The 70,504-nt window shown below is 48.5% G+C and overlaps 5 protein-coding genes across 7 annotated transcripts in view; 3 read left to right on the top strand and 2 right to left on the bottom strand.

The window, feature by feature from the left end:
* The window catches only part of LOC135809653 (hemicentin-2-like), a 19,355-nt gene extending 7,229 nt beyond the window's left edge, over positions 1 to 12,126 (top strand). The window contains exons 4-8 of the mRNA XM_065323056.1: positions 7,231 to 7,451; positions 8,739 to 8,865; positions 9,340 to 9,588; positions 10,279 to 10,599; positions 11,605 to 12,126. Of these exons, the coding sequence (XP_065179128.1) occupies positions 7,231 to 7,451; positions 8,739 to 8,865; positions 9,340 to 9,588; positions 10,279 to 10,599; positions 11,605 to 11,720 (1,034 nt within the window). The 3' untranslated portion in view covers positions 11,721 to 12,126. The remainder of the gene's footprint in view (positions 1 to 7,230; positions 7,452 to 8,738; positions 8,866 to 9,339; positions 9,589 to 10,278; positions 10,600 to 11,604) is intronic.
* A 246-nt stretch (positions 12,127 to 12,372) lies between these two features.
* On the bottom strand, positions 12,373 to 22,275 carry LOC135809652 (oxysterol-binding protein 1-like). The gene is made up of 12 exons (XM_065323055.1): positions 21,904 to 22,275; positions 20,405 to 20,613; positions 19,849 to 19,920; positions 19,471 to 19,676; positions 18,854 to 19,288; positions 18,585 to 18,713; positions 17,821 to 18,069; positions 16,986 to 17,207; positions 16,247 to 16,342; positions 15,885 to 16,054; positions 13,570 to 13,738; positions 12,373 to 13,249 (listed from the first exon to the last, which is right to left on the bottom strand). Exons 1-12 carry the CDS (start codon positions 21,993 to 21,995, stop codon positions 13,040 to 13,042), a joined length of 2,259 nt encoding a protein of 752 aa, XP_065179127.1. The 5' UTR covers positions 21,996 to 22,275; the 3' UTR covers positions 12,373 to 13,039.
* Positions 22,276 to 24,634: 2,359 nt separating this feature from the next.
* LOC135810496 (uncharacterized) lies at positions 24,635 to 28,849 on the top strand. The gene is made up of 3 exons (XM_065323987.1): positions 24,635 to 27,733; positions 28,004 to 28,066; positions 28,556 to 28,849. The coding sequence occupies exons 1-3, from the start codon at positions 24,635 to 24,637 to the stop codon at positions 28,847 to 28,849; spliced, it is 3,456 nt and encodes a 1,151-aa protein (XP_065180059.1).
* Positions 28,850 to 34,789: 5,940 nt separating this feature from the next.
* Positions 34,790 to 38,072, top strand: LOC135809647 (uncharacterized). Of its 2 annotated transcripts, none has more exons than XM_065323050.1 (2): positions 34,790 to 35,662; positions 36,501 to 38,072. In XM_065323050.1, exons 1-2 carry the CDS (start codon positions 34,976 to 34,978, stop codon positions 37,623 to 37,625), a joined length of 1,812 nt encoding a protein of 603 aa, XP_065179122.1. In that variant the 5' UTR covers positions 34,790 to 34,975; the 3' UTR covers positions 37,626 to 38,072. The 2 variants fall into 2 exon arrangements, with proteins under 2 accessions (XP_065179122.1, XP_065179121.1); XM_065323049.1 differs by having other exon boundaries at positions 34,791 to 35,662; positions 36,498 to 38,072.
* A 520-nt stretch (positions 38,073 to 38,592) lies between these two features.
* Positions 38,593 to 50,946, bottom strand: LOC135809646 (uncharacterized). Of its 2 annotated transcripts, XM_065323047.1 has the most exons (7): positions 47,357 to 50,946; positions 45,894 to 45,947; positions 44,477 to 44,620; positions 42,495 to 42,566; positions 41,233 to 41,361; positions 40,812 to 40,949; positions 38,593 to 39,967 (listed from the first exon to the last, which is right to left on the bottom strand). In XM_065323047.1, the coding sequence occupies exons 1-7, from the start codon at positions 50,594 to 50,596 to the stop codon at positions 39,689 to 39,691; spliced, it is 4,056 nt and encodes a 1,351-aa protein (XP_065179119.1). In that variant the 5' UTR covers positions 50,597 to 50,946; the 3' UTR covers positions 38,593 to 39,688. The 2 variants fall into 2 exon arrangements, with proteins under 2 accessions (XP_065179119.1, XP_065179120.1); XM_065323048.1 differs by lacking the exon at positions 41,233 to 41,361.
* Positions 50,947 to 70,504: the final 19,558 nt, after the last annotated feature.

Genomic DNA, 70,504 nt, shown 5'->3' with positions numbered 1-70,504 from the left:
TCGACTCAGCACCCCGAAGACTACAACTGGTGAAAATTTGATTTTAGGGTATACTTCCCCTTTAAAAAGTCTCGAGGATGTGATAAACGATCGTCTTGAACTATACGTGTACGATTCGTAGACTAGATACCAGGCCGTTACTCGGCAGTAGAATTGGTCATTTAATGATTACACGCCGCCTATTTAGATGCCCCGGTCACCTTTGAAGCGTTGTCGCTGTCCTTGTGTTACATGGAGCAAAGGACAGAAGAACAGCAAAAGCGTCGAACGCAGTTTGGAGCGAGAATTCCAAATTGATCATGCTGGTGACCTTTTGTTCACCAGGTGAATATCGTGCGATTCTGGTTGCTCTTCCTGTGGCACCTCACGGTCTGAAGGGTTGAACGTCAGCAAAAGAGTAAAACATTGTTCTAGCGCGGGGCAATAAGTGAGGAGTAACGAAGTGATCCCTCCTGACAGTGTACATGCTTAACGATGCGGTATTGGTTCACAGTGCTACGGCAATAGTGTGTGACTGTGAACTGACTTGCATCTGTGGTCACGCTTTTCGTAACATGTGGAATCTACATGACTGTACTATGACCTGCGCTGGAGTCAGCTAACCGTGCCTGCTCTTGGCACATGTAGCCGTATGGAACTATGGATGCTGCATTCACTATTAGGATTGTAGTGGTAGCGAATTTAGTTTTGGAGGTGGCAGGAAGGATCAGTGTTGGAGGCGGCAGGAAGGACAAATGACAAGATAACTGCTATTCGGATAGGTATAGTGGATGCTGGTAGCTGCACTTCTCTCGCCGACATCCTTAGCAGCAGAAACAGTGGCAACAGCAGAAACAGTGGCAACAGCACCCACCCAGTTGCCACATCCCGCGCAATATCTCAGCTACTTGCACTCGAGCTCACAGCGCATCCTGTTGGCGGAGTTACTAGCGCGAAGCAAACAGGAAAGTCGTGCGTGGAAACAATGGGTATCTGGCGGCTACAGGCATCTGTTTCCACTCAGTGAAGACGTCGTTGGTTCTTCAGTATCTATCGAATCAACGATCATATCGAGCCTAGTCTCATTAGATTTAACGGCTGCACAGAGAGTGCCAGGGACAAGCCTTGTAGCACAAGATCAAGACAAGGTGATAGTTCCTCAACAAGTTTGCAGTGCTATTTCGGCCGACAACGGCGATTGCCTTTCGCCTTTTTGAAGGCATTCGAGTCGGTTCCTTTGAAAGAGAACGGTCTTGTATTTCCTCGGCTCAAGTTTCCCTTACATTTACCAAACTCAGCATATCCGGGAGGAGGAGGAAGGCCTGAAGCTGGGTCGCACAAACGAGAAAAATCAACTGCTCATAACCGCCCGTCCCTGGGGGTATTGCTGTCAATCGCTTACAATCTAGAACTAGTGATGATCGCCTTTCAGAGAATCATGGCGGTCAAGATCTGGGAGAACTCACATGAAAATTGCATGGTTCACCCTACCACTCGTAGTACTACTGGAGATCTTTGCGAGGGAACCCCGAGGGCCGCACCAATCCACCATTGGAATCTAGCCATGAAGTCGAGACAAATACTAAACCAATGAGTGATTGAACGTGAACTATCCTGCCTTTCCCCAACCATGATAGTGCCCATGGTATGGTACACCCAAGGTTATTTACTCTTACCTGGTACAACGTACAGCCGCACCTCATCCGACGCTCCAGAACTAGTTTCTACACTGAGATTACCCTCGTCCCTGATAGCATTGCAGGAAGAGCCATATTGGCGAAGGTACTACATGTACTTGAACAAGGGCAGGGTTTAGATCTACGGAGCAAGGAATACTAGCCATGAGATATGTACAGATGGTTTGATAGTCACATTCAGCCGTCCAAGCGTTCGTGCGAGGGACAACTGAGAATGCCAAGGATTATCAGATTCTGTCTACGCCATGCACCTGCTTAACGCCATGCACCTGCTTGCCAGAATACCTACCCCTCACAACTAGGAAAGTGGATAACAATACTATTCTTAGTATTCTAGACTGCATGATCCTGGAAGGCCGATCTTTAACAGGTCTCGGTCTGACCACGGAATACACGAGTCGCATTTAAAACGTTTGTCCAGGTGTAGCTCTAAGCTTGGACTTACGGTGCTTTCATTTTCAAGCCAAGAGTGTGCACGTATGATCCAGAGAAACGATACTACATTATGAGCGATTGTTGTGTTCATGATAGAGTCGACTAAAGCAAAGGATTCTGTAGGGCAATGTGCTATGTAGACCAGGGTTTTGGATGGATACAACGCTGTCTCTCTGGGGGGACATGTCAGCCAAACAGCCAGCCGATGGCTACTGTTTTTTGGGTTCTTGGTGCTTGATGACGAGCTCTAGGAGAGAGACGAATTATAGAGAAGACCCTGAAGTGAATGACACACGGTTCACCGACATCCATGTACACAGCATTTCACAGTTGACCAGTCGATCGTGTGTTCCGGCTACTAGTACTCAGCAGTAGTGTTGACTGTGATTAGATGTACATGAATCCCAATCGTGCCTCCCTTTCCTGGCAAACGTGTGCGTGCATGTGCGTGCGCGGGTGTGAGGATGAATGGGGTTGGGGGGGGGGGGGGGGGTATGTGGGTACACGAGCCGTGCGGTCACACTTTCACTTTCAATACGCACGCACATGCGCGCCAGACTGGGACGTAGAATGTAGATAGACGAGTCTCTGTTCCAACAGGACACTGTACAGCAAACATGTACCTACCTGTACATGTACAGTATGGCTGTACTCTGCTGTTGATGCATTGATCCTGGTCAATTATAATACAGCGTGCCCTCCACACACTAGCACTATCGAGAATCTAAAAAGTCGAGATTGAATTGAAAGTCACAAAGACCAAGACAATTAAATGTACGCAGCGTGATGCAATGATGGTGCGATGCGAGCAGGACTGATAACTGCATTGCCATTGGTGAACAACTATTTTGCCATTTTCATGTGCAACACGGTGTCACAACACTGGATACGGTCACGGCTGCTGTGTTCATTATCACGTGACACATCCACACAGGTGCCCCACCGTGATGCGGCAATTATTTACAATAATGACATGTACAGTGTACATGTGTAGCGACTCTGAAATCAACCTACATGTACATGTATGTCAGTCTTGAAGGTTTTTGGAAGCTAAAGTGGATGATATTTTGTGTTCAACTGTTGATAGCACTTCAAGTTGAATACACTGCTGGCCAATTATTTACAGTAGTACACAACAAACTGGTACTGGTCGGTAGTGAGAGGTGTTCACGTGAACACACTGGGAAACACAGCTGATCTGTATCGCCGCCGGCCTACATGCCACTGTGTTCTACCGTCGCGACATGCGCGCTCATCCGGCGCTCGCTCGCTGCACGCACGGCCGTGTGTGATGCATTGCTTCCGACCTGTCCGCAGCTTGCCGACGGATCGCCGAGAGAAAGGGAGAGAGAGAGAGAGACGGAGAGTAGAGCGTCGACTCTTGGTGTGAGGCACATATACATGTACGTACTTGGGAAATGACCATACCCGTGTCGTATCGCACGACACATCGTGTTGCCGCTGTGCTCACCTCGGCTTGATCGGGGTAATGGATAGTGGATAATGGTATACCCGGTAGCTGAGTGGGGGCAGCGCCAGCAATGAAAATGAAGAGTCACCGACCCTTCCTTGCCAGAGTTGATCTTTCGTTGCCCCAAGGCACATCTGTGTATCTTGGCTGGTTCGTTGTCTGCCAAGCACCTCAGGCCTCGGCTGCATATCCGCAGGTTGCTGCAACCGTTTTGGCCCGAAGCTTCGTGGAATTTATTCCTCCAGGGTTAAGTCTCAATTTTCTGATTTCAACCGTACGTGCTGGAGAGCAGCAGTCAAGTCGTGTGTCATACTTGTGGAACAGAGAAACACTGCGCGCACTGTGACACGCTTGTGTTCACCATACAGAGAGAAGAAGACCTTCAGGCTAGAGGTGTGCGAGACACACGACGTTGATTAGCCTGCGAGGGTTTTGAAAAGTGGTCCCCCTTCCCCAAAGAGAGACGATGTCGAATGTCCTGAAAGTCGCGTTGCTGCCATTACTACTACTTCACTGGATGGGTCAGTTTGTGCCAGTTGAAGGTAAGTAAGTTAAGGTGTCTTGTCCGGTGCATGGGTAGGTGCAGAAGATAGAGAAACAATGCTGTGATTATTGTTATCTCTACCTTCCCTGTTACAAGCCTTTCAGGAGTTCCCCGATCCGTTCCCGGCAATGCCGATAGCGCTCCGAGGGTCTATATTGTATGCCCTATTTGCCTCTCGCGTGTACAGGGGGTGTCGGGTAAGGTTCTGTGGGAGATGTAATAAATGTGCAGTGGTCGCAGATTGATGTTATGCTGTAACCATCGGTGTCGAAGGTTACACGAGGAGAGGTAGGGTTACCGCATTAACACTGGTACACTGTGGGAGGCAATCGGATCACGATCAGCTTTGATTTTATGTAAACTCAAGTGGCCGAATGAGCCTACACTCATCACCCTCTGCGATCATGAGGTGTGACATTGAGAAGATCTTAGGAGTGCAAGGATATGAGTTGAGGCGAACTTGGTGTGAACGGCCCTTGCTTCTTAAAAGGCTCCCAAACCCACAGGGCTCCTTCCAAAGTACGACTGAGTTGGAGTTGCTTCCTGATTACAAGGATCCGTGAGTAGATGCTACTGACTTGAATCCCTTAGGCCAGGATGGCGAATAACATGTCATGTACCCATGGTGTAAGGTAATGGATATCATGCTTGGTGGGCACATACAGGTCGTGTGGACCACGAAATACACAGATATCGGTGCATGCGTGTGTGTCGAAGTTCCGCCACCACGAATCGCGGAAGCAGATGACATTCGAGCAGCGTATCGGCAGTCATGACTAGTAATATTGAGCGGTATCTAGCGTGTTGGCTCAAAGATTCAAGGCATGCCTCGTGTACCCATTGGCCCTTGACAGGCCTTGAAAGGACATACATACATGTACATGTAAGTATCGCCGAAGTCGCACCAACCTCTTCTTGGCATAACGCTTCATGTAGCTATTGTGGAATACAACAATAGCATTACTTTCATTAGTGACTTACACACCAACACGCCTTGCTAGTCCCTTATCGGAGCAGAAGATGGTTTCATTGGTGAACCAGAGTTACATGACTGTATAACTAGTGGACCAGGGTCCCGCATCCTGAACTAATCGCCTGTCGCATGACGTCACACTGGGCGAACGTCACTTGATGGCGAACGCCAGTGTATACCTGGGTTCAACCAGTGGACACCCGGGTTCACGGTGTATGCGAAGACACGAAAGAGGCGATTGGACAGCAACCAGCGGGTAAGGTTGAACTTGAAGGACATGCCAGCTGGCAGACATCGACGCTCTCCATTCCTAGTTCTACAGATAAAGAGGATAAAATATAATCACTTCGTGCGCGACCGAGAAGGAAAAACGCTCAAAGACTTCTGTTAGACACGCCACCATGGAATTCGTGCATCATGCGTCACTGAATGACTTCATGTACCAAGCAACCGCGACCTACTAGTACAGAATACAGTATACCTTCGAATTCCGTAGATGTCTAGGACGGAAGCAGCCGTACCTTGAGACCTTCAATAGTGGACCAAGCAGCAAATACTTTGAAGTACTAATCTACTGGGGAAGGTTGCAATCGATACATCCGGTCATCGTCAATGTACCTTGTACTCGTAGTACTGGTGCGAAGTAATCATGAGAATTGCTTGCTTCAGTTTGGCGTGCTGCGAGGTACTCTGTGCTTCTCTGCAACAGGAGGCTGTAGGCTCTTGGTCCCTGCCGCAAACCAGCTCAGAATTGATCAGACAGATTGAGAAAATCCAGCTTCATTGATAGGTACTTCACAGTAGCCTCACATCATAGTAAGGTCACTGCGTTAACGGTTAGTACAGTGGTGAAGTCAAGAGACCTAGGCTAGAGGGTCAAGCCACGTACGTGACTTGCTGTCAACGATGTTGAGCCTGTCCAGGTTCACCACAAGCACCACAAACTGCACACCTTACTGTAATAATTATGGCCTGCAACTAGTAATAATGATAAAAATTAAAAAAAGCCATGTACATGTACATGTACAAGTACAGGATTGTATATCGTTGACATTGATTGTATTTGAGATTCACAAAGGAATGAGACCAGGGCAAGCGGGTGTGAAGGCATACAGCAATCTAGGCTGAAGGCTTTTGTTTGCCTGCCAGCTCGGAAGGGCGTGTTACGGGTCGGTGGATCATAATTATGTACATGTAAATGCAATTCCCTCTGGTAACGGATAGGGTTAGAAACTTGCTACACGTCTAGTTGGCGGTCATGGCATGATGAAACACGAGCGTTTACCTTCGCCCCACAGCCGTACTCCAGAGAGGCGTTCCGACCCTTTTCCCGCGAGCAACGTTAGCATGCTGCGATCATCAGACAGCTGTTGCGAAGTCAAAACGGCCACCGACACTGGTTTCAGGTCGGAAGCAACAGTTTGTGAAGTCGCCCATTTGCTCTACACTGGTCTGTTGCCCCAGGCAGCGGGGTCAGCAAAATGAACAAATGTGTTTCTATATCCATGCGTTGCTAGTGCCTTGCCCACGTCAAGTGTAAGCTGGCTAAATCAAAATAAGGGAGTTTCAAGAAGAACCGAGTCATCCGGTGTTACAGCAACCCCGGCCAACATGCAATCCCTGGCACTGGCAGCATGCACATAATTATCGCGGTTGCTGCTAAACGCAAAAAAAAAGAATACATGGCAGCAAGAGGACTGACTGGCTTATCAAGAGGCGACCGCGAAGTGTCCTATGGAATTGATCACATAAAGCCGGGATAGAACTACATGTTTATGCTGCGGCCTGATAATGTTGCGCGGGGGAAAGACACTGTGGCCCAGTGTGGGACATGGATGTACTTCGAGTAACAACCCCTTCAGATCAGAGCTCATGATGATGATAGGGGGGGGGGGGGGGATCATCAGTACTCCGGTATGAAGTGATGTATTGTGATGAAGGCTCCTTTGCCACATACTGAATAAGTCAGTTATTGAGTACTACTATTAGTAAGTCATAATCTGCGGAGTCGGAATGTGTGGGCAGGCACGATTTCGCCAGCGGTGCGTTCCCCTCCACCGCAATGATTCACCGTGTGTATTTGCAATACATATTGACTATTGTGTTTATCTGTTTCTTTTACAACGCGCAGGGCAAGGCCTGAAGCAAGGAACCCAGGAAAGTATCTCCATGCTTGTCAAGGAGAATGTCCGCGGCGGTAGGCTGATTCCGATCCAGAAAGGCGAGGCCCTGGTCCGCACGCCAGGCACTAGCTTCGACCTAGATTGTCACCTGGAGCCCGGTCGTGATCCCGAAGTGGAAGTCAGCTGGTGGGTAAACGCAAGAAGATTCCGAAACAAGAGCAGAGCGAAGGTAAGGATACGAAACTTCAGTGGCGTGGATTGATTGGCATTGGCTGACTTCTCGAAGTCAGACAAAGCTAGTATACTATAGGTGGTAGAGAGATCTTCATGGCTTCGTTCGGCGACTTAGCTCGGTCGAAAGAGGTGGAGGTATACTATGCCGAAATGGAATGGCTACGGTACCGGATCTGACGCTCCACCAAGTGACCAATGGCGACTCTGGATGCTAGCCATAGCCTAGGAGTAGCAGCACTGAAGTAGTAGGTGTGTTGGCCTAGGTCGTCTTTGCCACTTTGGGCTGTTTGGAGTATGCAGCCTTGTAGGTCTACAGACGCAGTAGATCTACCAATGTGGAGCTGTATCGCCTATCGCGCAGTATCGGTGTCAGACACCACGGAAGTGAAACGGGAAGTGCTGCCACCCTGAACACCCCTCACGCACCACCTCGGTACTGTTTGTGCGCAAGCGACCCTTACCATAATTACAAGTAGTGGAGTGGGAGATCGGCCTGGACTGGGGGGACTCAAGTCGACGTGATTCAAGCAAGCTATGGCCAATTGACTAGGAGCATTTCCGGCAACGAAAACCTGTTGGAAAATCATACCATGATGGCTGCACCTACGTGCATGGTGTAGAAGACTGAAGTGATCTGAATAACATAGTGCAGAAATGACGGCAGTCGTGACACAAGCCACCTTACACCTTAGTGACCTAGTGTGTCTATGAATATCTACGAGCAGGAAATAGACACTACACGACTGTACATAACTGATTGTTCATACCTAGACGTGTAGTACTCGTAGATACAAATGGCAGTGTAGATGGCTTACCACATCGCAAAGGTATGCCAGCCACGCTATAGTCTAGATGCACCTGGCAATGGCTGCACTCACAGTGGAAGCATGTCAGTCTACAGACAATATGAATGATGTACTCCAACAGGTACATGGCAACGTATAGTACCCGTGCGTGCACTGTTGATAGTTTTTTGTTGTTGCCTTGGATCAGAAGAACTCTATTGTACAGAAGCCTGCATGCCATGCAAGAAAGCCATCATACGTACATGTGCCGGTTTAGACCCAGTCCATGTACTATGCAAGAGATCTACAATGAATATGTCTACCATGCCCACATCATCACAAGTCTTTTTAACATGCCCGAGCCCATTTATGAGTACAGCAGTGCTCGTAATTGTGGTGTACAGCCTTGCAAATGTGCCTTACTTGTCCATTGCACAAATCCACAGTAACGATGCCCTTTGCCGTTCGTTTTCCTGTTTCGCTTGCTTCGCCTACAGATCATTGGCTGGTTGCCCGGCAACCTCTACCAGGATCATCAGATTCGCTTCCACAACTTCAGCCATCATGATGGTGGTGTGTACACGTGCATCACCAGTGTGGGAAACGTCACGGCAACCATTGCTGGTAAGAACAGTACAGTAACTACAACCTGTACATTTACATCAATTTCCTATTTCACTGGGGAATTCCCCGTAGGCAGTGTGGCCATGTCGCGATACCAAGACTAGGCGAGATTCCATAACGACTCTTGGTGACACATGCCATAATCAGGACCGTCAGAAGTTTTGATATTCGTCCGGCCATACCTCAGCCGTCCATACTTTGTGTACGATACGGCAGGTACACATGATCCCCTCAGCAGGCAACACACATCGGTGCCCCGCAAAGAGGCTGGCCAACCGGACTGGTTGTTGAGGTCAAATTCAATGTGCGTACAGTTTGACAGTGTTTGTATAATAATGTAATCCCTGACTCAGAAAGGAAACCGTTCGCCAGAAAGAAAATATTCCCGACACAATGCCAGTGCTAGCATGGGACACACCCAGAAAATGTCCATCTATAAACTCTGTCCTGTTCATGTATGTTCTCTGCGTGTAGTTGAGCCAGTCATCTCTCAGCTGACACGCCACCGTGAGGTCAATAGCGGAGAGGCAGCGCTCCTGCAGTGCAAGGCGGGTGGCTATCCCAGACCCAAGGTCTTCTGGACCCATCTGGCCAGTGGCACGCGCATCGCCTCCAAGATTCTCAACTTGACCCGTGTGGAGGCCAAGGATGGTGGCGAATACGAATGCACGGCTCACAACACACATGGACAGGCCAAAGGGAAAACTATGCTGACTGTATCAGGTATGTTGGTGGTTGACAAGAGAATTGTCTTACAGTGTTGTATGCCGCTTGTACCTGACCTTCTTGGGAGCTCGATTTCTGTACCCTCCCACCAATGCTGCTGGCCTATGGACCACAAGTACACAATGGTACACACTGCCTGGGAACATACCATGCCCAGCCCCCCCCCCCCAATTTCTATGAACCAGACCACCAAACATTAGCTCGTTCTTGCTTCAGACTTCCTCAGCCGTGACTCCCACTTATCCATACGGTGTCTATGCATCTACATAATATTATGTCTATGCATCTACATGTGCGTGGTGTGCACTTAGGGCCACACATAGGTACCGGCAGTGGGGCACTTTATCATAGCATTACCGAGGCTGTCAGCACTGAATACAGTATGCAGGGACATGGTGTACACGATACACAGCATGCTCACACAAATCCTCCATGTCAAAGGGCTGCAGATAAACACATGGTAGTCTGTATGGGAATCATAAAGGACATAGTAGCACAAAGCAGATTCCATTTGTACCTAACTCGTAGTCATAATCAGGTTCTACTGTTGCGGTAGAACAGCAGCTAGTGACTTTGGACAGCGATTGAAGCCTAATAGCACTGCCCAAAGAAAATCATGTAACTAAAATCGCATACTGATTTCTATTGTTTTTTTGTTCATGTCTTCTCCCGTGATGCTGAACACAGCACCAGCACTTGCCTTTCTGGAGAGCGTACACGAGAGTCGGCGCATGGTCAAGCAAGGCTCAGCAGCGCACTTCTCGTGCGCTGTGAAAGACCATCCAAACATGCCCGCAACCTGGTACTTCTCCTCTCCAGCTAACAAGAAGCAGCTCGGCACCGACCAAGTGCGGCTCAAATCCACTGACAGCCAACTGATCATTGAGAGCTTTGACTCAGCAGATGTGGGGGAGTACAGGTGCGTTGTCGGGCCGGAAGGGAGACAGTTGAGGCGCTCATTCGATGCACAGCTAGTCACAGACACTGCACCGGATGATACTGGCTCAGGTGAGATTCATAACGAGGCTATTGCCTCAGTGCGCACATGTATGTGTGCGTAGGGCAGCTGAGTATGCATGCATGTACGAATGAGCTCGTTCTTAGTCGACGTCATATTGAATAGAAATACTGGTGCTGCCCACATCTGAGGGCATGCACTACAATTATAAAGCAGCAATGGCCAACTCTTGCAGAAATAGCTAGGTGACTTCGAACTTGAACAGTGAAGTTTTTATTATTCAGTCTTGAATTATTTTCTGCGTCCACTACACCACCACCACCGTTGCGCTCTGCGGCCGACCACGTGCATTCCCCACCACACTGCAACAGAGGTTCCTTCGGAGTACTGGAACTGTTTTTAATTCCTGCTGACAGCTATTTCGTTCATTAAGACCTCATCAGAGAAGGCTGAGTTGTTGAATGACTGGAAAAGAAAAAATCGCCTGTTTTATACCGACTCTTGAAACAGGAGATACGCAGCATTTTCAAGGGCCGAATGCTGCTGCTTACTTTCTTGAATTATTTTCGAAGGGTTATTCCACAGTATACATTCCAAACCTTGTGCCGGGCACCACCCAGGAATAAGGAAATGAATAACATCTAAACAAGCGTTTCGGACACAGCAGTTTTAATATAGCTGCAAGGAGGACCTTTCGTTGTGTGCCGTGCGATCAGCGTATAACATTTTACACACACATGTCGACATATAGGAAATGCTTACAGTACAATTACAGTCAACTTCGCTTATAACGACACTCGGCGGGGCATCAAAAAGGTGTCCTTATTCGCGAAGTGTCGTTATACCCGAAGTCTCATTATATGTATTACACTTTGCTCTGGGCATGAAAATTCTGTCGTTATTCGCGAATTGTCGTTATACCCGCAGTCGTTATTAGCGAAGTTTGACTGTAGTCTTCCTTGTAGCTATATTGAATAACATTTACTTATCATCACACTTCAGGTTTGCTCTTATAAATTTCTGTGTTCTTGCTTTACCTGCACCTGCACCTGCAGACCAATCTCTCCAGTGTACACCAGGCAAAGCGCCGTGCAGCTCCGGGTCGGCACTTGCATCGAGCCGCACTCTTCTGGCGTTTGCCGCCGTGACTATCCTCGCAGCTTGCCTGTAGCACTCCAGAAGGGCAAGCAGCGAGCACTGCTATCAGCTAAGAGTGAGAAGGACCAGTGTGTTGTTGTCAAAACTAACTTCCATGTCCCGGGCTGGTGACTGCAATGAACTACTTTCCCATGCACGGCTGGGCATCACTTGAGATACGCTATAATATTTGCAAATAATGAGATAGATACAGTATGTAGGTTTAATAATAGCGTGAGCAATTTGATAGTTCGTAAAATTCACCAGGGCATTGAACTCAATACTAGCTGCTAGGAATTGCCCCTTTTTGTCTGACAATAATTTTGTGAGCACATAATACATATACAGCCTAGACACATGACACGGGTTATAAAGTGCATTCACCCGTCGCCGTCATTCTTTTTCTCATCTTTGATGATGAAAGTCTACTATTACAAATAGCTACACCACTTTTAAGCTATTTATATGGTAAAATATTTGCAGCTCTCCAATAATTATAATCATCATACATCATACATGCACTGTATATGATTACTCCAGTTTACTGCTGCTAGGACATGTTTGCAACTAACAAGTTCACGCAGTCTACGCGATTGGAAAAGCGGGACCCAGCTTTGGATGAGACGTACCTTGACGATTTTTAAAGTACTTTCTTCCGCTCATATCAGACGTCCACAATGTACATGTCATTGTTTATGAACATTGCACGTAACATGGCACTTCAACTTTAAAAAAAGAAGCTGCAAGACAAAGGGTAGATTATGGTCAAGTAAAAACACCGAGAATAAAACAAAGAAGCCATGCCTGCACAGCAATTTGAAAAGAAAAAGTAGCCAGAAGAGGGTCAGTAAAACATCTCAGCGAGTAGAAAAGACTATGCCCTGACATACATCTACACCCACTGCACATTGTCCAGCATGGCATTTTTATAGAGCGGGAGCTTCGGTAAAACTATTTTATACAGCGGGAGCTTCGGTAAAATTATTTTATACAGCTAGAGCTACGATAAAAAAATCTGCATGGAGCAGGAGCTGCGTTAATTAAAAGACGGTTCAGCAAAGCTAAAGCAGCACGGGGGGCAGAAGTAGCGGTACAAAAACAGGACAATCTCATCAACTACTGCATGACTAAGTAGCAAGAACGAAATCAACGATGTCTCATGTTGGTATCATGCTGATCTCTGATCTTCAAGAACAATCAGCATCCAGTTTGCCTCTTGGCAGGTACCACCCTAACCAGTAATAACAAGCTAGTAATTACCTTTAACCACTACCTAGACAGACTAGTTGATGCTACAACTTACAAGGCTTGGACTGGCTGCCATTGTGGCCAGTGCTTACCGCGCAGAGCAGATCAATTCAGAGAGTACAGATCAAGACATTCGCCCCAGTCCTGCTCCTGTTTCGCCTCCCAGTAACCGCCGACGTAGCGGTGCGTCATCAGGCTGGTGATCTCGTCCTTCTCCACACGGAAGAAGCGGGGCCTGTGACGGGCGACGGACGAGTCGGCACCCCGGGATTCCACCTCCGCTACTTTCGCCTCGCGATCCCGGCGACGCTGGCGCTAGAGAAACAAACACGTACGGTATAGTCGTGTTGGAATACACCTTTTAGACTGCTTCACTAGAATGCAGCACCAATCCGTGATGATGGGAGGATTTGACAGATGACAGCACCATCAGTAGTACATGTACATGCCATACACATCTGCCTTGCTATTTACAGTTCAGAGTAAAGTGACTATGGACACCGGACGTTTCTTGGCATGCAGGCGAGGCGGCTCTCATCCACTCCAATCACACCCACTCATCACCCCCCCCCCCCCACCACAACACACAAACAACACACACTCGTCACCCCCCACCACCACCAGGCCCTGCTTACCTGCTTCTCCTCAAGCAACACCTTGTACTCGTTAGCCTTGTCAAAGTTGCCGGTCTCCATCACACGCTGATCAGGTCGACGCCGACTGTCAGTGGGTGCCACACTGTCATCTTCTTCATTCAGACAGCAGGTGAACTCACTGAAGCAGTACTTAGCGCTATGGCCCTCACTGAGGAGCACACAGGCACATGCAAGCACACACACAAACAGGCACACACAAACACATACCCAGGCACACACACGCACACACACACGCGCATGCACGCACACACACACACACAGACACACACACGCGCACACACATACACACATACTATATACACACACATGCAGCAAGGACATTTATCAACAATAGAAATGATCGACATGCCCTGGGAAACAAAAGTTAAAGGGGAAGTCCAGTGAAAAATTTAAATTTCAGGGTCGGTAGAGTTTCGGGCGCTGAGTCGAATGGTGTTGGTCCCACGTGTCTCCGACAAAGCGTTCTCGAGATATTTCCGTTTGAAAAACTGAGTTTCGGGGGCTGCGCCATGACGTCATGCGGCCGCGCCACACCCTCCGCAACGTCATAGCATGCAGCTAGGTCAAAAGGAGTGCGTGAAAGCAATAGTGTCAGTGCTATTTCGAATGATTTAGCGACCGATATTAGGTGGTGCAAGCGACCCCGAAGACCTAACTCCTTGTGAGAGTGAGGACGCAGCAATGGCTGACCTTCATGAGTTCGGTCTGGGGCTGAGAACCTCGGTATTCAGCTGAAGAAATGGCCGCGCGGGCCGGTCAAGAGTGAGCGCTGCTGAGTATCCGACTGATGAAGAAGCAGCAGCTATTGCAGACGAGGCTGATATAATTATCAGATCGCTGGAGAGCAGAGTCGCCAAAATGGAGAAGAGTGATGCGAGTGCTCTAAATGTTGTCCCATACCGATTCGCTTAGACTCCAGTAGCCTCCCGCATGGTGATGTTTTGGTGCGAACTTGGCATATTTCGGACTACTCAATTGGAGAACAGTGCAGGCTCTTTGAACCACGGGCGGGGCACGACTCTTCGCTCGCAACGCTACGGAATCTGAAAGTTCTAGGTCCGGGAGCTGTTCGCTGTTTTGTCACTTGTCACCGTTGTGCACTCATCGCTGTAGCATAAAATAATGAGGCGGGAGCGGAAAACTAAAATTTTCTTTCTCAAAGCACAACCACCGGCACCGCGTACCGGCAAGTAAAGGAGAAACGCACGTTCTCTGACTACATGACTGTACATACGACTGATACGAGTGTAGTACAATGACAAGTAGTTCGTGTGTTGACTAGTTTTCTGAGTCTTGTGTCAGTTGTGACTCGAGTCTTGTTGTAGCTACTACTCCAGCACGGCAGTACGGGAGTAGTTCCGTGTGTGATGAGTTTGTACTACAGCTAGCATGCACGCAGCGTATTGCTAGAGCCGTATACATGGTATACACGTAGAGGCATGCCGACGGAAAAAGTCCAACTTGGAAATGGCTAAAATACGGTATAACCTCGAGGTTTACCGAGCTGAAAATCACATGGTACATAGTGTTTGTAACACTGAATCGAATGGTCTTGGTCCGAAGAAGCTGCGACAAACGGTTCCCCAATCGAACGCGCTCCGAATACGGCCATTTTGACACAACTAGATGGTGTGGCTACCTGGCTGCACGCTGTGACGTCATCACCTGGATCTGGGTGATGCGAACTCAAATTCGCACATGTTCGATTGGGCGTATCTGACGAACCATAGGCCGCAGCCTCCTCGGACAAAGACCATTCGACTCAGCGACCCGAACTCTACGGACTGTGAAATTTAAATTTTTCACCGGACTTCCCCTTTAAAGCTGCTAGGAACACAGTTACTTGTGTATACTCATACACATAGAAACATGACAGTAGTCAACTGATTGATGCTTGGTAATTCACTGACAGTACTGATAGAGTTCTAATATGGAGACAATGGTGCAATAAGACCACGCCACCTAACACAAATACACTGATATCTCTCAGTTATCCGGACACCAAAATGAAGGGCACTCTGGTCCACTAGGTACCCTTTGGGCGAGCTCCAGTTGGTATATCACCACTCGTTCATTTTTTCTGTCAAGCGATGATGCGAAACGCCATTTTCCTGACTTGGGCCAGTCACAATGTGTACATAATACTAGTGAGCTGTGCACATTTTTTTAAACCTAGCGCCCGGTCCCGGACTGCCTGGATAAACGAGGTATGAGTGTAGAGTCTTTCTCGTGTCAGGTTGCTGTAAGGAGAACGTCACCAGCACAATAACTTACACGCACGGTTGACAACTTACGGTATGTTACGTGCCCGCCAGATTTCCACCGGCGCTTCGCAACGAGTCGCTACGTGTAACTTCTTCTCAATCTTGCTTTCCAGCACTTTGCTAGAGCTGATACTGCCGTCCCAGGTGCCTGTGACACTGTAGCAAGGAAGCTTTGTACGGTCGTACACTGTTCCTGTCACCTGAACAATGAGTAAACAAAGGAAGCAAAAACCCCTACTGTACTAAGTTTTGCTCATTCCTGACCCCCCCCCCCCCCCCCCCCACCAGATGAACACACATGCACACACACGCACACATACGTGCACGCACCCATAAGCCACAGCTAGACATTTGTGCAGCACAGCGTGACTGTAATGGAGCATGTGACTTACTCGTCGCGGCGGTGACTTGGAGAAGTAGCTGAACTCGTGGAACATCATCGTACACATATCTTGTGTGGTGTGATTGACAACTGCCATGTCACCAGACTGCATGAAGCAAATACCAACATCGACACCACAACAACACACGTCATGCAAGGCACACACTATACATACATACTCAACACACTCACGATCTTGATGATAAATAGGACGTTGCACACATGCAAACAAACCTTTTATAAAGGCCGCACACCGCTTGGCAGCAATGACAGGAACTGTACCACCACGACAGCGCGCTTTCGACCGACATATCTTGCATACACACCAGCCACCACGACGAGGACACTTGGGATGACGATACTGATTATTACAACCCTCCGTTTCATGCAAGACGCGCCCAGGTATGCCAATTCCAGCCTACAGTACAGCATTTGTGGCCTCGTTTCACTCATTCAAAACCTGCCCAACCGCCAATGATAACGTCTACAAAAGTAAACCAGCTGTCTGGAGGGTCGTAACTAGTCACTAATTATTGTCATCGGATGTGTCCTCGCTATAATGATCGGTGCGCATGCAAGGGGTACTGGTCAAGAGCGGAATGTAGTGCTGGCGAAGTTTCTGATTTACGAAATGGCTCAGAGCTCTGCTAAAACATCTCATCAGTCACAGGTTCCAACGAAAAAAATTGCCCGAACAGACAGACAGATGGCACACGGAAACACACACTGGCGTATTCTGCACAGCTTACAGAATCAATCCAGAGCTTTCCAACAATGACATTGTGAACTGTGGTGATTGGTTTGTTCCACGTATAATGATGACCGGTACGGCGGAAAAGAAGATGAGCTGAGCCATGAGGTAGAATCTGCGCGTATTTGCCACGGAACTTGGACGACATCGTGTAGTCTTCCCAGAACTGCCACTCTTCGCTTTCCACATGCATGGCACTCTCTGGTGGATGATGACTGACCTAGGAACCGGAGAGAGAGAGAGAGAGAGAGGGGGGGGGGGGGGGGGGGGGGAAGAGATAATGGCCATGGGTCATGGGTAAGCTATGATGGCCACGTTGACATTTAGGGTTCAACGTCGGTCCTATCAAGACGGCTGTAATGACCAACCGGACAGCAAAGAAGTTGAGACCATGAGGCCAAAGAGAAAGATTGCAACCTATCGCTAACCCCCCCCCCCCCCCCCCCCCCCACCTCCACCAGAGTCAATTCGACAGAGAAATAGAGACGTACGCAGATGAGTTTGCAGACTTTTGCAACACCAAGTTCCACGAGTCACGATATACAGGACAATACTACATGTCCACCATGTAAACATTTTACAGGAAGTTTTCACAAACCCGACTAGATGTTTCTAGGCTACGAGGCTGACCCCCCAGTTCTTGGGCGACGAACAGTACTGTAGTGCACTAGCACTGCAAGGACACATGGATACAGGAGCACCACTAACACATTCATCATTCGCACCACTGTGCAGTAGTGGTGCCAGGCACCAGGGACGCCATTGGCACATCACATTGCCATGCAGTGGGGGTACAAGTCGACACAGATACACGCACAGGAGCAACCCCTTACCTGCTCACAAACACATCTCCAGCCCAGGTCAGCCGTGCGGTCCAGCTCGTAAGTCTCACCAAGCAAAGGGTTGAAGGGCTTTTTGGTTCGATAGCTGGTGCTGCTGTACGATGCCACAGCAAATGCACAGATCAGCGCCATTTGCTCAGTGGAGCTGGTGACCTTAGCAGCTTGATCCAGTAGATCACTATACTCCATGTTGACCTCGCACAGTCGTTGCAGGAAAGACAGTGGCTCATTGATCATTACCTACATTGCAAAGAACATCAAGGCAAGTACATGTACAGAACCCGCCACAAAGCAGCAAAAGGTTACGCGTAAAGAATATTCACAACACTAGCCCCCTGCGATCATCAGCAGAGAAGACACGGTACCTGGGACACATCTTAATGCTGTGTGAAGGCTAGGTCCCAAACTTGGATCACTTCAGTCTTCAAATCAGTATAAATCGTGCATGTCTTTCCCTTGATAGCGTAAAGGCATAGTGTAAATAACAACACCTCAAGAATAACATAATTCCAAAGCCTGGACGAATTTCACTCGTCTTAAGGTTAGCCGGATGTGATCGCGAACCAGCACCTGACTCACACAAGTTGTGGCATGCGGCTAAAAATATGATTACTTGTAGAATTGCACTTTGTTGAGTACAGGCTGCAGTAATGGTCCAAGATCAAGCACTGCTGCCCTTCCCAGAAGTAGCAGCAGCAGCAGCAGCAGCGCTAGTGCCAGCAGAACCAACAGCACCTCGTTCAATCTAAACTCACTGGCATAGCAATCCGGGACAAATCCTGGCCGATGCAGTTCTTCAGTATACTCCAGAGGTTGACTGGAATATCGGGACGATCCAGCACCGTGCATCTATGCTGTCTACAAGATGAACTCCGGGCTGACCTCTAAAAAAAGAGACAGACGAACGTACAATAGCAAGCTGAAAATCAAAAATTCGGCAAAAGAAAGTATTCGCAAAGAAGCCGGGAGATGAGAAATCTACCGTACATAAGGACACCCAAATTCACGATCACTTTGAACGTACCACAAGGGGCCAGTCTTGTGGAGTATCTTCTTCCGCTTCTAAATTTGTTGAAGCATCCGCAGACGAGAAGTTAGTAGCACTGACACTGCCATCCCGCGAGTTGCCAGTGCTAATGTTATCCACGCAGTCCACAAAGATATCTTCGCTTTGGTCATCATCCGACGAGTTGCTGGTGTTGGGACGATGTGCACCGGACCCGTCCAGAGTGGCGTGCAGCGAGAAGGTCGACAAGCCACCGTCCGTTTCGTCGTGCTCCGCAGTGTCTGTGCTGACGGCGGCAGACTTGCTGATCACGGACGCCTCCAGGACGTTGTGCTGGCGCGCTATGGTCTCGACGGCCTCCTCTAGGCGCCGACGACGCTGCCGCTCACGCTGCACTACCGAAATCCAGGACTGAGTCTGACTGTCCGAGAGGCCAACAAAGTCATTGCTTCGCTGAGCACCACAAACACACCAACACACACACAGCACACTATGACCAGCACATTCACAAGGTACAGCTGACTTCAAAGAGGATAGAGCAGGCATGAATGGACGGGGTGCGCGCCACTGCAAACGCACCACGGGTGGAGGTCAGTACCACAGTCCAAAGTCAATCCCACTGGCCAAACACTAACCTTGAGCAACGTATCTGCTGAGATCTTGACCAGCATCATCTTTTCAAACAGTGGCTTGAGCTGCTTGGCGACAGCCACCTGGCTAGTCTCCAGAGACGAGAGTTCCCGCTGCAGACTGTGAACTAGCTGTCCCAAGTCCGTATGACAAGACTGCACTTCGCCTAGCTGAAAGTTCAGACTTCGCTGTAGGTTCACCACTGCCTCATCTTCACACAGGACACAAAACACACACACGCACACACACACACACACATACACCCACCCACACCCACACCGACACACACACAGAGTGGAATAAAACAACTAAAAAACAACGCGTATTGGCCACTGGCCTCACAGCATTTTTACATCAAATTTTATGATTTCATCGTCACGTACCGCCTTCGTCGTTATCAGCCAGCTGACTATTGCTTTCCTCAACACCATCTTCATTACTCAGCACTACATAGTCTGAGCACAAACAAGATAAAACAACAACAACAAGAAACAAAACAGTGCATGGATTATGCTTTTTGAGATAAGAATAGGTCCAGCTCATCGGAGGACACATACTGGAGGAACTAGTCTACCGCATTCACTAGTCAACATCCATGAGCATGTATAATTCAAAAAGAAGTATCAAAAAGAAGTACAAGACATAGAGAGTATAAACTTAGCTTTTCAATAGGTTTCATCATTTATGGCCGAAATTCGGACCGGATGAGCTGTCCATCTTCAGATCTGGATGGAGCTGTGCACCAGCTAAATTTTGGTAGTCAAGCTCAACAGACAGTTTATTGGCTGGCTACTTCCCTCCTAGTTCCCATGGGGTGGCTTCAATATACGGGTGAGATGAAATGAATACATCACATGATGACATCACGCGATGATGATGACCACATGATAAGGAAGACATAGTACAATGTCAAGTGAACAGCATGTTACTCGCACTCACCATCTGATGAGTGTGACGGTCCTCTGCTGGCCTGTTCCATAGCATTGATCCATTTCTGGCGGTCTACTTCATCCATTGCACGCAGGTACATGGGAGGCGAGCCTGGTGAGGATATGAGAAAGTCGAACCGAGCCAGTTTGTCGATTCGGCAGTACTTTATTTGAAGGGTACCTCGGCAGTTGGCCGACTTCCTGCTGTCGTCAGTGGACCTTTTTGCATGAGAGAGAGAGAGAGAGAGAGAGAGAGAGAGAGAGAGAGAGAGAGAGAGAGGGAGAAAGAATGAGAATGAGAATGAAAGGGAGAGAAAGAGAATGAGAATGTACATTTCTGCCAAGGTAGATGTAATTGTTAGACATGGAACAAACAGCATTGTATAATTATGACGAAACAGTGAAGACCCTTACACACAGGAAAGCATAGTCCGCGCCCGCTTGTCTGTGCTTCACCTATCCTGTAATCCAAGACTTCATATCTATTATACGTATATCCGTAATTCGTTCATCAACAGGACGTGGTCTGTAGGAAATGAGAAAATCCGGTGTGTTCCCTGCGTTGAGTATGGTAATGTCAGTCTGCTGTAAACTCCTCTGCTGCTGGCTATTATTTAATACGCATGTACAGTCCATTTCAAAACTATAGACGCGTAGTGTTTTGCAAAATTCGATGGGATTTAAAAAAAAAAAAATAGTTTTTTCTCTAGATTCCGTCTCTGCATCGCTTCACAATTCTGGCTATATACTTTGTTTTCGCTACAATTGAAGTTTATTTTAGGCCAGGTTTTCCGGCTTTACATGTCTCACGGCTGTCGTGCGCTACAGTACGTACGACTCGTACGTATGAGTTCACGCGTCTATAGTTTTGAAATGGACTGTAGTGAAGTATCTCATCCACGCATGATTTCGAGGACCCTATCTAAAGAGGCGGACGGGCGAGGATCTACTGTTAAAACTTCACGTAGTACTCTTATTTCTTTATTCTCGATATAAATCAATGTTTGGCAAATACCCTGCGATCCCATTACATTGGCCTGATATGAGGTCCTCTATAATATTACAGTCGTCCCTCTCTAATCCGGCACTTTATAATCCAGCACCCTCGATAAACCAGCACAATTTTCAGTAGCCAAAATGTCCTCTTCATGTACATTGCAGCAGTAAATCAGATTTGTTAATCCAGCACCCTCCCTTATCCAGCAGATTTTCGTGGCACAAATGGTGCCGGATTATAGAGGGACCACTGTACTAGCTGAAGGTGAAACACATGAATTATTCATTTGAATCATTTCCTGAATTCAAATAATTACAATAATTATTTATCATTTCCAAATGCGCAGACCACCTGTCCACAGTAGAAGAGAATGATTGAAAGGGAACTGAGACTTCACGAACAATTCCAAAGCTAATTGAAGTGTTCCGTCACAGCAGGACAAGTGCTCACTGAGACTGTTAGAATATAAATGGCTGAGAAAACGTGACAAACATTCAGCACCGCAGTCGTACCTGTAATAGCGAAGGCATCCATTCTTCAGCACAAATACCCTCCACTGATAGCCTCTCAGATAGCCAGTCCACCGCTGCAAGTTGCCTTCCATCGCAAAGCCACTAGCAATACATTTCCCTCAGGTACGACTCTGCAAGACTTCAGAAATTTGAACGGGAAATGGGAAATGGTGCTGTGCAAATGTCTCTGCAATTCCTTACACCTTACTCGATGAATGTCTCGGGTGAAAGCAAGTACAATCTAGTCTATCGAAAGTATGGCAAGCGACGACAAGGAAAGTGAGAAGGAAACATTGAAGTGAGTGAAGAGTGAGGACTGTTGTAGTAGGTGACAAATGAATTGAATTCGAATTCATTTGCGACAAGTCACGTGTTTCTTTACTGCCAAAAACAAATGATCTTGGAAAAAATTCTTCGAAGTGGCGTAAAAATATGCAACAGCTGCACTCGAGCAGGGAGTCGTAAAAGCCCGGGAGATCTCGAGAGGACACGGCACACATTCCCAGAAAACATCTTTGCCTCGCGCTGCCGGGGAACGCTGCCAGGGAAGGGTGCTGCGAGGCAAGGAAATAATTATTATTTTCGAAAATTGTGATGTCTTCTTGAAATACTAATTGGGACATTCTCCGATTTCTCTTAGAGCACGGAGACGATTGCTCCGTCGAGTCTTCTGATCTCTATTTTCATCCTCAATTCTTCCAGCTGCCTCACTCATTCTCTCTCAGTTTATCGAAGTTAATTTATTCTGAGGCGCTGGAAATGCAAGATAAATCCCTAATTGTACTTCAATTTTATTTGAGTTGGGGTGAACGAAATGAGATTTGTGGAAAATGACGCCACTTCCCGTGTTAGCCGCTGATCGTATCATACAGCCCATATTCCATTGCAGGTGATGGGCGAACGTTCGTGTTGAGATCCGCTGAGCTTCCTCGTACTCGTGGAGTTGAATTTGTGGCAGAAATTGCACTGAATTGCAGTCAAATGGTTGTGAATGAAACGAGATTTGTGGAAAATGACGCCACTTCCCGTGTTAGCCGCTGGTCGTATCATACAGCCCATATTCCATTGCAGGTGATGGGCGAACGTTCGTGTTGAGATCCGCTGAGCTTCCTCGTACTGGTGGAGTTGAATTTGTGGCAGAAATTGCACTGAATTGCAGTCAAATGGTTGTGAATGAAACGAGATTTGTGGAAAATGACGCCACTTCCCGTGTTAGCCGCTGGTCGTATCATACAGCCCATATTCCATTGCAGGTGATGGGCGAACGTTCGTGTTGAGATCCGCTGAGCTTCCTCGTACTCGTGGAGTTGAATTTGTGGCAGAAATTGCACTGAATTGCAGTCAAATGGTTGTGAATGAAACGAGATTTGTGGAAAATGACGCCACTTCCCGTGTTAGCCGCTGGTCGTATCATACAGCCCATATTCCATTGCAGGTGATGGGCGAACGTTCGTGTTGAGATCCGCTGAGCTTCCTCGTACTGGTGGAGTTGAATTTGTGGCAGAAATTGCACTGAATTGCAGTCAAATGGTTGTGAATGAAACGAAATTTGTGGAAAATGACGCCACTTCCCGTGTTAGCCGCTGGTCGTATCATACAGCCCATATTCCATTGTAGGTGATGGGCGAAAGTTCTTGTGGAGATCCGCTGAGCTTCCTCGTACTCGTGGATTTATGAATTTGTGTCAGGAATTGCACTGAAATTGCAGTCGAGTGGACTTCTGTGCGTGTGTTGTGAGTGAATCGCAATGGCTCCCTTCCTTCAGCATCGTCAAAACGCAACATGGAGCATTATTACACACTGTGACAATATGACAATGTGTGTAGTGTGACGATACAATGTGTGTGTAGACAAACATTACGATTATGTATTTGTTGTGGTGACATCTGTCATCAGTGTGTCATGCCTCTTACCTCATTGTAGCTTCATCCGTAGTCCGCTTCCATTGTCCTTGTTCTATAATATTCTATTCTATTTCTTCTAGTGCTAGTCGTTTCACTTCTCATCTTTCCTTGAAGTAGTATATTTGAATTGTAATTGTTTTCCTGCAACGATCGCTCGTCGATCGTTGTGTTATTTATTTGTGTCTTGACTTCATTATTTATTTCGCCAGCGCCTGCAAGGCTGCATGCGCATGCTAGATTCTGTGTTCACGCGTGACTAATGATGTCATCGCTATGCCTTTGCTTGCTGCGCGTAGTCTTGTTGTTTTCTTTGCTTCGTTCGAGTTGCTGTTGCTCGACTTCGTTTTCTGATCTATTTTCTGCATTCAATGGTGGCCGTGATGGCTGTCGCTGCAATAGCAGCTTCAGCCACGACGGGCCTCTATCGGTTGCTCTGTCGCCATGTTGGACGCCATGTTTTAGACGTGTCTTTTCCTGGCCGAAGTGCTCGTGATTTTGGTTTCTTGTTGTTCTTTTCTTGTTCTCTCTCCTTTTCCAACTTGCATTTTTCGTGATTCATACATTTCCACCAAGAGGCTGCCGTTTGCGCTGGTGTGTTGTGTTGGGTGAAGAGGGGTGATAGAGAGACTAGATAGCTCCAGTTCTCCCACAACTTTGTGGTGCCGAAACCCGGGAAAGAGCCGGGAAAGAGTCGGGAAAGTGTTTTCGGAGTACGAGTGTCGTAGTGATTTATTTATTTTGTGAGACGAGAGTTCTTACTGTGAGTTCCTACTGTGAGTTCCTACTGTGTGTTCCTACTGTGTGTTCGTGGAATACTCGAGTGAATCATGTCTACCAAGTATCTTGTCCAGCCGTTTTCTGGCAAGGATGGTGAAGACCTAGAGGAATTCTGGGCAAAGTTTTTAGTTTTGGCCACTGCCAAGGAATGGTCCGACGAAGATGCACGCATGCAACATCTGCCTTTATATTTGCAGGGCGATGCATTTCGAGTGTTTTCTCGTATGGCAGAGAGTGACAAAAGCAAACAAGCAGAGGTCAAGAAAGTTTTAGTGAGTGCGTTCAGTGTGACGCCGTCCAGAGCGTATGATTTGTTCAAGCGCCGTTGTTTGCGTGTGGATGAAAGTGTCGACGCGTATGTGGCCGATTTGCAGCGTTATGCAGCGCTGTCGGGGCACAAACCGGGTGGTACCGCCAGCAAGGATCCGATCGTGATCGAGCAACTGATCGCTGGCCTACAGCCCGAATTTGGCCGCCAGCTGAGAATGTCACTGGCTGGCCAAGAGCTGACGATACCTGCGTGTCTAGAGCGTGTGCGTGCGCTCAGAGCCAGTGAGACCGATGCTCGGTACACGAGCAGGTTCAGCCAGAGCGTTTCTGCTAGTGCCAGTACCAGTAGTTACAGTGGAGGTGTACACCGACCAGCTCGCAGTACTGTTGTCTGCTATAACTGTAACCAGCCTGGGCATGTCCAGCGTAACTGCCCAGAGTTCAAGAAGAAGCAGAAGCCCCGTTTCAGTGGACCAGTAGTGTGCCACTTTTGTGATCAGCCTGGTCATGCAAAGCCAGCGTGCCCTGAGAGAAGGAAGTGGCGAGAAGCCAAGGCAGCAGAACGTGTGGCGGCTGCTGGTACGTCGCATAGTAGCAGTGACAAGTGCCTGTGTGCGGTGTCCACTGAAGCTGCCCCCTTGCCGAGGATCTATGTGGACGTGGAGTCGGCCAAGCCGGATGACTGGTGCCGTGGAGAGGCCATGCTGGACACCGGGTCGGCTCGCACGCTAGTGTCGTCTGGCTTTATACGTGCGGCTAAGATGTGCAGCCAAGTGTCGGCGGTAAAGCAGGAGAAGCTCCTCGCCCTGGATGGCGAAGCCCTGCCGATTTCGGGGTCAATTTCACTAACGATTCGTCGCCTGGATGGACCCGTAAATTTGCCGCCTACCCGTGTTGTTGCGTTTGTAGTTCCTGAGCTGTCGGTTATTAATGCTGACCTGTTGCTGGGATCTGACCTTGTCCGTGCCATCGGTGGCGTCAGGTTGCAGTACTCTGAGTCAGGTGATCTGCGGTCCGTGTTGTTTGGTTCGTCAACCGCCAGTGACCCTGAGCCTGTGTCGTCTGTCGTTAGTGATGCTCTGCAGTCGCCGGATCAGCACCCGTCTCGGCATGTTAGCGTGGTGCAAGACGGTGAGGACGTGACGCTATCTGTCGAGGATGGTCAGATAAAGTGGCTAGCAGCTGAGCAGTGTTGGCAGGCAGCATGGAGGTGGAAGGACGACAAGCCACCTACCGGACGCATCGGCAGCGGCATTGGGGAGTACCCCCGGAAACTTAGCGATGATCAGGAGAAGCTGTTCCAGCAAGAAGTGGACTCCTGGATCGGTAACGGATGGCTCATCGAGCATGATGAAGAGGTACACGGAGCTCCTGCTGCAATTCTGCCATGGCTTGCAGTCAGCCAGGAGCACAAGCCTACTACACCTGTTAGGCCTTGCCTCGACTACCGTGCGCTGAACCGTGCCCTCGTGTCTCAGCCCGGTATGGATGCCTCCGTGTGTGGCGAGAAGTTGCGTGAGTGGCGTACGCACGATGCCAACGAGTATGAGATGTTGGATATTCGAAAGGCCTATCTGCAAGTCCGTATGTCACCTGAGTTGCTACGGTATCAGTGCGTGAAATGGAAGGGAAAGCTGTACGTGATGACCCGCATGGCTTTCGGGTTAAGTGTTGCACCGAAGTTCATGGACGTCATAGTCAAGTGGTGCACGCGCGATCACGATGGTGTTGACAATTACGTTGACGATCTGTACGTCCCGAAACCGCAGACAAAGGCTGTTGCGGATACCCTCGAGCGCTATGGCCTGCGCACGAAGCCAGCTGAGCCCGCCAATTCCGCCCGAGTACTTGGACTTCAGCTGTTTACGGGCCAAGATGGTCAAACCCGTTGGAAGCGCCGAGACGGAGTGAGTCTCGAGTGTGGCAAGCTGACCAAGCGTGGTGTATTCTCGTGGTGCGGCCGACTGGTATCGCACTATCCCGTGTGCTCGTGGCTGCGACCTGCCTGCAGCTTTCTGAAGCGCCTAGCGTGTCGTGATGGTGGTGGTTGGGATGATGACGTCCCCAATGATGTGGTAACCTGTTGTGCCGAACTAGCAAGTCGCGTCCAAGATGAGGATCCGGCCACAGGCGTGTGGAATGCGTCAGTAAACGAGCAGCAGCTCACCGTGTGGTGCGATGCGTCTGATGTCGCATATGGCATTGTTGCCGAAGTTGGTGGTGAAGTCATGGAGGACAAGTCTTGGCTTCGCGATGCCGACGAGAAGAAGCATATCAACATCGCAGAATTGGAAGCAGTAATCCGTGGGTTGTCGACGGCAGTCGAATGGAATGCCAGCAACATCCGTCTTGTCACTGATTCCAAGACCGTGTACGGCTGGGTGAAGTCGTGCCTGAACAATGAGCGGCGTGTCAAGGTGTCCGGTCTGAACGAAGTGTTGGTTCGCCGACGACTAAACATCATCGACGACATTGTCGCGACCGCGAAGCTGTCTGTCACCATTGATTGGGTACCGTCCCAGCAGAACAAGGCTGACAAGCTGACGCGTGTCCCAGATTTGTTCATCCGCTGCTGGAAGAAATCAGCCAAGCCAGATGTAGTTGCTGCCGTCTCTGCACCCCCGAAGATTGTGAGTGCTATTGTGTTACAGGACATTCTTGATGCGCAGAAGTCTGATCCTGTTGTTGTTAGTGTGATTGAGTCTGTGCGTCATGGTCGTGAGATTTCCGACCCGGTATTTAAGAAATTGAAGTCTCAGTTGTCTGTATCTGATGATGGTTACTTGTATCGTAGTGTGAAGGTACCGCCGAATGATGTGCGTGTTGTACCAGTTGTGTCTCAGTCATTGCAGCAGCGAGTGGTGTGTCGTGCCCATGCTGTGAGCGGTCATTCCAGTTGGGAGACCACATGGAAGCTGTTGCGTGCGAGTTGTTATTTTGCAAATATGGCTGTTGTTTGTCAGTCGTTGATTCAGTCGTGTGATGTGTGTGCTGCTGCTAATTCGAAGCGTGGGCCTGTTGCTGAGCCAACACGTCCGGTTATTCCATCTGGTCCGTGGAATGTAGTACAGCTCGATACCCTGGAGTTGGGCCCAAATAGAAGCCACCGGTATCATTGTGTTCTTGTCTGTACCGATATGTTTACTAAGTGGGTCGAGGTGGTCCCATTGGTTCGCCATGATGGTCCGTCTGTAGCAGCTGCGTTTGTGGATGTATGTTCCCGCTGGGGTGCCCCAGCAGTTGTACGTTGTGACAATGGAACAGAATTTGTCAATCAGGTAGTTTCCTCTTTGTATGATGCATTTGGTGTAGAGGTGCGACATGGCGCAGTGCGTCATCCGCAGAGTCAAGGTGGTGTAGAGCGTTTTAACCGGACTTTGCTGACTTTAATTCGCAAGATTGTGCACGAATCCGACGATTGGGTGTCTGCTTTGAATGTATTATTGTACTATTATCGTATTCGTCCCCACTCTGCGCTTGGTGTTTCCCCAAGTGAAGCCATGTGTGGCTGGGTCCCTCATGGCTTGATTGTGGACGATGAGCGTTGTGACATGTCCCCCAGTGCATGGGTGGATAGCTTGTGTAGTAAAGCGGCTGTTGTGCGAGACTACGTAGAAAGTGAGTTGTCCTCTGCTGATTTTGTTCAGCCTGTTGGGTGTGTGAACCCCTACAGTGTTGGTTCCACGGTGATGTTGCGGCAGGGAGATCGCCGCCAGAAGCGAACAGCGCCGTACGAGTCTGGATGGACAGTTGATAGTGTCTTGTCTCCATCAACTGTTGTAATTGTTCGTGACACTAATGGTCGACATTCGATGAAGACTGTCAATATTGATCTAATTAAGCCGTCAAGTGTGAGTGTGCCTGAGTATGATGATGCATGTGCTTCAAGTACTAGTGATTCTGATTCTGATGTGCCAGCCCAACCACTTCAAGTTGGTGGTCATCGTCTTCGCAACCGTGCTGGTCTCGTTCCTCCTGTTCGTTACCGTAGTTAACTGTTGACGTGATGTCACCAGGGGGAGGTGTGACAATATGACAATGTGTGTAGTGTGACGATACAATGTGTGTGTAGACAAACATTACGATTATGTATTTGTTGTGGTGACATCTGTCATCAGTGTGTCATGCCTCTTACCTCATTGTAGCTTCATCCGTAGTCCGCTTCCATTGTCCTTGTTCTATAATATTCTATTCTATTTCTTCTAGTGCTAGTCGTTTCACTTCTCATCTTTCCTTGAAGTAGTATATTTGAATTGTAATTGTTTTCCTGCAACGATCGCTCGTCGATCGTTGTGTTATTTATTTGTGTCTTGACTTCATTATTTATTTCGCCAGCGCCTGCAAGGCTGCATGCGCATGCTAGATTCTGTGTTCACGCGTGACTAATGATGTCATCGCTATGCCTTTGCTTGCTGCGCGTAGTCTTGTTGTTTTCTTTGCTTCGTTCGAGTTGCTGTTGCTCGACTTCGTTTTCTGATCTATTTTCTGCATTCAATGGTGGCCGTGATGGCTGTCGCTGCAATAGCAGCTTCAGCCACGACGGGCCTCTATCGGTTGCTCTGTCGCCATGTTGGACGCCATGTTTTAGACGTGTCTTTTCCTGGCCGAAGTGCTCGTGATTTTGGTTTCTTGTTGTTCTTTTCTTGTTCTCTCTCCTTTTCCAACTTGCATTTTTCGTGATTCATACATTTCCACCAAGAGGCTGCCGTTTGCGCTGGTGTGTTGTGTTGGGTGAAGAGGGGTGATAGAGAGACTAGATAGCTCCAGTTCTCCCACAACTCTCGTTCCATGATTCATGATATTGCCTGGATTCTTTTAAAAACAATCAATGTGTGTTCCCTATCTATCTACATTGTACATGGTTGCAGGTCGTTATTTATAAATCTTGATAATTTCAACACTTTTCTACTCGTATACTGAGTACGCGGTGACTTTAGCCGTTTAGGAAATGGAAGGCTCAGCCTCCAGGTTGGCCAGAAAGGTTCTCAGTGAATCTAACCGAAGTCTTGGCGAGTGTACAAAAGGTAAACCTATCATTTGTACTTCATAACGGAATTGTGCACAAAAATGCGCACGCACGCACTCGCGTGCACACACACAAACACTGTACAAACACACACGAAAGTACAAGCACATGTGCACATACATGTACACACGCCTCTCCCCCCCCCCCCCCCCTCCCCCCCACACACACACACTCAACTCCCCACCCCCTGTACCATGTGTACTGAGTCTGACAGACAGACACACAATCATGTTTATGCTTCCTTCGCCACCAGTTTCGGATAATGGTGTCAACAACGAGTTGTAAAATATTGGTATTTTAGCACTCCCTGCCCTGATTCCCTGAACTGCTGAAGACGCCCCCCCCCACACACACACACTCAACTCCCCACCCCCTGTACCATGTGTACTGAGTCTGACAGACAGACACACAATCATGTTTATGCTTCCTTCGCCACCAGTTTCGGATACTGGTGTCAACAACGAGTTGTAAAATATTGGTATTTTAGGACTCTCTGCCCTGAACTGCTGAAGACGAGCACAGCGCCGTGGATCGAGCAGATCCGGCCGCGCCGGCCTATACCTACCCTACCTAGCGTGCTTCACTTTCTGGCCGAGGCAAACATCGTCCGCGTGCGCGCATCCCGTGTCCTCTCCCGGGCTTTCACGACTCCCTGGGCTTTCACGACTCCCTGCACTCGAGTACTCTCGAGTCAGTCATGACGTCGATGCGCATATGCATGCATGATGCATGAATGCGATGATTGATGGTCGACGAACCTTCGAACGAGTCGAAGTCGGACTCGTACAGTCGAAGGACAGGAGAGCTCAAAGGTCAAGAACTTTGATCGCAGTTCAGAAGAAATCCAAACCTCGACTCGAGAGTCGAGCGAGGCGAGGTGGTTCTGAGCTGAACTCAGTTTTTGAACCCAACTAAAAAGTGTTTCAAGTCTTCACTATTCACAAGACGGGCAGGAGGAGGTTCATTATCAGTGTAGAGCATGCATGCAGGGCATTGCTGTGCTGGCATTGCGCATCGTCTGCTTTCACGACGCAACGAATAGGTCATTGGATTAGATCCCAATTGATCGTTGCTGTTTTTCAGGGTCTGCAAGTAACTAGTTTCGGTGTGTAGCAGATGAGACGGATTGTGACATGGCGTGGAGACCGGAGATGGATGCATACATCCTCGGTCAAAGAATAATGACCAATTTTGGGGTATGCCTTGGCGGTGGAATGGCATACTATGCTACAAACGCGTTACGAGTAGATCTGGATATTTGCTCGTTTGGCCGAGAAGGAGCCAGGTCGATTCTCTTCGGTACATTCACAGGAGATGTCACTGAGTGCCGGAATGGTCCCGGAGTGCCTTTTCGCACATTCGCCTCCGGTGGCAATGATAGTGCGACAGTGGCCTTGCTGGGCTTCCTTCTCATTCAGATGCTGATGGCGATGATTCTGGTGGGAATAGACACATTGCACTATCGACTGAGGATGCTGAGCCAAGTGACATTCCTATCGCTGATACAGACAGTGTGGCACTGGCTCACAGTGCCCTGTTACATCTGGGTGCTGGCGCTGCTACTGCACGGCTTGAGCGTGTCGTGCAGCACGAATCGTGGGCACTGGAAGGACGCTTTCTCCAACGTCAAGCATTTGCCCACACCAAACAGCTGCCAGGATGCCTGGATGTACCGCTGGACAACGGAGGGTCATCATTCGTTCTCGCCGTACATATCATTCAACATGTCTTTCCTGGCTGTCCTTGGTTTGTGTCTATCACTGCTGTTTCATATCCTCAACATGGCTCTGCTGATGCCACAAAGCTTGCGGTGGATCAAGGACTTCAAAACCAGCTTTTCGCTGGCTAGGCATCCAGTGTTTCACATCCGACGTCCAGGTGAAGAGGAGGACTTCTAACTTGGCGCTGTGAGATTGCTAAAGCTCTTTGGCAACTAGTTCCTGTTCCAGGACATCAATGGGTGCTCTCCTTCGCGTTTTCCGATGCTAATAAAACCAGTGAAGAGTGATGTGCTGAAAACAGCATTGGAATGTGAAGGTATTCAAACTGTGCATGCATACAATGTACGTCATACAATAGCTGGGTTGGAGAGAGCAGCAACCTTACAGCAGGCTTCAAAAAATGTTCCGCATGACCGCGTGATTGCCACGTGACATCCTGTTTTATTAGTGAATTATGGTGAAAGGACTTGCACAAAATTAATGGTGAGCAGGCTAACACGTACAGTAAGTCATGTGGTGCCGTATATCACTATGCTCTGTGGAACATGCGGCAACCACCTGCTCACTGTCTGTATACAGTGTGTGTGTAGAGCCTGGGAGTCTGTAAACTGAACCCATCCCGACATCTCATTCTGTTACTCTGATCGGTGGTTGTCTACAGTACTGCATGTAGGCAAGGTACAGCTGTGCTACACTAACACGTTTCCTTCTGTAATGCTCTGTAGCATGTTGGCATCTTGGTTTGTGTAATGTAGTTCTGGTGGACCTTCAGTGAATGATACAACCAAAACATCTGTATTGAGAGGGATGTACCAAGACTGTAAACTCTGTGGCTCAGGATAGAAAGAGAGCCTCTGAAAGAGGGGAAAGAGTGAGTGTGTGAGAGACAGTGTGTGTTTGTGTGTGTGTGTGTGTGTGTATTATGTGTATGTGTGTGTGTGTGTGTGTGTGTGTGTGTGTGTGTGTGCATATGTGTGCATGCATTTGTGTGTGTGTGTGTGTGTGTGTGTGTGTGTGTGTGTGTGTGTGTGTGTGTGTGTCGGTCTGTTGGTGTGTGTGTGTGTGTGTGAGAGAAAGAGAGAGGAAAGTGGCAGAGTTACAAACAACGATTATCAATTTATCATGCAACTTGTGGTCCACAACAGGCTGCCTAAAAACAAGGGGTAGCTAGGTGAGGAGGGGAACGCGCAAACATTAGGATCTAGTTACCATTATCAGCTCTATACTGAGGAGTGCGGTGCATGCTTGTGCGCATGCTGGAAACACCACACCGGTTCCGCGATCCGATGATGGCTGCTAGTGTACTACGCGTATACGTGCAGCTGGTTGGTCTACAGTGAGCGGCTAGCAATTCAGGTAGATCTACATGATGATGATGATGATGGTGATGATGATCATGATGATGATCATGATCATGTGCTTTGCGTTCCTTTTCATATTGAGTTCCAGTGCACTTTGTGTTCATTTTCCGCTCTTTTCATTCTAATTGAATTTTGATGTACTGCGTTTTTGCTTGCCCGTACAAGAGGCTATTCCATGACGATGATGATGATGATGATGCAAGCAGGCCAGATAAGAGTCTGTGGAATGCTGCTACTACCTTGCATGTACATGTACATGTAATTATTATTTGAATGATTGTTATACAGTCAACTAATATACTTTGCGTATAACGACATTCGGCCGGGCATCAGAAAAGTGTCCTTATTCGCGAAGTATCGTTATAACAGTTACCCGAAGTCTCATTATAATGTATACAATGGACTCTAGGCTAGGGTAGAATGGACTCTAGGCTTTGCTCTGGGCATGATATTCTGTCCTTATTCGCGAATTGTCGTTGTATCTGCAGTCGTGCGAACTGCAAAGTAACAGTTGACTGTACCACCAGTACTGCATGGTAGCCCAATAGGGCTTGAAAGTGATGACGTCAAAACGGCCAGGGAGTAGTAAGTTGACATCAGATTTCTATTTTTGGATCCACTAAGGTGTGACTTTGCTATTGCCTAAGTATGTGGGTGCATAGCAACCCACTCATGTCGCATGCAGGTGTGACTTTTATTCGCCACCAGTTGTAACCCCGCCCCCAGTACCCAAATCAGTCAGTTTCACTGGCTACATCACCATGCTGTGGGTAAGACCGCTTGAAATGTGCTTGGATCTATACAAAAACTGGATCCAAGTGGATCCAGTTTTTGAATTTTTGAAATTGTTGCTATGCTGTGACGTAGCACTTTCAAGCCCTATGCTGGGTTGATCCTGGTCTCTGGTAGTGAAATCACTGACATTTACTTCTGTTGTATCCGGTGTGGACGCCGCTACTAGAGATGCTAGTGACCAACATACCTTCCTTGAAGTGGGTTAGTTCCTTCCCAGTCACACTTCCCTAGGCCCTGCAACTGCACACACGCCTACCACTAGTCATGTGCTTGCAAAACGTGCAGCAATGCTGGCAGCATGTTGAAAACACACTCCCTCTGGAAGCAGACCAGAGCAGTGGACTTCAGAGACGTTCCATGTACTGTAAGCGCTGGTATGAGGATCCTGTTTCGCACCTCAGCTCCTGCATGATGTGCACAGGGAAGTCAAACTCCAGTAATGCTCGACTTGCCACTCATTAGCACCTATCTTTGTTGTTCCGGAAACTGTAAGCCAGGCATGAAAGGGGGGATCAGTGAGGAGTGACACCAGGCTCGCATTGCTACTATTGGTTAGCATGGAATACTAGTACAGTTAGAGAGACGTTATTTCTGACGTGACGCAAAAGTTCAGCTCGCGTTATTAGTTCGGGGGCTGGAAAACAACCCAAGAGACCTGCAACACACCTTGAAATTGGGAGTTTTACGCCAAATTTGACGTGAAATTGCGCGTCACGTCAGAAATAACGTGCACATCCTCTCCATTGTCAATGTTCACGCGCGATACGTAATGATATGCCACAGTTCCGAACTGGCCGGTTATATTACATGTACCGGTGTAGATCTACCTGCTGGACGCGCGAGGTCGACTTACATTTTATGATTTAGTAAAGCCAGCGCCAGAAATTTCGGACTTGACCTTCTGCTGGTCCAGTTTTACGTGTTGACTTCCGGAACTGATTGCGGTGGTACATGATGTGCTATTCGGCGATATGTGCCAAGTAAGTTCTAGTTCTAGCTCTCATAGGTGGGTGGGGATCGATCGCCGATGTAGTGCTATTGGTGATTCAGGCGACTTGCCATTGCGAGATCTGAGCGATCGAGGAATTTGAAAGTTAGTTCGGACGACCAAGCTCCAAAGTCGATACAAGCTTCCTCTCCTCGGAACGCCTTAGCCTCTCATCGGTAGTACCTCGTGGCAATAATTGATTCTCGTAGCTTGAAATCTGCCAAGCCATCATGGGCGATCGCATGCCTCAGGACAATCATCAGACCGGTGGAGGAGTGAGTGGTAATGAACCTACTGTCACTGATCAAACACCGGTGGACAACAGCTATTTTTCGTTCCCCGGTGGTCGACAAAGCAGCAGCAGCAGGCGCTCAGAAAGACACACCAGCTGCAGGCCTAATGACCCGTTCCCGTCGTTGACACGCGGCCAGCGCCAGAGCACCACATCCACCGCAAGCGTTAGCAAGCGAAAGCCGCAGCCCATTCCTCGATCAGCAAAGTCCTCTGTTTTCCCAAGCGTTGCCCAGTCTCGATTCTTCACGAATCCGGAGCCAGGAATTATTTATGCCGAAGCGGACCAGGAGCAGGAGATCTACGAGGAGCCGATTTCTCAACCGAAAGGCGGCTATGGGTCGACAGCACCGAGTAGTTCGACATGCAATGTGACAGGGACTGCTAATGGCAGTAATGGCTCGAAGAGTATCAATAGCACGACGCCATGCCACCAGAAACAGCAGGCCGGCAGCGGCGCCGACGAGGCGGAGGATGGCGAAGAAGAAGACTACGGCTTCTGTGCTGCTTCCGGCAGCAATCCGCAGTGGGAGCTGGTGTACAAAGAAGCGGACGGCGAAGCTCCGCGTACGAGCAAGGCAAAGTTCGGTATACAGGACTCAAGTACAACACAGCTTCTGACGAAGGTAAACTCACTGTGTCATTTCTGTAGATCTACATTATTATTTTGATCCTTTTGTCTGGGTGATGATCTCTCATATTATTCAAGGTATCCCGGTCAGGCTGAGTTTTCAGACCGCATCGGTAGGAACTCTACCACCCTCAATGATCAAGGCCATCTCACGGTGATCTCCCAGTAGGATATGAAACCAAAATGATCTCTATATGAGCATTGGCAAACTGAACTTCATTTATAAAAAGTAAAAAAAGGACCAAGGAACTACAAGTTTCACTAATGTCCACTAACACCACCAGTTACTAAACAGTCAGCTCATGCGATAACATTGCACGACACTGACCGACGGTACTGACGTTCTACAACTAACTGATCCGTTTTACTTTTTATAAATAATCCTTGGCTCTCCATCCGAGTTGAACTTCATTTGTTCATACTTCAAGTACACGTCGATCATGTGAGCACATGGATGAAACGTATCCATCTTTTATTATTGGCAGTGCGACTCGTACTCTGATCCTGCAAGCCACACTGCAGCTAGGTTTTTACTGGTCCTACTTCGGAGTGCAAGTCATGTATATCGGGGTACATCAGAGATATGCTAAAGGTTACGTTACACTCATACCTCTCTTGTCTGGTCGGTACTGGACTTGTCACTGCCCATAACTTCGAAATGTCCCTCACTCTGAATCACATACTTTTCATTGGGGATGGGCCAGAGTCCCAGTGAACTGGCATACAACGTCACTAGTGGGCCAATCACCAAAGCGGCTGTTGATGAACATTGCAGGTATACAAAACTCATCTTGCTCCATTCTCCTGTCATTCTTGGTTTTCTCGTGCAGCAGCAGGCGTCCAAGGTGCACGGCTGCTATTTCTACGGTACCTCGCTGACCTATACGGCACTCATGCTGGTGCGCTGTGCCCTGTTTGTGGCGCTGGTGGTGGTGGGCTTCACGTGTGTGTACAAGCTGGGAGAAGACAGCTCCGAGTGCGTCTATGTGCTGTTTGTTGCCAGTCCTGTAGGGAGTCCTAGCAGAGCTCGGCCAGCGCGCCGCATAACACCAAACAAGCCGCAGGTCACATCTGTCACGACGCGACCGAACACCTTGGCCACGGCCGTTCCCTCGGTTCCTACAGTTTCCAATGTTGGAGACATATCCACATTGAGACCACCATCCCCATCAGGACAATCAAAGCATTCACAAACATTGCCAAGCCAAACACCGACACATGTCACAGTGGCTGTAGAGACGGAAAGAGCGAATTATAATCGAACACGCAACGCAGAGCAGCACCGGCCGACATTCTCCAGCATTCATGCAATGTGGATAGGCACCAGTGTGCTCAACTCAGTACTGCTCTGTGTCTTCTTGGGCCGAAATGCGCAGCAGATCCAGATACCAGCGTGCCGAATGCTCTTCAGTCGACTCAAGGCCAGTAAGTACTTCTGGACTCAGTTGGTATTGCTTGGCGTGTCGCTGGTCTACGATGGCCGCTTCCTGCGCGACGCGTACCGCAACAAGGTATCAAACGACGTTTCCCCGGAGTTGGAGAAGGTGCATGCGTGGGTCCTTGCCGGCCGTGCGTTCAGCATTCTGGACAAGACGCTGGCGTTTGTTGTCGTCTGCGGCTTCAACTACGCCAAACCGTTCACCATCCCGCGCACACGCTTCTACTTGAAGTGGATGAAGGCGATGTACACGCTGACTCTGCTCATCTATGTTCTTGATCAAGGCTTCTCCGTGATCTTCGACGGTATGAAGGTATCCATGCAAGCAGTGACAAGAGGCTACGGCAGCCAGAACATTACATCGGGCACAAATTTCCGCAACGATGACAGCGACAGAGCAATCATGTTTTTGCTCATCCTGTTCAGCATCGCCTATCGGACACGCCTCCTAGAGTTCTTCACCGACAAAATCTTCTACCGCAACAAGGATGTGTTTGACATACCACGTAATACTGCCTGAATGTCGTCAATCTCTCCACTGCACTGCCTTTAGTAGGCTTTACCGTTTGTGTGTTTCTGACATCAGGCTATTCATGCTTTAAGTGCAGCATGCGTGCGGTCACACACGCCGTGTTTTTGGAATATAGTCAACGTTAGCATCAATAGTGGATTCTTATGCCTCCACTGAGACCACTGCATTCACTCAGAGCCAGGGTCGGCACAATGCGTAGACAGCTGTCATCACCAACCTCTCCGGCTGGCATCTCTCCTCCGCTCCAACATGCATATATTCCCAAGTTTGCTCCCGTTTGCCTCAAGCATTCTTCTAGTTTCGTGTTTGACCAGCTGCGAATACATAAGCTACATAATATTCATGTTTTTTTACTGCTACTGGGTGAATATGGTGCCCATGCATGTGAAGATGGGCGTTGCCCAAAAATTCGAATGATGATTTTCTATTCTTTCAGTGATTGGTGTAGGCCAGAGAGCACTTGGAGAGTGTTGTGAAGATCAGGGAGTCGTATAAACCCGGGTTTGCACGACTCCCTGGTGAGTTTATACGACTCCCTGATGGGTTTATACGACTCCCTGCTGGGTTTATACGACTACTCCCTGGTGAGGATGTACAGCTAAAATGGATGGCTACAGTGGAGTCTCAGGGGCGCATTGGGAAATGCATGTGCATAATGGAAACTATTATCTACTGCAGTACCATACTTTTGAAGTACATGTACATATTTTCCCGAGGGTCACATCTGCCGCCGCCACACACAGCCCATCATATCAATGTCCCGCTCTCTGGAATAAGTTGCCTGCATCTATACGATCACTGGAGAAATCCGGTCAATTCCGGACCGCTCTTGTATCCCACCTGAAAATTCCCTGACTATTAATTGTTGCTCACTGATCTAATAGTTAGTATGTAATCTTTACTCTGCTGTCTTAAACCCTACTCTATTTTCCTTTTTCATTATAATAATTATGTGTGCCTGTAGTCGATCTCATGTAATAAGGCAACACTGCCGGTTTGTTCTTCGACATTAAATAAACCAATCCAATCCATACAATTATATCAGGGATGAACTTATCTGGTATCGCATCGCAGTTTGCTATGCAAAATCGATGTACTGCTACTCAGAAATCACCACGACTAGCAGAAAACTGCGATATATACAGACTACGATCCATGCCAAGCTTGCGCCGTCAAGTAACATGCATACAGTGCAGTGTAGGTGGTACATGCCTATTCTCAATCTGCATGCACATGTATGATGCAAGTAACCACACGTAGGGTGGAAGCTAGCGGGACATGTACACAGACTTTTGTGCTAATCAAAAATCAAAGATTGCTACACAATTAAGATTATATAGCGAAAACTGCTATGCAAAACATAACCGCAATGAATTCATCCCCTGCATATTCACAAAGGCAGAAGGGAGCAGAGACAACTGGCTAGGTCATTGTTGTAATACTGCGCTTCATGCACATAGCAAAGCTAGCAATCCTCAGACAACTGATAATCTGTGCATCATCTGGCTACAAACTTACATAATATATCCAGGCAAGCAGTATAGTGTGACATTAAAGTAAGTGAGGCATGGTGCGGATGGTGTCAATTTCCATGAGAGATGAAACGAAGGAAGAGAAGGAGAGGTGACAGTCAAGTCGTAGCAACGGCAGGCAGGCCCCAGTGACGGCAGGCAGGTGACCATGGTGACTAAGTCACACCAGTATAGCGCCAGAGGTAGAACTTATTTTTGTGTCGATATGTTGAGACGAATTCTGATTTTTTTGTTTAGGAGCGTGGCTGCATCAGCGCGGATGATCTTCACCTTTTTTTCACTTCGAAGTGTGTTGCTGTACGTCTTGGCTCTGTCGCCGATGGACCACACAATGTCGTACTCTTTACCCTGGTTCTGCAGTGCCCACAAGTACTTTGACAGCTCCGTGATTTTCAGGTACTTTTTGTGCCTCATAGTGAAAACTGAAAAGCCAGCATGCAGAGATGGTCCAGAGTGGGCGGCGACAATTTAGTAACCATGACAATGACACGCATCTGCTCCCCAAGCAGCAGAACAATATCATGTTGATGAGTGCTGAGTGAAATAATCAAATAGCTCTGATTCCGACGTGATGTGCTGCTCCAACACCACGTGGTTCACCACGTCTCGATCAACGACTATGCCAATTTCCAAAAGCGTCTGGCAGACGTGGTCCACAAGCACCCCCCGATCGACGACGGCATCTGCCTTCTCGCAATGCTCGTCTTGACCGGCCATCCGCGGCGATACCCATACGCGCAGACCCCCAAACTCATTGGCGATACATTGGGCAAGCAGCGTCACCTCTGGATATTGACCCTGTTAGAACGGCACACATAGCAGAGTCACATGAATGCACTGGTAGAGCATCAAAGACAAAGTGCAGTCCTGCTCAATGAAATCCAGCCGTCGCGGCACTCAAGTTTGCACCTTGCACCATTCGGGAGCCCAGTGTTTCCAGATCGAGGGCTGTGCAACGCCCTCACGCGTACATACTGAGTGACAGGACTGGATTTCAGTGAGCAGCACTGTGCTGACGTCGTGGCATGTTCGCGGCGTGGGGCGTGGGGGGCTATGTGATCGGAAATCCACTCAATGATGTAGGCGAAAACCGGCACAGCGCATCGCTATCATTTCAGTATCAAACCAAGATAATGGCATAGCTCAGTGCATGTGAAGAAGGCGCGTGACTCACATCACTACGGCAAGTTCTCGAGTGCAAAACTATGTGAGTTTGCATGGGATATTCATGGTTTAAGATAAGCTCCCGGCAGTCCATACTCAGGTTCATCGACAAAAGTGCCAACTTTGTTCAGTAGAATGGGAGCTGTGCATAGTCTTCCTGCAAAAGTGTACTTTCGCAGGGTAACTCCACTCCAGTCATACACATTGCAATACCAGACCTGCATAAAGATCAAGACCTGTGTATGATCATGCTCACACTGACCAGCCAGCAATATAACACTCCCTGCTCACACTGTGAGTGTGACGGAGCACTGTCTTGGGCTGGCTGTACCTGCTAGATGCGGGGCAAGTTGCCCGCAAAAATGCCTGGGGCCATGTTTATGCATACATGCACATAGGTGCCCATCATGGCTCATCTCGTCGTGGAAATTCAGTATGCAGCACAGCGAGAATGGAAAACAATTATCACGCTACTCACCTTGGCAGTCATTTCCCCAAGAAGGGCATAATACTTTCTCTTTTCTGGGTTCATGGGTCCAAAGTTTGCTATTGGGTCGGCGTAAACGCCGAAACCAAACTCATTCATCCACATGTTCCAGAGCAGAATCAATGGGCCCTACAGAGGTGACAGAACGTGCATGGTTGGATGAGTTGGTGCCTTGAAGCTGAAAGGACCGCTGGCAGTCTCAGCACCATCAGCTTGTCCAACACCCAGTGCACACCACTTTGATTAGTGCTGACCAAAATGATGTCTGAACCCATGCACAAGAGCTATACAAAGGAAAGTGGGGCTTTTTTTTGTTGTAACTCAGACTTGAAACGGAAACTTTGTGTACCTCTTGTGTCCTGCGCGCTGCCCATCACGGGCATTCCTGTCAAGACTGAGTCATGTTACATACCTCCACAGCAGCATTGTGGGCCGGTGTTGGCGATGCTTTTGTTTTCATTGTGACCAGCGCGTTCCTGGCATTGGTACAGATTAGGTAAGCGACTGCCATTGTTTTGTCGACATGCTCCTTAATCAAGTCCTGACGTACATAAAAACATAATGGCACACAGAAGAAAAGGGATCACTTGATGATATGTGACATGCAGTGTTTATTTGAGTGTACAGTAAGATCGGGCGCCAAAGAACACCTCGCCGAAGAACACCCAGGCTGGAAAACCGGCAAAATTTAAGAACAGTCCAGGCTAGAATTATCAGATTTAAGAACACTTAAAATTCGAGTCGAGTTACGACTACATGTACGTTGTCATACATGTACTTACACGAAGTTGCGAATTTACACGTAGATCTACATTGTACATGTATGGGAGGTGAGTACATGTCATGTACACGTGTAAACAGTAACTGCTACATGTACAGTCATTCCCATTTACGACACCCACTAGTTTAGAACTTGAAGTAGATCTACTACATTGCACTACAATCATGTACATGTACATGTATATGTAGATGTACATGACAAACGTCATGACGTCACTCGACTCGCCGCACGCGTGTGAATAAGAACGGTCTGGCTAGAATCAAAAATTTAAGAACTTTCCTAGGCTGCGCTCGAGCCCCTGCGTTCTTCGGCGCCCGATCTTACTGTAGGCAAGTTGCCTATAAATGAATTATGTAAAATGAAGGTGAGCAAGGCGTCCCTCAGAACTGGGAAGAAAGGGGATATCTATGAAATAGTGAATGGTGCCATCCGGCTGTTCAATAATGCAACAATCTACCTACCTCGCCTTGTGTGTCGGGGTAATGAGTATTCATAGCTTTCAATTTTGATTACTGTTATTCTACAGTTTTTTAAGGGACTCGCCATCTCCATTGCAACCACTTACACATACAACTGTATGGAGTGTCTAGGAACCCTTATGTTATGCTACAGTACATATACTTGTGATACTATTCCGGGCTGGGCTGGCTCAATGAAATCAATTCGGCCGGCACTTCATTCGGTTTCTGTTCGATCACACAGTGCTGGCAACTGAAATCCGACCCCCTGAGCGGTGCGCTCACATTCTAGCGGTCTCTGTTTCGTAGTTTCACCTTCCCGTTTTGGGTCTTTGCGATGTGAGCGCACCGCTCAGGGGTCGGATTTCAGCTGCCAACACTGTACTGTAGTATGTTAGCGGGCAGACAGACAACATTGTAATGCGGTATACTAACCGGTGCCATAGCAAATGACCAACGGTAGGATTTCTTGATCAAGCTGATGTAGCTGTAGAAGATACTTGACGTCTGCAGAACGATGGGGGTGTACACAACTTGGCTTCATACCAAGAACTCCACAGCTGTTGTTAATAGGGGTGAAACGGTTACCCTTTAACTAGCTTTTAAAAGGTTACAAACGGGTACCTGGCTTAACGGGTGGGTTATCGGGTATCCTTTAGCAGTCGATAGTAAACAGTTACTAGTACTATGCAATAGCTGTCGGCATTTCATGCCAGAAGGACATGCACAGTCATGCAATTCGCAGCAAGTGCACCACATCGCGACAAGCGCAGCATACGCACTTACTGCGCTACATGAAACACAGTCCAAATATTAACTTAGGCTGTGTTTACATGAGGCGTTTCAACCCGGGTCAGATTTCAACCCGCCATGCACACAAAATGAATGGCGCGTTTACATGACGCATTGCGCTTGACCCAGGTTGAAATTTTGCCCCGGGTTGATTTCAACCCTCCCCTTGGGGGGAGGGTTGAAATCAACCCAGGTCAAAGATATTGTACTACGTACTTCTGTGCGTATCTCGCGCCAGGTTTGAACGGCACTGCACATGCAAATTTCGCGCGAAAGGATTCACGTGACCATACAGGACTCTAGAAGTGGAATTTTGGCGGCATATCAGTATTTGACCCGGGTCAACTGTCTTCATGTACACACTCACCTCTTTTTTCTATCGTACAGACTTTCAACCCGGGCTGAACTCGACCCGGGTTGAAATTTCTCATGTAAACACAGCCTAATTGTCATAAATAGCAGGATCGAACCAGCAACAATACAATCAAACTGTCCATCGCACTGTAGGACTGTACAAGCCAGCTAATGATACCGTACCGTACCGTTGTACACGACTAACGGGTACTCGTTTGCTAACGGACCAGCACTAAACAGACGGGTGCCCGTGTACCCGGATCACCCCCCCCCCCTTTCACCCCTAGTTTTCATTGTATAGGTGGTTGTGGTTGAAAATCAAAGTTTCACCAGTTGTAGTCTTCAGGGTGCTGAGTCGAATGGTCTTGGTCCGAGGAAGCCAAGACACTCCCTTCCTCCTTTATTCCCAATCGAACTCTCCACTTCCAGCGAAACTAGGTAACTGCGCCCTACTAGAAGGGGACGTGTATGCAAAAGTGCCATTTCGTTCTTATAAAAGCACAGATGACCGCGATTGGCCCATATGTTGTATAGTCATGTAGTCTTTTGGATTCTGAGTCAACTGGTTTTGATCCGAGAAGGCTGATGCAGTGTTCGGACCTTATGCCCAATCAAACATGGATAAATGAGCGGTCACGTGCTCATGCGTACACCAGTCACCTGGTCACCGTGCCTGCAGGGTACAAGTAACAGCCTGTTTGGGCGCGTTCCTGTCACTCGAATTGAACCTTAGTGTGAAAGCTGTTGCCTGCAGGCACGGAGACCAGGTGACTGGTGTACGCATGAGCACGTGACCGCTTATTCAACCATGTTTTATTGGGAATAAGGGCCGAACGCTGCATTGCAGCGTTCTCGGTATACTTGTGGAAAACATTAAAGCATATTGATTGCGAAGAACTTGAAGTTTTTCCTCTTCCTAAGTGTTTTTTTACGCATAGTGAGGTGGTAGAATATGAGTTGGGACGCTTCTTGCAGCTTAATTAGAACAAATTATGTTGTGGGCTAACAGTGACACCTCAAATCACACTGCTTTCTACACTTTACTCAAAATTCTTTTATTCATTCAACATTTCGGTCCATGACCATCATCAGGAAAAATAGAGGTCAAGACAACACCACTGATGCACACTACACGTACATGTGCTGGCAGAAAATTCCAAATGTGGGTACAGGAGAAAGATGGATTTCTTTCTTTCCAAAAGGTCCTAATGTAGCACCAATGGCTCAGTGATGTTCGGTATGCTAACCTACACCAAGCGGGCAATGCTTACCCTGGCCACCAAGAGTATTGCCCATTGCACAGCAAATTCCTCCTCACTTGGCAGTGCGCCAGGAGCACAAGAAAGCAGTCCTTGGATACGCTGCGAAAAGTTGTAGTGCTCTCCAACTAAGCTGCCGAGCAGGGGAATCAGTTTCTAGGACAGCAGAAAAGAAGTGCACTGTACAGCATTGCATAGGTCTGTTGAGTGCCTTGTATGCATTCAATGCGAAGAATTGTAAGCCATTGTCCCATGCTTATCAGGGGGGGGGGGGGGAATAGTATGGAAGGCAAGTATGCAATCTATCACAGCATGCGTTGTGATAGGTGCAGTGGTCCCCCCCCCCCCTCCGGTACCCCGTTCGGCTAGAACCCTGCTAGAATCCTGCTAGAGCCCTGCTAGAACCCTGCTAGAACTCTGCTAGAACCCTGCTAGAACTCTGCTAGAACCCTGCTAGAACCCTGCTAGAACCCTGCTAGAACCCTGCTAGAACTCTGCTAAAAACCTGCTAGAACCCTGCTAGAAACCTGCTAGAACCATGCTAGAACTCTGCTAGAAACCTGCTAGAACCCTGCTAGAACCCTGCTAGAACTCTGCTAGAAACCTGCTAGAACCCTGCTAGAACTCTGCTAGAACCCTGCTAGAACCCTGCTAGAACTCTGCTAAAACCTGCTAGAACCCTGCTAGAAACCTGCTAGAACCATGTTAGAACCCTGCTAGAACCCTACTAGAACCCTGCTAGAACCCTGCTAGAAACCTGCTAGAAACCTGCTAGAAACCTGCTAGAACCATGCTAGAACCCTGCTAGAACTCTGCTAGAAACCTGCTAGAACCCTGCTAGAACCCTGCTAGAACCCTGCTAGAACCCTGCTAGAACTCTGCTAGAACCCTCCTAGAAATCTGCTAGAACCCTCCTAGAACCCTGCTAGAACCCTGCTAGAACCCTGCTAGAACCCTGCTAGAACCCCACAATGCCTCTACAGTGTGCATTATAGAGACGTAAAACAGGTCTCTCAAACCAGGTGGTCTCTCTAACCAGGTGGTCTCTCAAACCAGGTGGTCTCTCAAACCAGGTGGTCTCTAAAACCAGGTGGTCTCTCAAACCAGATGGTCTCTCAAACCAGGTGGTCTCTCAAACCAGGTGGTCTCTAAAACCAGGTGGTCTCTCAAACCAGGTGGTTTCGCATCATAATGGCTGTACATGTACATGTATATGACTAGCACAAGATTGAGTGCCCTGTACTCACTCCCCGATGGGAACTGCTGAACGTAGACGATGGCCACTTCGTAGCAGGATGAATGTAGCGCAGTTGCGTAATGCCTGGTTCGTTAGAAGCTGCACAAATTGGAGGCTAAAATTGGAGGCTAAAATGTGCCTCAATTGCTCCAAATACATAACCCGAGACACGTTGAAAAGGTTAACTCATACCTCGATGCAGAATGCCTCGTTGACAATTTCCGCGTGGTCTTTTGGAAGGTCCATCTGCCACCAACGATTACACAAGCATGAGTGCACAGACATTCATTCAAACACACACAAAACACACAATGCACAGGCTCGCAAATAATAACACATGTGCATACACTATCACATGCATACATACACGTGCACACACACACACACACACACACACACACACACACACACACACACACGTACACACACACACACACACACACACACACACACATGTACACATGCATGCATGTATACAAACAAGGCCGGTCGAGGCAACTTGAAGCAGAGCCAGTGCTCGATGCACACATGTGCAGAGCAGCATACACATACAATGGATGTGACATGCCGCTGTGTAGCTGTAACTTCAAGTTTCACGCTTTCAAGAGTCAGCAGTGATCATCAGACAGCGGCATATGTTACTGAATTCTCTACAGGCGAGCCGACATACACGACATTGTATCATACGGTACCAAGAGTACATAAACCCCAAGAGTGTGCAACTCCAGCTATGGGGTCCGCGACGGCAGAACTTCACATCACGTGACGTGATGAACCCGTACGCATCATTTGCACTCTGTGCATGATAGTTGTACGAAGCCCGGCTTTGCGTACAACTCTCTTGTGATCACTTTGCACTGTTTTCCAGTGTAACCTTTTGAACCATGTCACGTGATGTGAAGTTCTGCCGTCGCAGCACTGCATAGAGGTTGTGCAGGCAGTTGCACACTCTTGGGGTTATGTACTCTTGACGGTACACTTTGTTGCCGACATGCGACCGTAGATGTACGCAGCCAAGTAAGTAAGAAACCGGAGAACCAAAATACACAATAATTATTGAGTTCAAAATGTTTCGTGTAGATGTTCTCCAAGGGCTTTCATGTATTAGCGATGGATGAAAGAGATGAAGACCCAATAAGCGAGGTCAGATTATTTGCATCCCAATCTTGCATTACTTTACTTTGTAGCAGGCAGGCATAGTGGGATGGTCTAAGACCATGATTGAGAAACAGAAGGTACCAGGCTCAAGTCCTGCTTGGAAGCGGAAGGAATTTTTCCAGCCGTGCTGCGACCCACAGTTAATTGGGAACTTGTGGCCTGGCATGAGGGTAACATGGATGCAGCTAATGGGATTTCGGTCTTTGACCACTTGGTGGTGGGTCTGATTTACTCACCTCCCACCGTTTAGGCGCTGCATCTGCGCCTTGATCCTAGACGGTGGTGGCGTTCCCATGGCGGATGCGGAAAACTCGGCTTCCAGCCGAGTCTCACGCGAACCGTGAAATTTAATTTTAATATCTACCTTACTTTACTCCCTACCACTTAAGAATTTCGACTTGGATGGTGTTTTGGACAACAACTACTTCGGTACGAATAACAGGTAAACCTTTGGTCCCTTACTTTAGAATTTAGACGTATGGTATCTGAGACCTTACCGATGGTAATGCCAGCTGACTGTTGTATCCAGTCAGGAGCTCCGATAGTACAGCCGTCATGAGGTCAACAGCCAGTACGGCATAGAAGTCAAAGGCAATGTCGGTGTTGCAGAGTGGAGACAGCATCATTGCCAGACAGCTAGAACAAAGGGCATGGATGCCCTCGGTTCCGCGACAATCACTCTCCAGTGCCACAATAGCGTCCATCACCAGCGCTTCCAGACCGGTTTCCACAAGGCCACCCTGGGCCAGCACTAGGCTGTCTTCGAGCACCGAGGTCAACGTGTGCTCAAAGGCCTTGTTTGCGAGGGGTCCAATCATCAGTTGCGGATACTCTTCAGGTGGACTCAATGAGGAACTGGTCTGATTATTTGGTCTGTCGATGTTGTGCTGCATGATTTGCAAGCTCCAGCTCTCGTCTGGAGAGTTCAGGCGAGCGTACAAGAGTTCCTCATGCGTGGCTAGGTGCAGTTGGCGGACCGCCAGTTCTCCTTTGCTGCACGGGTCAGTGACATACGCTTGAGAAGTCTTGCCAAGGTTATGCTGCACTCTCTCCAGGAAATGGATGCTGTGGTTGACTTTACCAGCACGCCACAGCACCATTGCATACTCTAGCATGATAATTGTGTCGCATGGTACACTGGACGAGGCCTCCTTGCGATCAGCATGAGCATCATTGTGGCTTCCTATGCATTGAGCTGTTTCCAGAGCTGCTTCATACCAGAGTAGGGATGTATCCCAAAGTGCAATGCAGAAGCACAGTCTGGACGTCCACAGCTGCAGCGACAGCTTTTCATTGTCCAGGCAGCTGAACAAATCTCCACAGAGAAAGCCCTCCGTGGCTGCAAGCAGATTGTGCATCGGTTGCCAATTCAGCAAGCCATCGGAGAAGTTTGGTGCATGGCACACCAGTTGCTTGAAGCCATCGTGTAGGATAACGCAAATACCGTGTTGGATTTGACTAGCGGAAATCAAGCCGTCGAGTACAGCATGTCCGGAGCTGTGCATTACCTCCTTTTGAACCAGTGGAGGAACTTCAATGCGCTGGCTCTGCAGGTTGAAAGATAATAGACCATACTCACACAGTCTATCAAGGGCATTCTGCCGCCGGCTGGCCATTTCGGGTGAGGAATCGACAAGGAACCGTTCTATTGGCGGGGTATTTCCGTAGTCATAGTCGGAGAGCCTCGTGCCAGTGAACATTGACCAGGATATGCTAGCGGTCTTGGAGCACAGCGACGCGATCGAGTAGAGCAGAGCCCGGGAGTCGCCTGGCAGCTGCGGTATAGCCTTCTCCAGCAGTGCCCGTGGTCCAGCGTTGTGGAAGGCGAGTGTGTATCCGACACCCGTGCCCTGTGCAGGGTGTCCAACGGCCACCGCTGGGGGTGCAGCCCAGTTAAACATGGACCTCGTCGCGGTGACCAGTTCTGGAGAGCTGCTCAGCGTTGTTGCAATGGCGGCGATGGTCAATGGATCCACCATATTCCTCTGCATGGTGAACCTGTACTTGTCAGCATCAATTACCAGGTCAGCTAAGGCCCTGGGGTTCCTCTGCAGCATTGAATAGCGGGACATGAGCTGCCTCAGGCTGGTGCACAGCTCTAGGGGAGGAAGCTTCTGCAAGCTGACTGTTGGTCCAACAATCTGAGACCAAGTGCAAACATCAGCGCAGTGGCTCGTGCACAGTATGGCGCAGTTCCTCAACGTGCCGCACGCCAAGCTAGTGGTATTGAACTGAGACGGTCGATTTAGACCATCGATGACGAACAGTACGCACGGGGATGCATCACCGGTTTCCTGGCTGCCCTTGTCATGGTCCTCCACTTCATATCGATGTTGAACTAGGTGCAACATGGCCTGAACCCTTCTCATGGATAACTCAAGCAGAGCCCGTGATGATCCCAGTATCCAAAACTGAATCGGGAATTTATCGCGCAGTACCCTGGCGACTTCGATTGCGAGAGCCGTCTTTCCGCAGCCAAATCCACCGGCGACGACTGTAACGTGGTGTGGTTGGATATCGTGCAGAATGCTCTCCATCTCCTTCTGCCGACCAATGAACTGTGGTCTCGCTCTTGGTTGTTGAATGAAGTGCCGTTTTGTTTGATTCATGTCTTGATCTCCGCTAGTCGACGGCCGTGTAAGCTTGCATTTGGCCACCGTCGACGGGTGTCTGCCCTTTAGAGCTCGCGCTACTGGCGCTACAGAGTCCAGCAATGATTTGAGAAAGGATCTTTCCTCAGCCTGCCTCCCATACAGCTCCACCAGGTGGAGAGCTTGGCGAATTCCGTTGCGGACCGTGTCAGGATTGGCCTTTGCACAGTGGAAAGCGATCTTCCTCATAGCTTTGAGGGCATCCAGCTTTGGACCATGGCCTCCTCCCAGAGCGATTTCCTGCACTATGTTTCCAGGTAGTTGCTCAACGAGGTGCAGTGCTTGGGAGGAAATCATCTTCAGAACTAGGCTCGGAGAACAAACGAAGCTCTGGTCGACACCCGTTGTACCCTCCATGCACAGCTGTTTAACCAGCTTGAGAGCGGTGTCGAATGCATATCCGGGACTGGGTGTAGCACTGCTAATTGGTGCTGGTATGTTGCCGTGATCTCTGTAACTGTCGACGCTTGCTTGTGTGCCGTCTGGTGCTGAAGAGTCGGGCCACAGCTCTGCCATTGCCATGAGAGCATCCAGAGCTGTTTCTGCAGTTACATCTGTACTCTTGTGGGCGTACTGTTGACGGAAGGCAAAGATAGTGTACGATAGATGCTGGATCCACTCAGACACCTCATCATCAGAGAGGCCGTTGTCGTATCGCTTCTTGTAAACCGAACAGCCCGGCAGTCTGAATGCTCCTGATATCTGCCCAATGTTGAAGTGCGCGGCGGATTTCGGGTTTCCATGATCCCATGCCTGGAGTTGATTCGCTCTTGATCCTCTCGTCAGAGTTGCAGAGGATCTATGAAGTCCGACTAGAAGCGAAGTCAGTGAATTCATGTCAAATACTCCATCACGACATGTTGGCAGCTTGCATCCTGACTTGCTATTCACTTGGAACATCGTCTCTTGACAGAAGGTTCTCCAGTCAGCACCGAATAATGCCAGCAGAGCGTCGTACATCTTCGGTGACCAGCAGCGCTCAGCGCTATCGAACGATGCGTCCACAGCGCAGAAGAGAATGGACCTTGGCGAGGTGAAACACAGCAGGTCCCGGTCGCCATGTTGCGAGCATTGAAACGCGGACATCTCGCTGGTCTGAACTGGTGAAAGTCCGCGTTTGCTTCTAAAATAACTGCTAAATCTAAAAGCTGCTCCGGCAGGCACCGCTTCGGCGTCGCGTTGGTCGGCGCAACTCGGTCACACAGTCACAGTGTGTATAATACTATCCTCTCATTTTCTTCTGTGCTAACAGGTACATACATCTACCCTAAACCAGTAGATCTATGATCCCAAATTTCGATGGGTAGATCTACCACGAAGTCCTTCAGCTTCGACAGATCGTGCGACTGTGACCTACCCAACTCGTCGATGAGTGGGCTGGTCCGCTGTGGCCTGTGGGGGACTTGTGATTAGACTTTAGAGACGTCGGCGCGACGATCCGGGAATGCGGGATTCCCTGCTCAAACCAGTTGTTTGCTGCGCTGTGCAAGAGCATTGCGCACGTACATAATTGTCGGCGTTGTTTGGCGGTCCCTGTGAAAGATTACCTCCGCACCCGTCCTCGAAGTCTACATCCAAACAGGGGGCAAACTGTTACTTGCTGTTGGAAAGTCGCGGAAGCTTGGCGGAAGTAACACAGTCATTAATGTTTGGAGCCCGCACACCTGCTCGGTAGTTACAAGGGATTGTAGGTATAAATGTAGTACTACATTGTAGTAGTACTAGTACTACTGCCCCAGTACTACTGGTACAGTAGTTGAGGGTTGCATACTTGTAGGGAGCGTTCGAATTGTCACTCTCTTACTTTTCGAGGAGTTTTGTTTTTCTGAAGAGGTGGCCTCGATCTGATCCAACGTCATTATCCCCATGACAATTCCACTGAAAAACTCTAAAAATTAATGATAGAAACCGTTCTATTGGGACACTTCAACTAATCTAATTAAAAAATGTGTTCGAAAAGTTGACGAACGTCGAACGCCCCCTTTATAAAGCCGTGTTGTGTAGACTCAGACTCAGAGCCGGCGGCAGGCAGTACAGTCATTTCGTCAACACTGTGTTAAATTAAATATTTGACTTGTCTTTGGACTTCAGTGAGAAGTAATTAGTTGTCTTTCATAACAGGCAAGTACATGTACAGTATGTATCCTGGAAAGTGTCTATTACAATAATTGTTACTACGGTATCCGTACATTGTACAGTCAGACCTCGCATAATAGCACACATCCGTTTTCCAGGAAAAAATCCGGATAGGCGAGGGAACCGGATAATCGAACACACATACTGTGTGTGCATGGCATATGCTGTAAATCGGTAACCAACGATTTTCTTCCGGATGGCGAGGGATCCGGATAAATGAGGACCGGATAAGCGAGGTCTAACTGTACAAAAGTAAAATGGGAACAACGTGGGTTGACGACAACACTGTCACTGGTCAACACTCTGCATCAGAAATACATGTAATAATTATTATTTTTCAACCTTCCGCGGTCGACCGGTCAAGGAGTCGTCAAGTACCGGTATTTTGACGACTCCCTGCTACATGTATTTGACGACTCCCTGCTTCCGGTTTATACTGTCAGGTGGGTATGGAATGCATGCAGCGCTAGCGGTACAGTTTATGAAAAATGTTGCAAACCATGGTCATTGTCAAAAGGTCATACATGTACATGTACATGATTGTATACAAGTCATGTACATGCAATTGTTAGATTGACAGCATGAAACAAGGTGGAGGACACTGTGTTCGGAAACAGTGACCTTACTACAACCTTCCGCGGTTGGCAGAGCCCCCGGTCCCTGCGGACCATTTGAACCATATATCGCACCCGGTTCTGACCCTCATTATGCTAGGGGGTTAGGAGACTACTCCTGATGTCGTCTTGCTTTCTTCGCTCTTTTCTTTAACTTACATGTATATAAAGACTTCTTTTTCTTTTTTCTTCCAACTTCTGCCCATGGCGTCCTTCTCTCAGCTCGTCAACTGTCAACAGGTTTTTTGTCATCACCATGACACTGTCGCGAGAAGGTGCTCTCTGTAGACGGGGTTGGTGATGTCCCGACGTGGCCATGGGTAGGCCTTCACCACGTCGGAACACCCCGGCTACACGTTGGTTACCTCCACTCGTTAACCTGCCTGCTGTTGATGCTGCCACGCAAACTAGTACAAGTAGTACTGGTCAAGAAACTTGAGTTTCATCTGCATGTACAACTGAACCTAAGCAACTGCTTCAATTTTGCTACACGTTGGCTACCTTCATCAGTACCGCTTGGAAATAACTCGTATGTTGTTGATGTTGTCACCGACACGTTAACTTGAACTGTCAAAAAAACTAACTTGAATTTCATCTGCAAACCTAAACAACTACAAGTGCCTCTATTTTGATCATGCAGTTTTGTTAGTTACTGTACGTGCATACCCTCATGTACATGTAGTGTGTACAGTGCTGGCAACTGAAATCCGACCCGGGTGCGCCGCGCCGCCCGGGGGGTCGGATTTCAGTTGCCAGCACTGTACTTGTAGACAGACTAGCTAGGCAGTGGAGGTGTTGTGCGTGCACTAGGCCTTTAAAAAGCTTTCCGGATTATGTGTTTGCATATTTTTGCATTTTGGGGGTCAAAATGCATTTTGTCCATTTTGGCCTACATGTACTTTGGGCCAGGGAGTCGTAAAATACCGGTATTTTACGACTCCCTGCAAGTGATAGGTACCAGCAAGAGTACATAACCCCCCAGAGTGTGCAACGCCGATCCAGCTCTGTGTAGGGTCTTGGTCGAGCGGAATCGGATCTTCTGATGTCATGCGTACACTTCACACCAGCGCAAGGCCGGTCTCGAGGCAGGGCACCGTTGTCTTTGATCCAAGAGTACCCGCGACTCCCCGGGTTCCCCTCAGATGTGTACGGTATTATGACGCAAAGATCCGATTCCGCTCGACCAAGACCCTACACAGAGCTGGATGATGTGGATCAGGCGTTGCACACTCTGGGGGGTTATGTACTCTTGGTACCAGGGAGCCCTACACATATGTGTAGGGCTCCCTGGTCGCACATAGATCAGCCGCGCGCGGCGAGTCGAGTGACGTCATGACGTGTGTACATGTAGTGCAATATAGTACTTCTGAACTAGTGCAGTAGTGGGTGTCGTAAATGGGAATGACTGTACATGTAGCAGTAGTCTGTTACTGTTTTTTTTTTACTGTGATAAAGCCTCTTGTACGGGCAAAAGCAACACAATGATGAGAAACCAGGGTATGATAGGAAGATAATATTAAAAATACTACACAGGTGTGGAAAATATGTCTCCGGAATGGCGAGAGTCACACTAAAACACAAATGGTTTTAGATCCGGCTTTCAACCACTGCCAGCTCCCTGAGCTCGTTAGCTGGACGATGGTATGCCGACCGAGACCCACGGACACACATGACAGCGGACCGGAGCAGCGCGAAAGACAGCCTGCAGCGCACATATGCAACATGGTGTGCATAGGGCATGCTGGAATCAGCCCTGGCAAGCAAGCCACAGAGGCGCTTAAGGAACCTTTCACATTCAGGGGCGGCAACACCAGAAGTTGACAACACCAGCGGGCTGAATGTGCCACGATCCACATTGAGGATTCGCTCTCCGTACTGCAGCTTCTTCTGGCGCTCGTGCTGAAGCAGTAGGGCATCCAGTGGTTGGGCCGAGTAGGACGCCGCATCAGGATGGAAGACGCGTACATCAAAGAAAGCATCCTGTGCTCGGGTCCAGAAGCCACGGGCACGGACATCAGCGCGGGCATCCTCGGCGGTGTTTGTTGATGCAGCCATAAACACCTCTCCAGAGAGCGGGGCTAGCTGAGGCTCGATTGCCACTGCGTGGCAGACCTCCGTGAGTAGCTCCCCTACCATGTCACGGACTTCGTTATGGCGGATTGTAGGGAAGCCACCCCGGGGGCAACACATGGCATGAGCAGTGGAGAACAGAACTCCGCAGGCACACATCGTGGGGACATCGAGGAGAGGCCAGTCATACCGCAATGCAAGGCCGTTCCTGAACTCCTGCTTCGAGAGGTGGAACCCATGTTCCTTGAGAGGAAGAGCAGTGAGCCAGGAAGAGGGGCCTTTGCGGGACAGCTCATCCATACGACGGGCCAAGGGGCGGTCCGCAGCTTCTCGGAGAGCAGCGAAAGAGGCAGCACTAGCTTTCTTGGAGGACTTGGCAGCAGATGCTCTCTCACGGCGGGCTAGCTGATCCACAAAGTCGCAGGCATGATGCTGCCACTCTCGATCGTGCTGGTGGATGATCTCGTCAACCTGGCTGCTCGTGATGACTTGGGAAGCCTGCAGTTGGGAGGTAGCAATTTCTTTGAAGTATGGCAAACCGATTCCACCGAGCCGGCAAGGTAGCCGTAGAAGAGAGAGGTCATCCGCCGTGAATGTGCGTTTCCCTGTCAGAGCCGGAAGGAAGTGCTCCGTGACCGTGTCATCCAGGCGCTGCAGCTGTTCAGCTGAGAACTCCAGTGTACGAAGGAGATATGTCCATCGACCACGCAATCCGTGTGTGAGGGCGGCATACGCCGCATGAGGTTCGGTAGTGGCAATCTCGGACAGTCGCATAAGCTCCTGCTGCCAGTCTTGTACTTTCCCAGCTGTATAGCCAGCGATGAAATCCGGTGTCCCTATAGCGGCACCCAGGTAGCGTGCTCCATCCGTGACCACTTCAATGCCAGTTCCTGCAAAGACACTGTGGGCCAGGTTGAGCAGGTCAGGCTTGACGAGGAGGAGAGTCTTCGAGGCGTTGACATGGTAACCGTAAGGTTTCCCGGTCTCGTCCACATCATCCCACCAGCGTCGAAGGGCCCGTAGTTTGCCTGCACCACTTGAATCATCGGCATACCACAATTGACGGATGTTGGCGTGGGTAGTGCGGAGGTGCCGTACGAATGGTAATGTAGCGAGGGCATAGAAAACCATCGACAGAGGGTCACCTTGTGTGGTACCCTCTGCGGAGGAAAGCTCACCACCGCCAGAAACGAAGAGGCGGGCATCATCTTGGTAGCAGTTCAGCAGTGTGGTAGCCAGGGAAGGACACAAGTGGCGAACATTGTGAAGAGCTGCTTGGCGGTTCAGGCAATTGAAGGCATTCTTTGCGTCAACTAGTAGGACTCCTTCAGTTGTGGCGTCCTCATACAAGCGCTTCATGGTGTGGACCGCTGCTTCTATCCCAGCTGGCAATCCAGAACACTTCTGGAGAAAACCACAGGCCTCCATTACATCGTCTGACGTTACTCGGAGAATGGATTTGGCTAGAATGCGACGGAGGACCTCAGACACCCCAATGGGCCTGACACCTGGGTTCTTGTCCAGGGCAATTAGACGACAGGCGGTGAAGGGGGTAAGAGAGTCTGGCGGCAAGGTTTGTGTTGCTAGCAAGCGGCCGAAGGACGCCATCGCCGAGCAAAGGTTGTTGGAGGCCCCTTTGTACGCCGAGCACATACGTCGCCATGCTGACGAGTCGAGACCAGAGGGACCTGCCGAGCCTTTCGCCTGCATGGCCACGGTTTTGACCAGGTCGGCAGTCAGGGAATCAAATCGGATTGGGTGGCACTGAGGCGCTGCTCCCGCTATCAGGATGTGCTCTGCTGCTGGAGTGCCGCAAGGATGCTTACTCTCCAGGGCTGCCCGCACGGTTGTGGTGGAGTCCTTGATGGTGATCGAGTCATCGATACCTAACACACCGGATGACTGCGTGGACTCAGCTTCAGATAGGGAACGCAGGCTGTTACTGTTTACACGTGTACATGACAATCATGTACTCACCTCCCGTACATGTACAATGTAGATCTACATGTACGTACAATGATTATGTAGATCTAGTGTTCTTAAATCTGATAATTCTAGCCTGGACTGTTCTTAAATTTTGCCGGTTTTCCAGCCTGGGCGTTCTTTGGCGAGGTGTTCTTCGGCGCCCGATCTTACTGTAGTGCGCCGTGTACCAGAGCACGCGCGGAGCATTCGAAAAGTATTCGAAAAGTATTTTCTGTTTGCGGGCATTTTTCAGTCGAACAAAGCCCTAGTTTCGACTGATTGAGTGCTTTTCGTGACGATTCTCGAATTTCACTCGAATATTCGATTTGCTGATGCTCCGTATTTACATCGATATTTTTCTGATGCTCGAAAAGACGCACATGGCTCAAACCCCCTCCCCCCCCCCCCCCCCAGACGCACCAATATCGTCTCTAAAAAAACATCGATATTTACGGACGGCCCCTTACGTTATTACTATTGCAATTTCAAATTTGGACTTCGCGGAGAATTTTAAAGTATTTGGGAAATTAGAGGCCACATGCCACGTACTGCTCTTTTCTCTCCGAAACTCAACGAAGGATACATTTACCATCACTGTGGATATAAAGAGTCATACTGTAGCTCAGTTGGTTAGAGCATTGCTCGCGAATAGCAAGGTCCCTGGTTCGAGCCCGGTGGTGTGACTGATGATTTTTTCTTTCTTTCATATCTGGCTTGCAAGTGTTATTACTATTACTAATAATATTTGTAAGAAAGGGTTTGCTCCCCACACCGGAGCTCGCGCTATTCCGCCGACTTTACTTGACACTTGGCTGACTCATGACTGCCATCCAGAGCACACGAGAAGTCCATCGAACCTTCGACTCGGCAAACCTGCAAGAAAGCACCACTCCCTGCTCAATACACAGTGTTTCGGGGAATTCACCCCTCATCAGTTGAGCTTTAGTAGGCTGAGGAAGATTGTGCCTGAAGAGCACCACTTATATAGTGCTCTCCAGGCACAAACACCACCAGGGATACAAACTTACAGAGACGCTCCGTTTCCAGCGCGACAAACACCTCGTGAACACCAGATAGCAGCGTGAGTCAGTGTCGCTCCTGGACGGTGAGACAGACGTCGAGGACCCTCGGTCATTCGCAACGCTGTCACCTCCAAACCAACTAGTCGCAAGCCCGCGCTGGGCACAACAGTACGAAGTAGTGGTCGCGACTTCGGCGATGATTTGTAAGAAAGGGTTTGCTCCCCACACCGGAGCTCGGAATAGCGCGAGCTCCGGAGCTCCGGTGTGGGGAGCAAACCCTTTCTTACAAATCATCGCCGAAGTCGCGACCACTACTTCGTAATACATGTAATAATAATATTATTGCAATGAACAATATCAATTGTGCACTCATAACCATGTATAAACAATTAAAATGAAACAGTTCCAGAACGTTTTCGTGTGACCGTCATCAGTGGAACATCGTCACATAGTAAGAATCACTAAAACAACCAGTTATATAGCTACAGTAATATGAAAAGAAGCGTGAGAATGCAGCACAGCTAGCGGTTATGCATAACGCGTGTAGTGTGAACCTTTGCAGTGTATCTGAGAATGGTAGCAGTAGATGAATGTGGCAGCTGTGAGTGCGTGTGAACAAAAATTGGTGAGTGCGTATTATTTAAAAAGTGTGAGTGCTGCAACATTTTCTTTTTGCTTGCATAGAACAGGGTCACGTGTGCGAATATATACAGCTTCCAACACCTGCAACTGCTTAAAGAAACGCGCGTGACAAATAACACTAAACCAGGAATCGTCAAACAACTTACGACAATCCGGACTGGACACCAAATGCTTGTAGATGGCAGACTTGCTCTTGTCGATGTCGAACTCCTCCTCGTCCGTATCACTCTCATCCTCCACTTCCTGTTCCTGCTCACCCTTGCTTTCCTCCTGACCATCCTGTTCATCCCCATCATCATCATCCTCCATCTCCATCTCCTCATGCCATCGCTTCTTTCTCCTTGACGTGTACCTGCCACTACTGGTTCCGCCTTCTCCATTTTTCTCAGTCGTGTCTCCGCTAGTCTCTGGCTTCTCCTCAGATTCGTGTTTCCTCCATTTTCATTTCGTTCTCCTGGTGATCTTTCCGTTACCGCCGTCGGGTTTGTTAACGAACGATCGTCCGGTGGTCTCCCATGCCGTGTTGTTGTCGTCAAGAGTGACACCAGATTCATGTGTTGCGCTACTGTTGAGTCCGGTGTTGTATCCGTTTCTGGTTGTGTTGTAATACTGACAGGCGTAGCAGTAGGCAACGGGTGTTTTCGTGGCCTCCCACGCTTTGGCCTGCCTGCCCTGGCCGCTTTTGACAACAAGGACAATGGGACGTGTTGTTTGATACGTTCGGCTGCCACATTCATCTACTGCTACCATTCTCAGATACACTGCAAAGGTTCACACTACACGCGTTATGCATAACCGCTAGCTGTGCTGCATTCTCACGCTTCTTTTCATATTACTGTAGCTATATAACTGGTTGTTTTAGTGATTCTTACTATGTGACGATGTTCCACTGATGATGGTCACACGAAAACGTTCTGGAATTGTTTCATTTTAATTGTTTATATATGGTTGTGAGTGCACAATTGATATTGTTCATTGCTATTTTACGACTGTTGTCTCCTCGTCGGTTATTTAAATAATATTATTAGTAATATTCTCTGCTTGGATGACGACTACACCATAGCTCAGTGGTTAGAGCATCGCTGGCTACAAGCGAGGGTCCCTGGTTCGAGTCCTGGTGGTGACAGTCAAATTTTTTCTTCAGCCTTTTCCCGTTTGTCTCTTTCCCTCAAAACCCGTTAATATTTTATGACTTGGGGCTCCCCGCGTGCTAGTTTGTACGTGAAGTGTGTGGGTATTTGTATTTGTATTTATATCATTATCTCATGGCACATCATGATGACGGCCAATAAAACTGAGACAAGGGTGAAAGCCAACCACAGCAGTAAAACAGATAAAAGAATACAAAATTAGGCAAAGAAGGCAAAGGAGGAGACAAACCAGCAGGATATACATGAAACCTATAATTGAGCAGAGATTTTAGCAACAAAATTATCCATCGACGTGCTGGTCTTGGCCTGCGTTGGTAATGTTGCCCAAAACACATAGCCAGCAAAGATCGGGGATCTAGTGAATAGGGTGGAGGCAGCGCGTGGGAGACTGAGTGAGTTCCGGGTATTCCGTGTTTCGGAGAACCAATTATAAGCCTGCATATGCAAGGGTATTTTATTTAGTAATATTTTATGTATGAGAACACAGAGGTGGTACTTATGTCGAGTGGAAAGGGGACTGATCTTGGCAATTTCGTAAAGACTAGCGGAGGGAAAGCGACGATCTTTGCTAAACAAGATTTTAAGGAGCATGCGGTTATGGGTTTCTAGCTTGTTCAATACAGTAGTAGTTACGCCAGACCAAGCAGTATCACAGTAGTCAAGTAAGGGCAATATATAGCAACGATAAAACAAGCGTTTGCAAGAAAGAGGAAGATGTCTACAGTGGGCTTGAAGAGCCCCAAGGATGGAGCTTGTGCGCTTGCAGACATACTGCACATGGGGTGACCACGACAATTTAGAGTCAATAATAACGCCAAGATGCTTATGCTCTTCAACAATACGAATAGCAACACTTGAAGAAGGAAAACAATGTGGCAGGGAAGGGGGAGAAGGGGAAATGTACATACATGTAGCTGCCGTTTTATCAACGTTTGGCTGCAACTTCCAATCATGCATCCAGGTTATAACTTTCCCAATGCTATCTTGCATGGCTTCGTGCAGGCGTATAGGGCAAGCATTGCAGCAAAGCAGAGCTGTGTCGTCAGCGAAAAGGCTGACACCAGGGGCAATATCGGGGAGGTCATTAATATACAGGAGAAATAGCAGTGGCCCAAGGATTGAACCCTGGGGGACTCCAGAAGTAACGGGTAAAGGCTCCGATAACACAGTTGAGAGGCGTACAAGCTACACAGTTGAGAGGCGTACAGTGAGGGCTGCGTCCCACCCGCCTGTGTGGATTCACAGGAAGTGTGAGTTACAAAGTCTGAAGAAAACGTTGAACGGTCTCTGCTTGGATGACGACTACACCATAGCTCAGTGGTTAGAGCATCGCTGGCTACAAGCGAGGGTCCCTGGTTCGAGTCCTGGTGGTGACAGTCAATTTTTTCTTCAGCCTTTTCCCGTTTGTCTCTTTCCCTCAAAACCCGTTAATATTAGTAATATTATTACTTTATAAAGCGCGCACCTACAGTACAGCGTCTACACGTCACCGCCTCAGCTCTCACGCGTGCACGCTAGGCTTTTCCGGATTATGCGTTTTTTCTTGGTCTAAAATGGAAATGGAAAGTGTTTTGAAAACCCCTATAAATCAATTTTTTTCTAAAGAAAATGCAAAAATTTACTCAAAAAGCAAAAAATGCCACCGTTGCCATGGTAACAAAATGGCGACAGCTAGTCGCGTGACATTTGGCACCATGGTGATCATTCATGGTGATCGTGAAGTACCTATCAGGGAGCCCTACACATACGGTATGTGTAGGGCAGGGAGTCGTAAAATACCGGTATTTTACGACTCCCTGGTGTAGGGCTCCCTGTGACGACACTGGAAAACATGGCGGTGATTTTTTTCGATCACCGGGCGCGGTGCACGTGACGACATGTTGTCATGAAAACGGAGTACGCGTGCCAAGCTTCAAGCGCGGCCGCGCGTACGGCACTTCATGCATGCAAGAAACACTGCATTTTCAAATTTTTCGAGCTTCAAGCTTCATCTCGCGAGCTCGATATCTCGAGAGTACTTTGTTTCACTTACCTGGAGGTCAACAAATTGTTTTCAGCGTGCAAGTCCGTTCCACGAGCATAGTTTTACCTGCATGGAGATTTGGCGGCGACTCTTCCGACGAGCGGCTGCCAAATCACCCACCAGCCAGCCCGCATGTCTCGTAATACAACATGCACGAAATCAAAGTTTGGAATGAAGTCAAGAATTGTTCGGATCAGCTCGACTAAGTTCAGAACGACGGCGGAGCAGAGATGGGACAAGGGCCCTTTGAGCAGGGAGAGTGGATAGCAGATGGCGCTGTACAGTAATCCTCAGTCACTTCAGTGGTTCAGCGACACCACCATGCCGAATCATCAAGGTATTGAACTCTTTATGGATCGACTCGGCTCCATGCTCCCCAAGCAACCCAAGACCAACGTTAAACCTGGACATAAAATCTACAACATGCCTTTCTAATAAATGCAACTTGGGAGTGATATGGCCCAGACCCCTTTCAACCACCTCACATCTGCAATGTAACTTATTAGAAATTCTGTTATTAGATCCTGCAACTCTTGACACTCCTGCTCAGTAACACTACTGCATGTCGAGTACGGCACTTCATGCATGCAAGAAACACTGCATTTTCAAATTTTTCGAGCTTCAAGCTTCATCTCGCGAGCTCGATATCTCGAGAGTACTTTGTTTCACTTACCTGGAGGTCAACAAATTGTTTTCAGCGTGCAAGTCCGTTCCACGAGCATAGTTTTACCTGCATGGAGATTTGGCGGCGACTCTTCCGACGAGCGGCTGCCAAATCACCCACCAGCCAGCCCGCATGTCTCGTAATACAACATGCACGAAATCAAAGTTTGGAATGAAGTCAAGAATTGTTCGGATCAGCTCGACTAAGTTCAGAACGACGGCGGAGCAGAGATGGGACAAGGGCCCTTTGAGCAGGGAGAGTGGATAGCAGATGGCGCTGTACAGTAATCCTCAGTCACTTCAGTGGTTCAGCGACACCACCATGCCGAATCATCAAGGTATTGAACTCTTTATGGATCGACTCGGCTCCATGCTCCCCAAGCAACCCAAGACCAACGTTAAACCTGGACATAAAATCTACAACATGCCTTTCTAATAAATGCAACTTGGGAGTGATATGGCCCAGACCCCTTTCAACCACCTCACATCTGCAATGTAACTTATTAGAAATTCTGTTATTAGATCCTGCAACTCTTGACACTCCTGCTCAGTAACACTACTGCATGTCGAGTAGCGTGCTCGGAATTGTGCAAATGATTCCAGCAGTGTGGTGTATCGTTTGGAAATACAGAGTGCATCAGCAGCCAGGGAGGGTCCCCGAGCCGCAACTGTAGCAACCACTGCTGCCGTCAAGTCCGCAATCACCGACTCTGTCAGGGCTTTGTGCACGTGATTCCCCACAAAGGCGCCACCATGGTATGCCTGGCGGGTGATGTTGTGCCGTTGTAGAACAGGCTCCAGGCAAGAGGTGCAGGGACCATCTGCAATGGCTGCAGTGGACAGAGTCGCTTGGAGGCCCGTCAGCTCCTGCTGCAAAACTGAGACTTTGGCGCTGGTCAATTGGCACTGCCGCTGTAGACCGCCGGCGAGAGTTTGCGGGCAAGCACCCTGTGCCTCGACAATGTGGTGGTGGAGAGCAATCCACTCGAGGTGCACTCGCCAACTTGCAAGCTGTTGCTCATGTTCTGAGAGCTCTGCTTGATTGGCTGCGACAAGTGCGTGAGTCTCAGTTAGCTTTGCGAACTCTGAAGAGTCATCTGCGTCGGCATGGGCAACGCGTGCCAGCTGAAGGTCAAGGTTGGAGCATTCCTTCTTCAGCGCCTCGAAGAGCCACACAAAGATCCCAAGATCAAGGTGCAGTGCTGGCAGTGATGCATGATCAATAGGGATGGGCAGGATTGCTGGTCGGATGGCGTTCCGGAACAACTTCGCTCGTGGTGTTCTTGAGCCGTCCTGCACGAATGCTTGATGATCTGCTGCCAGTGTGGTGAGGGTGCGTGGTGGTGCGACAGAGATCTGAGCTTGCTTCATGCTAGCTTTAGTGGCAGTACAGTGCAAGCACGGGTGAACTCCGCTGGAGCCGGACAAACCATACAAAGTTGTCTGAAACTCGTAATCACCAAACAGTGTTACCTTTATTTTCTTGCCTTGCCACTCTGATGTGCGTAACAGGTTTATTTGTTGTGCAAATGGTGTCAGTGCAGTTGTGAGATTTGCAGGAGTGTCCTTTGCTGCAAAAACTAAGAACGGAATGGTGTTCTTCGTAGAATTTGGATTCAATAGGTTTGCTATTTGAAAACACATTTTGAAGGATTCCCCCCCATGGTCCCCCCCCCCCCCCCCAACCTTCACAAGAACTTCATTTCCTGGCAAAGACTCATTGTGCCAAGTCAGTAACCCAGCTTTGTTGTACTCGTCCAAGTAGAAGTGAACGAGCTTCACAAGGTCTGCGCTTGCCACCATAGGTGCTTGAAGGACTTCACCATTTCTGGTGAGAAAGGGAACATTCTCCACAATGAAATCACTGGGTAGCTGCTCTACTACCTGCTCACGCATTTTGTGTTCTGACTCAATGCTGAGACCATAGGAATGCATCCACCTCCGAAGCTTGCGGAGTTGATTCCAAGGCATGTTCAAGTCTGTTTGCAATGACAAAGCAGCACTGGCAGAAAGAGATAAGCAGCCTACACCGGCATCTTTTAACAGCTGTTGTCGTTTCTCTTTGCTCAGCGAGCGTAGCTCCGCAGCATCCTGAGCATGCGAGGAACTAGCACTACCACACACTGTTGTTTTATGTTGTTGCAGTTCAGATGCTCTACGCTGTACTGTTCGTGTCGAGGCAGTGTCGCTTCCGATGCGTCCTTGCGTTGTGCGCGTAAAGGTCTGTGGAGGCCCCTCGGCAGATTGTCGAACCTGCAGAATGCCATCGTTAGCTTTTGCTGCGACTAAATGGCTGGTCAATCTCTCAGCAGCATCACCACACAGTTTTCTAGGTGACGCAGTCAAAACATCAGCCACTGTTGCTGACAATGGGACATAAGGTGCAGTGCTAAATTTCCCAAAGGTACAATCAGCAACATGATCTTTTAGACTAGACAAAGGGAGTGTCTTCTGGCAGCCCTCAAACACGCTTGCATGAAAGTCACATTTCACAGCAAGCTCAGAAATGCATTCATAAACAAACACTGGAACCTCCCGCAACGACGACACCATAAGGGGAACTCGGCACATTGGGCAGGTGGCAGACTGTTCCAGCCAATGCCACACACAAGGAAAGCAAGTGACCTTCGAACAGCAAGGCACCTGTATAGCTTCATTTGCAACATGCAAACAGACACCACAAATTACAGATGAAAAAGTCATAGAAAATCTTTCAGGAGCCAATACTTCACTGGCTTTCAAGGAAGGCATTGCCCGGCACTTGATTTCCTGCTTGTCATCCACATCTATGCCTGTGTCGACCCCGACCCCCACCCCGCTACGCCTGCTACCTATCTCACTGCATGCAGCATTCCCGTCATCGCGGAGAGTGAGTGTGCATGCGGAGCGTTCTGTGCTAGCAGATGGTGGCTTTACCTTTTTCTCTTTTCCACCGATGCGTGTTCCCTTTTTCTTGCTGGGCCTACCTCTAGCTTTAGTCTCCCCACTACCAGAGCACACCTTACACTCCTCACTATGCCCTACCCAAGAATGCACAGTCCGATCCCCAGCACAACCCCCTTTGCAATAAGTAAAGTTGTTTGCACTTTTAGAACGAAGCAGTACTTTGTAACAAACCACACATAGAAATTTCGGGTGCACCTCAGGCTCATCTTCAGTCACATTGCAACTAAACACTTTCTTGATGTCTTCTGCATGTTCCGAAACAGGATACTTTGTTTTCTTTGCCTGTTTGGAAAACCTTTCCCCACCTATGCGACACATAGTGTCGAGCAACTGGACGTGCTGGTCCATATCTCTCCATGTACTTAGCTTTTGATAATTGAACGGTTCCGGGCGCGTTTGAACGGTTCGGCAAATTTCTGCCACAGCTGCCTCCCTCAATATCCTATCGAGTCGTCTAAAAAATTTCAGCGCAGTCAAAAATCAAATAGCTTGGAAGAGCCGTCCCAAATCCACCGCCGTCACTGTAAGAAATAATTGCAAGCTCTGAAATAGTGCGTCACAACATCGACAACTGAGCCAGTTCGCACGCGAAGGACTTTTCGTTTCTTCTCCAGAAAAGAACAGGGTGTTCTCCAAGCTCAAAACACGCTCTTCCAACACTCAGATCACAGGGTTTACGTATAAACTGGGCCAAAATCAACCCGATCCAGTCGGAAATAAGCCTGAAACAATAGTGTTCTCCACGTGAGACTCATGCACAGCGATTTTGAAAATTCAAATATTTTTGAAAAACGGACGCCATTTTGACAGTCGCACTACGTACGTAGCTGAACAGCCGGGGGATTTTTAAAAGAACTTTCCTAGGCTGCGCTCGAGCCCCTGCGTTCTTCGGCGCCCGATCTTACTGTACGAGTACTCATTCTTGCGCATGTAGCTAAAAATACTGGACTGCGCTACATGCTGAACCTCTTTTTCATTCGAATTTTCTCTCTGATTTTCTTTTTGCCATTCGAATAATCGAATCGAAAATTCGATTTGCTGATGCTCCGTATTAGCGAGGTTTTGCATTCCGAAATTCGGCAAAAAGATTCGGCACGCGGGAGCGAGGTCGAAAATGCACACGAAGATTCGGCGTGTTTGTTCGGAAAAAGCTCACTTTGTCGAAAATATTTTTCGGATGCATTTTCTTGTAGAAGAGCGCTAGCGCATGATTTATTCAAAGAGGTTTCTTATCTCGGCATCGCTTGGCAGGCGTCTTTGGCGACATAGCATCGTCAACTACCTCTGATTGCTCCTCTCCACTGCCTGTCTACTCTCTTTCGCCTGGAGTGTCCTCACCGTCATCTGTGTGGCTGAAAAGACTATGGCGACACGCATAAAATTTGACTTGGCCATGGAGTTGGTTTTTCTGAGGCGACTGAGGAGGCAGGTTTGGCCCTCGACTCTTTGGGCGATCAAAGTTCGTAGGAATCAGCAAGAAAAGGAGCACGGGACAGGACGTTGCTGATGCTGGGGCTCACGAAATGAAAACACATCATTTTCGACTTGCAAAACAAACGTTGGTGCGAAAATTCGGCATTTTGATGTTCGACAAATGACCGAAGAACGCTGTACCGAAATTCGGAATGCAAAACCTCACTATTATCTTTTTATAGTCTTTAGTTCTTTAATATTATTATTTGCCATGGCGACCCCCGTAAGCCCAAATAGCTGGCAGGGCAGGGTTGGGCCTTTTTTCTTTTACTTCACAAGTGTAGCATTCTATCAGTCATTACGTAAAAAAAAAAAAAAAAAATATTATCTGAAGTTTCGCCGATCCCTGCACGCGGACGTCTAGATCACGGGTGTTTGCATGAATTGCAGTGCATGAACTCTGGCCAGTCGTCCCCGTACGCAAAATGCGTACGCATTTGTATTTACCGTACATTTCCTCGTGTTTTGGGCGAATCTGAGCGGTACGACGCTGTCGAATTGGGCCTGAATTTGCCCTGAACCAGCCGCTATCGAAGTAAAATTAGGTGTTTCAAGAGCAAAAGAATGAGCTATTGATTGTGGAAATCGGCCGAACGATGCCTGCATGCAGGAGACCTTTTTCAAGACGTAGAGGCAGTGCGAACAAACACGGACGACCTCCACAAGAGTTTCCAGTCTTCACCATGTTCACTGTCTGAACAAGGATTTGAAAAAATTCAAGCCCGAGCGTAGCCGCTTTGGCTACACCAGTACACGATGAGTTGCACTTTTTTGTACGATGAGTTGTACTGCACGGGTAGCGCTAGCGCGCCAGCGCCCTCATCTTTTCATGTAAAATGTGAATTTTGACTGTCCGTGCATGAAGTTTGTTCTTTGTCGAGAGAGAAGTTGAGGAAGTTGTGAACCGCATGGCCATGGCAAAGTGACAGGTTAGCTGTGAAAATGTCGTCTTCACCACCACCCAAGAAACGGAAAACGAAACAGTTGACGTTGTTTGGGGGTTGTGTAGTCGATACAGGAATTTACAAAAAGTCGAATCCCTCTTCATACGAAGAGTTCATTGATGCGTTCGTGGAACGTAATGGTGATGGCGCAGTCCGTGCAGATGTTGTTCGACAAGCGCAGGCAAAATGGAGTAGTCTAAAGGACAATGAAGCCGGTGTCCGCGAGTTCGTTGCTGAGGTTGGCAAATGGAAAGCGGCCCAAGAGAGCAGCTTCTACTTGTGGCTTAGCCTTCACCACCTACTATGGGCTAATGCAGCACAAGAAGGCTGCTGGCCACAAGTGTTCTCGAGGGCGACCAAAAAAGACATAATGCTCTCGTTCTCAATTAGACCATATAAATACTGCAAACTTGCCATCTTGGGTTCATATTATTGACAAAAAAAGGAAAAAAAATGAGCATCCAAAAATATTGATTCCATGATCTAGATGTACATGTGCGTCTTCTGGGGGGAGGGGGGGGGTCAAGGGAGAGAAGCACCAATATCGTCTCTAAAAAAACATCGATATTTACGGACGGCCCCTAAAAAGAAAGAGTTTCACACGGTTCATCTTCACACCATGTATCACTGACGGAGAAACTACAATACCGGTACATTTCACGTCATTTGTAGAAGATTATGATGTACCGCTAATCGTGCTGCAGATGCTCGCTTGGATATCCTCGAAAAGTCAAAGAGTGACAATTCGAACGCGCCCTAGGTAACTCGAGTAGAATGTAAAGGTTTCTAACCAGGGTACAGGTGAGGGGGTTATGCACTCTTGATGTCTAAAAATAGTAGGTTCACTCCACCAGTTTCCCCTCCATCCTGATGATGGCTCATGGCCGAAAATGGGATTGAAATTATTTTGCAGCAAAGAGACCACTTGTGTTGGTCACGGATTGTGTGGGAATTTCCGTGTTCAGAAGTGGCTGCAGTGGAGCTTGCGCACCTTCAGGGACCTCGACTCCATCTATTTTTTTAGTGTTGCGTTTGTCAGAACACTGCATTATAATTATTTGTTACATGCACGGCAGCGAAATCGCTCGCAGACTGATCAAGTACTTGAAGTAGTTATCTTGTTGCGAAACTCATCGAACTCTTGCGAAATAGTGCCAGAAAATTGGTATGAAAGTATTATTAACGAGCCACAGGATCTAGTAGGAGGCAGTGACAACTGACATGAACTGATGAAGCATTCAGGTGATGCACGCGACTTTGAATGACTGTAGTGTTGTCTTCAGTGTTGATCGTCCTATCCACGGTTGACTCGATCGCAGAGTGAGACTGATCAAGTACTTGAACATTTCAAGTAGTTATCTTGTTGCGAAACTCATCGCACTCTTGCGAAATAGTGCCAGAAATTTATGAAAGAGTGACAGGATCTAGGAGGCAGTGACATGAACCATTCAGATCCTGCACGCGACTGTGAACGACCGTATCGCGTAGTGTTGTCTTCAGTGTTGACCGTCCACGGTTGACTGATCAGTGCATTGCCTTTTGAGTTTTGTTTTATCAAACGGACTTTATACCGGTAGTGTTTTTTTGTATGGTCTGTCCCGCGGCCCAGTATATGGCCGCATGCCGGCAGTAACGCTCGGCGAGTCTCGCTGACAGAACACATACTCATACTCATACTATTATAGTCATACAGTCATGTAGATCTACTCTACTTCTGACATGTCACAAGACTGTAGGCACGGAGATGACCAATCGCATTGCACCTAGCAGGGCCTAGATGAGGCGATCAAAGCATGCTACAAGAAGTAGAACTCCATATTTAGTGGAGCGGGCTTTGATTTTCCCATCAAAGCCCGCCCAGGCGGGCTTTGATTTTACGATCAAAGCCCGCTCCACTAGGGCTTTGATTCACTGATCAAGCTCGCTTTTTTTTTACTCGACTCGGGCTCGAGAAGGCTGAGAGTCGTGCTTTCAAGCGCGATAGGAAGATCGAAGTGCGTGTTCTTGTCAGAAATCCAATCAAAACAGTCGTGTTCATGTTCTATCAGCCAATCACAGCCCTTCGCGAAGTATTTACAAGTCCGATATGAGTTTCAAGCGTGGGTGCATGTCAGAAATGCAATCAAAACACTTGTACTCGTGCTCGATCAGCCTGCATCACAGCCCTTCGCGCTTCGCGCGGCGGGCTGTGATTAGGCGATCTCACACTCGTACTCTTGCTTGATTCCATACATCATGCCTGTAGCCAGGTAGCTAGATCTACCTAGTAGATCTACCTGACTGATAAAACAGACCTGCGGTAGCCCTCGCAAGTCCCAGATGGCCTGATACTAGTGATAGATAATAATTAGGCCAGTAGACTCTACTGAGTTTGTACATGACATCGACAGTGAGTGCTGTCAGAATGCTATGATGAACAGTTAGTATTGCGAAATCGGGAATGGCAGCTCACCCTTGACTGGCTTCAGTTTTAGACACTAGTTAGACCAGTAGTTACCAGTTGGTGTACTCTTGCGAAATAGCCAAGTAGTATTCAAGAAGAATAGAACAGAATGGAAATGGAAGGAGCGTTCTGGCAGGTGTAGAAATTATTTGAAGTAGGGGTACTATAAGTAGAGGAGCGATGGCGAACCTTGCCCCATTATTGTTTGATAATGATACGGGCTTCGAGCTGATTGTTCAGTGTTCGATGGTGTTCAGCCGAACCCGTACCCCCTGTCACTTCTGCCACCAATGCCGGACAGTTGTCGTGCCAAAGTCACGTTCGCTTCTGGCCCTCTGCGTGGCGGATGTAGGCGTTGTGTTGCATGCAAACTTTGAACTCTGAAGTGGCATCATGGCAACTCAAAGGCGGAGACTCTCATCCGGCGGTGTAGCTTCCAGGCTCGGTCTGCTGCTGCTGCTCTTGACTGCCGTTAACTACCGGGCAGTGGCCGCTCCACATCGCCATCTGAGTGTTGCTGCCGCTGATGAGCTGGCGCACGGAGTACCCCTACAAGGTGGAGAGAGTAGATCTACCACGAGTCAGCGCAGTACTGCTCCAGCCAGTCAAGGCTACGACTACTCTCTGCAGGACGATTATGCTGGAGCAACCGAAGATGTACGTGACGCTGGTTTGGCCTGCAATGCATCCCTGCTGGATCGTGTTCAACACGCCAACGCCTTGAAGAAGCTGGCCGAGGATGACGATAACACAGGTATCGTTATAGAGTTTGATTTGCACGAGCCTGCCAGTCCATGTAATGGCGCATACAGTGCCGTGGATGGCGGATATGGTGAGTGCACGGACTTCAACCGTATTGACGTTACCCAGTGCGATGCCATGTTGGCAAGCAACTACACACC

Source organism: Sycon ciliatum, chromosome 2, assembly GCF_964019385.1.
Source record: "Sycon ciliatum chromosome 2, ocSycCili1.1, whole genome shotgun sequence".
NCBI classification, from domain to species: Eukaryota; Metazoa; Porifera; class Calcarea; order Leucosolenida; family Sycettidae; genus Sycon; species Sycon ciliatum.
The sequence above is the reverse complement of the archived record's forward strand: the minus strand, read 5'-3'. Positions and strand labels throughout refer to the sequence as shown.

Excerpts from the sequence above, each read along its gene's own strand:
- LOC135809652 (XM_065323055.1), bottom strand. The coding sequence starts at position 21,995 with ATGGAAGGCAACTTGCAGCGGTGGACTGGCTATCTGAGAGGCTATCAG. Across the intron at positions 19,921-20,404 it reads ACCGTCACACTCATCAGATG|ACTATGTAGTGCTGAGTAAT; the intron begins GTGAGTGCGAGT and ends GTTTGTGCTCAG. Across the intron at positions 19,677-19,848 it reads GGCTGATAACGACGAAGGCG|ATGAGGCAGTGGTGAACCTA; the intron begins GTACGTGACGAT and ends TCCTGTGTGAAG.
- LOC135809647 (XM_065323049.1), top strand. The coding sequence starts at position 34,976 with ATGGGCGATCGCATGCCTCAGGACAATCATCAGACCGGTGGAGGAGTG. Across the intron at positions 35,663-36,497 it reads CAACACAGCTTCTGACGAAG|CAGCAGGCGTCCAAGGTGCA; the intron begins GTAAACTCACTG and ends TTTCTCGTGCAG.
- LOC135810496 (XM_065323987.1), top strand. The coding sequence starts at position 24,635 with ATGTCTACCAAGTATCTTGTCCAGCCGTTTTCTGGCAAGGATGGTGAA. Across the intron at positions 27,734-28,003 it reads TGGTGTGTCGTGCCCATGCT|TGGGTCGAGGTGGTCCCATT; the intron begins GTGAGCGGTCAT and ends ATGTTTACTAAG. Across the intron at positions 28,067-28,555 it reads TAGCAGCTGCGTTTGTGGAT|GGAGATCGCCGCCAGAAGCG; the intron begins GTATGTTCCCGC and ends ATGTTGCGGCAG.
- LOC135809646 (XM_065323047.1), bottom strand. The coding sequence starts at position 50,596 with ATGTCCGCGTTTCAATGCTCGCAACATGGCGACCGGGACCTGCTGTGT. Across the intron at positions 44,621-45,893 it reads ACGAGGCATTCTGCATCGAG|AAACTGATTCCCCTGCTCGG; the intron begins GTATGAGTTAAC and ends CTGCTGTCCTAG. Across the intron at positions 39,968-40,811 it reads TTGGGGAAATGACTGCCAAG|GGTCAATATCCAGAGGTGAC; the intron begins GTGAGTAGCGTG and ends CCGTTCTAACAG.